This window comes from Bubalus kerabau, chromosome 4 (assembly GCF_029407905.1).
Source record: "Bubalus kerabau isolate K-KA32 ecotype Philippines breed swamp buffalo chromosome 4, PCC_UOA_SB_1v2, whole genome shotgun sequence".
NCBI lineage: Eukaryota > Metazoa > Chordata > Mammalia > Artiodactyla > Bovidae > Bubalus > Bubalus kerabau.
In genome coordinates this window covers 23,075,470-23,147,558 of record NC_073627.1, presented here as the reverse complement: position 1 = coordinate 23,147,558, position 72,089 = coordinate 23,075,470, and the positions used below count along the sequence as shown (strand labels likewise).

Here is a 72,089-nt window from a genome sequence, read left to right as displayed (position 1 = left end):
GGCTGGTCTCATGTTCTCATCCCAGGTATAGTTTATAACCAAATGCAGAGGATGGATAAGTGAAGTTCCAACTAAGCTCCCAGAATGATGCTGTCCAATAGTGAGCCACATAAGTCATTAAAAATTTTCTAGGAGTCACATTTAAAAATGTGAAAAAAGGTGACTTCACTGGCGGACTAGTGGCTGAGACTCCGTGCTCCTAATGCGGGGCATGTGAATTTGATTCCTGGTAACATGCCGCATGCAGCAACCAAAAAAAAAAAAAAAAAAAAAAAAAAAAGAGAGAGTTTAAAAAAAAACCAGGTGAAAGTCTTTTTATTATATATTATACTTAAGCCAATATATCTAAAACAGGCAATCAATATAAAAGTCTTAATGAGATATTTTACCTTTTTATTTTGTGGGGGCTGTCTTTAAAATGTGGTGCATACTTCACACAGCAGGTCTCTGTTTAGATGAGTCACAGGCCTGTGAGGTTAGTGGCTACCTTAGCGGATGGGACAATTCTAGAGCTCCCCTATTCAGAGTGTGGTCCTCAGTCTCATGCCATGGTGCCCCCTGGTCCCTTGAAGAAAAGTGAAAGTGTTAGTTGCTCAGTCATGCCTGACTCTTTGTGATCCCATGGAAACTGCCAGGCTCCTCTGTCCATGGGATTCTCCAGGCAAGAATACTGGAGTGGGTTGCCATTCCCTTCTCCAGCTGATCTTCCCGGCCCAGGGACTGAACCTGAGTCTCTCACACTGCAGGCGGATCCTTTATCGTCTGAGCCACCAGGGAAGCCTCTGGGTCCCCTAACCACCTCCTTAATTCAGGATCTGCATTTTAACAAGGTCTTTGTGAACCAATGAAATTTGAGATGTGCTGCTTGATGACTTGAAAAGTTTGTTACTGGAGATTACACATCTCCTCTAATTACATTTGTGCTGTACGTTCCCCTATCATAGATTAGGTAAATTAGCTTATCATAGTCAACCAAAGGTAGGGTTCAGTGTAACTCTGAATCAGTGCCATCCAGTTAGGGCTTGCCTGGTGGCTCCGATGGTAAAGAATTTGCCTGCAACGCGAGAGGCCCAGGTTCAATCCCTGGGTCGGGATGGTCCCCGGAGAAGGGAATGGCAACCCACTCCGGTATTCTTGCCTGGAGAATTCCACGGACAGAGGAGCTTGGCAGTTCCCACAGGGTCATAAAGAGTCAGACACCACTGAGCAACTTTCACTTGGTGATATTTCAGCAAAGATGGAAGGAAAGGGAGGCCAACGATAAGACAAGAATAATTTTTTATTCAGTGATATAACGAACGACAACACTGTTCTCAGCAAACCTCTTCTTTTCTGGTACTTTTTGAGAGGGGGAAAGAAGGGAGGAGAGTGAGGGAGTCTGGTTAGTTTCTCAGTTCAAGAGTTTTTCATTCAGTCAGAGTCTCTTCATAGACAGATGGCCTTAGAAGGGCCTGGTGCTTGTTTTAAAGCTCGGCTCTTCCAGTGTTGAAATTCTTAATAATTTTGAACAACCGCCCCACATTTTCATTTTGCGCTGAGCCCTGAAAATTATGTAGCATGCAATAATCTGCAGCAGTAAAAAGGGCAAGTGGATGAGGGAGGTTTTGGGAGGAGCTAATGTTCTCTTTCACTTTCCCATCACCCCAGTCTCTTTATAACCTCAGAAATAAAAAAGCGATATCCCAGGACTTAGGGGGATTTGGATTCAATAGTGCATTAGATAATGGTGTTCTAAAGTTGGATGTCAGTGAAGGACTAAATGCTGTAAACATGTAACAAGACACCATTCACCATGGAACAAAGAGTAAATTTCTGAATCAACATGTATAAGCAACCCCACCCTCCCAGCCATCGCCACCAGGGTTACTATCATCTACCCTGTTTGCACAGAGCTTGGGTACACCTGGGGAGCGCCAGTGAGTCAGCTGGGCCTATTCATATGGGAAGTTTTATATGGATGAGGGTTAAATGTTAACTTGCTTTGGTTTTGTCCAAAGTCTTAACAAAAGGCAAAAGTGTGTTAATAACTCTAGTGCTCAGACCCAAAATCAAATGCTCTGAACCAACTCAAAATTTTGGGATCTACGTTATTTAGTTTTATACTCTTCTACTTGGTACAGTTTGTGATGCCTTAACCTCAGTTTGCTTCCTGCTCTAACACACTGCTTTCTTCCTGGGCACTGGCTGGAAATGCAGATTTGGGGCTGTACCTCAGACCTATTGAATAATAACCTGCCTTTTCAAAAGATCCTTGGGTAATTTGTGTGCATATTAAAGTTTGAGAGGGGCTGCAGTCATGTACTCAAAGCTGGCTAGCTTGGTTGGGATTGGGGGCAGGATATCTAACCTTTCAGAGGTACGTGGACTCAGTGCCTGAGTCCTCTTGGAGGGTGATGGGGAAGCAGTGTTCTCAAAGTGTGGTCCCCAGATGGGCAGCATCAGCATCACCTGGGAACTTGTTACAAATAGAGATTCTCAGACCCTACCTGCTCCTCTGAGTTAGAGACCCTGGGGCCGGGGTCCTAATCCTCTAGGTGATTCTTTTAGGATGACTGCTAGAAAGTTACGGTAGTAGTGACATAGGAAGATGTTTCAGTTGGTTGTACATTTCAAATTTGAATGCTTTTATTTTGCTTGCTATTTTGCTAAGTCACTTCAGTCGTGTCCGACTCTGTGTGACCCCATAGACGGCAGCCCACCAGGCTCCCCCACCCCTGGGATTCTCCAGGCAAGAACACTGGAGTGGGTTCCCATTTCCTTCTCCAATGCATGAAAGTGAAAAGTGAAAGTGAAGTCGCTCAGTCGTGTCCGACCCTCAGCGACCCCATGGACTGCAGCCTTCCAGGCTCCTCCATCCATGGGATTTCCCAGGCAAGAGTATTGGAGTGGGGTGCCATTGCCTTCTAAGCAGAGCCTAATGTTGAATCAGACATTTCATAAAAGCAAAAATTTTAACTTCGAAAGAAGCTGTGATGCTTTAATTCTATTAGTTGAAATTTATTTTGTATTTTTGAGGGAGATTTGAACAAGATACAGAATAATGGTTGAAAAATAAATTGAAACAAATGACCTGGGATTAGTTAGCCCAGAGAAGTGAGTGGGTAGAGGAATAGCAGTTGTCCCCACTTTATTTCTGCAAATAGTGAGTGTCTTGTCCTAAGGGCTCCCCTGGAACAGGAAAAAGTCATTTCTCTCTTGCCTAAAAGCCACGAGCAGTTTGCGTGTCCTTCGTTCAGAATCCCTGGAGACTCTTTTACAATGGTAGGTCTGACGCTGTGATAGACAATGGGGCTCAGAGATGACCAAGACACTCCACGATGCCAAAGAGGCTGCAGACTAGTTGGAAAAGCTAATTAATAAGTCAGTAATTATAAATCAGTGTAAGTGTCAATGAAAAGTTTTGGGATATAGAAGAGAGATTCCCAAGAAAAACTGGCTGGAAAGGAATCACTGGATATTTCCTGGTGGTGGTCACATGCCAGTGCCGTGCCCAACCAGCCAGGAAACTGGAGAGGACATGGGGGAGGCCCAGTGCCTCCTGAAAATGCAGTAATGAATGACTCATGGGAAAGTCACACACTAGACATCTGAGAAATAATTCATTTATTCAGCAAGCAAAATAGACACAAATTTCTGTTTATGGAGCTTCTTTCTAGCTAGAATTGTATCTAGAGGGATTGTGTTGTAGCAATCAATTGTATTGATACATCCAATTATATCATTATATCTAGATAAGAACATAGAAATAAATTATAAGATAATGGTATATATTCTGCTAGGAAGGTAGAGAAGTGGGGACTGGGGGTGTCTGGTGATATAAGAACACAGTGTCATCTTCCACAATAGGAATTTGAGTCTTTAATGTCTTAAGTTGCATAATCAAGAAATAGCAGTATAAGCATATTCCTTAGAAATATGCAGGTTAATACCAGAAATGGTTAAGCAATTTTGGAGAGGAAGATTCAGGAGTAGGGAGACCAAGGACTGCTATTGTTTAGCATAAGCCTTGTAGAATATTTGATGTTCCATTCATTCATTCGTTCATTCACTTGTTCACAAAATTTATAAGTACTTTAAGTGTGTGTCAGACTGTATTATAGGTACTGATAATACAGTAGTGAAAAAAGATCAAAATTTCTGCTCTTATGGAATTTAAATTCAGAGGAGGGAGCCAGAGGTGAAGAGAGCATGTTAGAGGGTGATCCATGCTATGAAGACAAATGAAGGGGTCTGGCCTGGGGCTGTTGGGGGGGGGTGCACTTGTAAACAGAGCAGTTAAGACTGGTTTCACGGGGAGTGATATCTGAATGGGGTGAGGGACCTTCAGGTGCAAAGATCTGGAGGTGTGAGTGGGTGGGATAGTGGGTGGCCTGGCCCAGAGCTGGTGCTGAAGAATGGAAGGGAGGGTGGTAAGAAAGGAGGTCAGAAGTAAATGCTGATGTAGTGCAGATGACTCTGTCTTGCAAAGACTCTGGCTTTTACTCTGTGTAATATGGGAAGTCATTGAACTATGTAGAGTGATTCCCTGTAATGTTAAAAAGAGATTTATAGACCATACATTATAAATACTGATTTTTTAAGTTAACAGAATAGACAACATACCGCTTTTTCAAGTGTGTATATATATTTTTATAATCATTATTTGAGTGGGGAAAGTAGTATCAGTGATAACACACACACAGACACATGCAGTTTTGAATGTAAAAAACTTAAAAGCGAAAGAACAAGGTAATAATGATTCAGAGTGAGACCCCTAACATCTCCCAAATGGGATAAGAATCTTAGGACTCTGGAAACCCAGGCAGAGTCTAAGCAATGAGAGTTTCTTTTCATTCATCCATCCACCAGTCCATCCATCCTTCTATCTCCCCCTTTGATCACTAGAAATTGTGAAAGCTTAGTGTCATCCAGGTACAAATATGATTAAGCCTGTTCTCTCCTCGAGCATTCACCGTCCAGGCAGAGAGGCTGGCTTAGGGCTTGCAGGTGGATGTACCTGGAAGCACCTGGTGAAAGTGGAAAATAGGTGGGGACTGGAACAGACAACAGAATATTGCCCAACAGATGCCATCTGGCAGACAAGGTATTCTCATCACAGCAGAGTGTTACTTAGTACTGAAGCAGTTTTGACATTCCTTAAAAAAATGCCTTTCAAGCCTATTCATAGCCTTTGCTTTTATTCCATGATCACTAAACAGTTTTCTGATATCTAATTTAGTTGGCACATTCATCATAAGACAAAGCTGCAATGGATAATGGAAAAGCACCAATACCACTTCCATTGTAAGTGAATAGGAAACATTACTGAACCAAACTTGGATCCGTTTGCCCATAGGCAGTAAAGACAATCTATGGACAGTGGGTTGTGGTGAAGGAAAATGACCCTAATTCCCTGATGGCTTTCAGGAAAAGGTTTTTCAAAGACAGAGTGAGGGAGAGGGTTGTGGGGTACATGATCAACTTGTCATTTTTCTGACTGGTTGGTGGTGGTTTCTGACTGGGAATCAAAATTATCAGTCTTCTGGTTCCAACCTGTCTGGGGTCTATTGTTTGTGGTTAATATGCTGTTAATTTCTTCCACTCTGTGGGGGTTTCATATCCACAAAATAGCTTAAGTATATGGCTCAGAATATGGCTCTATATTGCTGCTGCTGCTGCTAAGTCGCTTCAGTCGTGTCTGACTCTGTGCGACCCCATGGACTGCAGCCTACCAGGCTTCTCCGTCCATGGGATTCTCCAGGCAAGAACATTGGAGTGGGGTGCCATTTCCTTCTCCAATGCATGAAAGTGGAAAGTGAAAGTGAAGTCTCTCAGTCATGTCCGACTCTTAGCGACCCCATGGACTGCAGCCTACCAGGCTCCTCCATCCATGGGATTTTCCGGGCAACAGTACTGGAGTGGGGTGCCATTGCCTTCTCCCGGCTCTATATTAGGAGGAACTAAAAGTCCTAGACTTTAGTGGTTAAAGTATTGTTTTGTCTCGCTTGATTGTTTTCCTTTGTTCCTGTGTTTTTTCAGTCTCTAACTCAGGAAAGGCTGAGGGGGCTAAAGTTTTTCTACAAACAAGAAACAGACAGACATAGGGGAGTCTGTCCCAGGTAGGCCCCATAGGGTCCTGTTGGGTCACAGGATCTCTTGGTAATGGGATTTATATGAGTTCATCCCCTTAACACCTATCAACCTTGAGCAAACTGATAGTCAAATATCTGAACCTTGAAGTCTGAGGACTGGACCTTTGCCTACAAATGTGTGTTGAATGAGTAAGCCTATAAAGTGCAATGACTTTGGAAAGCTCAGTCGGCAATATTCTGTCCTTATCTGCTGTAAATAATACCTACAGCCACAAGTGTGTAACACTGACAGCCACATAAGGAAACACAGCACAGTAATAGCCTGCATTGTGTCCCATGAAATATGCTATCTTAAGAAGGGGCTGCTGCTGCTGCTGCTAAGTCGCTTCAGTCGTGTCCGACTCTGTGCGACCCCATAGACGACAGCTCACCAGGCTCCTCCGACCCTGGGATTCTCCAGGCAAGAATGCTGGAGTGGGTTGCCATTTCCTTCTCCAATGCATGAAAGTGAAAAGTGAAAGCGAAGTCGTTCAGTCGTGTCCGACTCTAGCGACCCCATGGACTGCGGCCCACTAGGCTCCTCCGTCCATGGGATTTTCTAGGCAAAAGTACTGGACTAAAACATCCCAAACTTCAATATAGGGCTATGAAGGTGTATAGGGCTTAGGTGGTCTGGATACATTGTTAACATAGTAAGTATACAATTGATGGTTAATAAATGAATGAATGATTGAATGAGTATGAGGCAATCTAATTTATCTGTTTTAAAGAGGGAGAAGTTTCTGGCATTTTTCTTTTTTTTAAGTCTTGGGTGCACTGGGTCTTCCTTGAAGTGCTTGGGCTTCCCTTGTGGGCCAAGGCTTCTTGTATAGGATATTAGTTTCCTGATCACTGAACCTGCATCCCCTGTATTGGTGGGCGGGTTTTTAACCGCTGGACTACAAGGGAAGTCCCTCTTTGTAATTTTCTTAGAAATCCTTCCTGCTTTTATGGTGTCTGTGTGTGTGTGTTAGTCACTCAGTCATGTCCGACTCTTTGAGACCCCATGGACTGTAGTCCACCAGGCTTTTCTGTCCATGGGATTCTCCAGGCAAGAACACTGGAGTGGGTTGTAATTTCCTTCTCCAGGGGGGTCTTCCCAACCCAGGGATTGAACCAGCATCTCATGTCTCCTGCATTAGCAGTTCTTTACTGCTAGCGACACCTGGGAAGCCTGCTGCTGCTGCTGTTGCTGCTGCTGCTGCTGCTAAGTTGTTTCAGTCACGTCTGACTCTTAGCGACCCCATAGACGGCAGCCCACCAGGCTCCCCCGTCCCTGGGATTTTCCAGGCAAGAGTACTGGAGTGGGGTGCCATTGCCTTGTCCAATGCATGAAAGTGAAAAGTGAAAGTGAAGTCGCTTAGTCGTGTCTGACTCTTCATGACCCCATGGACTGCAGCCCACCAGGCTCCTCCGTCCATGGGATTTTCCAGGCAAGAGTACTGGAGTGGGGTGCCATCGCCTTCTCCAATCTGGGAAGCCTACTGAAAGGTTGTTGTTGACCCACGAAAAGACGCCGGGATTCTTGGCCTCCGGTGGAGAAGAATTCAATCCAGGGCCAAAGATGAGGCTTGATCGCTCAGAGCTTTTGTGTAATCAAGTTTTATTAAAGTATAAAGAAGATAGAGAAAGCTTCTGACATAGGCATCAGAAGGGGGCAGAAAGAGTACCCCCCTGCTAGTCTTCAGCTGGATGTTATATAGTCACTGCTGCTGCTGCTAAGTCGCTTCAGTCACGTCTGACTGTGCGACCCCATAGACGGCAGCCCACCAGGCTCCCCCGTCCCTGGGATTCTCCAGGCAAGAACACTGGAGTGGGTTGCCATTTCCTTCTCCGATGCAGGAAAGTGAAAAGTGAAAGTGAAGTCGCTCAGTCGTGTCCGACTCCTAGCGACACCATGGACTGCAGCCTACCAGGCTCCTCCATCCATGGGATTATAGTCACTAGGAGTCGGCTAATGAAGGAAAGGAATGTCTTAAAACTCAGAATGGCACCAGGCCCCTCATCCATAAGATGTGTTTTGGGATAATCTTGGCACCAGACGATTCATCCTGGGCCATAAAAGGATTGACTTGAGTCTTGTAGAAGGGCAGATTACCATACAAATAGTTTCGTTTACATAGATTAGGGGAACAATGTCTGAGTATAACATACTGGTTTGTCAAGTAGGTTCTGAGCCATTAGGCGGAACCGACTTGAAGACAGAGTTTGGGGTAAATGCATAGTACATTAACATAGCTTAGGACAAACATTTCCATAAGAAAAACGCATTGGTTAACTCGAGGTTTGAGAATAGTTAACTACAGGTGAGACCAGGTGTCATTATGGCAACACAGTATTTAAAGAGAAACCTTCTTTTAAATTTGTATAGAGAAGGGAAAAAATATCGATAGTTTGTTTCCTCCTGCCGCTTAAGAGAGATAAAAAGGTCTCACACTTGCAGCCTGTATTTCCTCTGTTTGGAGACCCCTGGGCTTCCTGCCTGTTACCCTCTCACTACTATCAATTAAAATGTATTTTGCTATGTTCTCTCTTCTACATAAAGAATTTGATTGCATGTTTCTGTAGGTAAATGAATATAGAAGAATCATTTCATGTCAACTTTGTCCTGGGAGAGAATACAAGACCTGGAGTCAAGAGATGGAAGGTCTTATTCTCTGTGTTACTGCGGCCAAGTTTCTTTACCTTTCAGGAAATAATATCACTGAAGAGAATATGAATCATCTGGACTCTAACGTCGTAAGATTCCATTTTATGACTTTGAAAGAAGTACTGAGTTTATTTACCTCTTGCTCCCTCTGCTGGATAATTGGCTTTCTGTTGTGTTCTTATAATGAACAGTGTAACTAACTGTAGGATTTTCTTTTCTCTTTTTGTACTTAGAAATCTCCAAGCTTATATTGAATTATACCTAGACTCAAGAGAAATCCTTCCACCCAGTGGTCCCCATCCTTAAGATGGACTTTGGAATCCCTTAGAGACTTGATGCTATAGGCCAAGGAAATCTTCAGGCTTTTACTGTATTCCGTATTGTGTCCTGGAGGCTGGCATTGGCCACAGTTTCTTCAAATCTAACAACTCCGGGGACTTCCCTGGGGGTCCAGTGGTTAGGGGAACTTCCCTGGTGACTCAGTGGTAAAGAATCCACCTGCAATGCAGGAGACACGGGTTCAATCCCTGGGTTGGGAAGATCCCCTGGAGAAGAAAATGGCAACCCACTCCAATATTCTTGCCTTGGAAATCCTATGGACAGAAGAACAGTCCATGGAGTCACAAAGAGTCGGACACAACTTAGCGACTAAACAACCATTGGTTAGGACTCCAAGTTTCCATTTCAGGAGCCCGGGTGTCCAGTCCTTGGCTGGGGAACTAAGATCCTGCAAACTGGGCAGCAAGGCCAACAAAACAAAACAAAACAAATCCAACAGCTCAGAGGCCGTGACTCTGTGTGTGTGTGTGTGTGTGTGTGTGTGTTTAACCTGGGGACCATTGCCCAGTGGACACTAAAGGAAGTATTGGATCAGCTCAGGATATGGGCACTCTACTTTCTCCAACTTGGTCCTTCAAATAAGTCTACTTGTATAACAGGGAAGGGTTAATTTTAAATTTACACTGGATCTGCTCCCATGACTTTAACCCTATTTTGTTATTATAAACATATATAACAGCCCGCCTCAGGGAGATAACCTGAGCCTCCCACCTGTGAAGGACTGTTACGGAAATAAAACTAGCATATTCCCCGGCCTGAGGCTTGCCATTCCAGGGGTTATTTGCAAAGACTGAACAGTCTTTTTACTCTGTTTACTCATCTTCCCCCAATCTCTGATCCATAAAAGAACCTGGCAACCAGGCCCTGACAAGATGGTTATTTTGAGGCACTAGCCTGTCATCTTCTCGGTCACCTGGCTCCTGAATAAAGTCTCTTCCTTGCCTCAACCCCTCACCTCTCAGATTTACAGGCCTGTCCTGTGGCAAGCATAGCGAGTTTGGATTTGGTAACACTTGGAATTTGCTTTTTAAGGTCCTGCCAAGTTCTAAGACTGCTGTCTGACAGAGAATCAGGCAATGTGAGAACATGATGTTAAAATCTCCTTTTCTCTGAAGCTCCTTTATTAGGATACTTGTGTTAAAAGGAAAAAAAAAAGCTAATTAAAAAAATGCTTATGTATCATGTGGAGCAGTTTTCTAAATTACCAAAAACACTTTAAAATTCTAGCCTCTACTTTTAATTGGTTAGAGGAATTCAGAGGATGCACTCGGGAAAACTGTGAGGCCAGTGGGTTTACATCCTGCACCCCCAGTCCCATCAAGAAGGGAAGCCTGCCCCCAACTCCACACCTTCAGGCTTTCCTGTGTGTCTTTGTCAGTGGTTGATGAGCTCATCATGTTCATGCTGTTTGTGGGTAAACACTGGAATACCTGCAATTTCATAGGGTTTGACCTATTTTGAACAAAACCCTTGGTCAATATTTTATCTCAAATAAGGAAATAAGTTCTTTTGCTCATTGTTAATGGAATTGGTGTTCGATGAGCTGTTGAAGAAGGCTGTAGTTTAGTTTTTATTTTTAGTGGGGAGACAGGCTTACAGGAACCTTAATTCCATTTTGGTAGTCGTCCTTTGCTACTGTGCCTGTCATACAAATTACTGAGATCTCAAGTTGCTAGGAGTACGTCAAGGCTGTATATTGTCACCCTGCTTATTTAACTTATATGCAGAATACGTGGTGAGAAACACTGGGCTGGAGGAAGCACAAGGTGGAATCAAGAATGCTGGGAGAAATATCAATAACCTCAGATATGCAGATGACACCACCCTTATGGCAGAAAGTGAAGAACTAAAAAGCCTCTTGATGAAATAGAAAGAGGAGAGTAAAAAAGTTGGCTTAAAGCTCAACATTCAGAAAACTAAGATCATGGCATCTGTTCCCATCACTTATGGCAAATAGATGGGGAAACAGTGGAAACAGTGGCTGACTTTATTTTTCTGGGTTCCAAAATCACTGCAGATGGGGATTGCAGTCATGAAATTAAAAGACGCTTACTCCTTGGAAGGAAAGTTATGACCAACCTAGACAGCATATTAAAAAGCAGAGACATTACTTTGCCAACAAAGATCTGTCTAGTCAAGGCTATGGTTTTTCCAGTAGTCATGTATGGATGTGAGAGTTGGACTATAAAGAAAGCCGAAGTGAAGTGAAGTGAAGTCGCTCAGTCGTGTCCGACTCTTTTCGACCCCATGGACTGTAGCCTACCACGCTCCTCTGTCCATGGGATTTTCCAGGCAAGAGTACTGGAGTGGGTTGCCATTTCCTTCTCCAGAGGATCTTCCCAACCTAGGGATTGAACCTGGGTCTCCTGCATTGTAGGCAGACACTTTACCATCTGAGCCACGCCGAAGAATTGATGCTTTTGAACTGTGGTGTTGGAGAAGACTCTTGAGAGTCCCTTGGACTGCAAGGACATCCAACCAGTCCATCCAAAAGGAGATCAGTCCTGGATGTTCATTGGAAGGACTGATGTTGAATCTGAAACTCCAATACTTTGGCCACCTGATGCGAAGAACTGACTCATTTAAAAAGACCTTGATGCTGGGAAAGATTGAGGGCAGGAGGAGAAGGGGAGGACAGAGGATAAGATGGTTGGATGGCATCACTGACTCAATGGACATGGGTTTGGGTGAACTCTGGGAGTTGGTGATGGACAGGAAGGCCTGGCGTGCTGCCGTTCATGGGGTCGCAAAGAGACGTACACGACTGAGGGACTGAACTGAACTGAACAAGTTTCTATCCGGCCTTGGGCATGAATTGAGAAGGAATTCATTTACCTCCTCAAGAAGTTGTATGGATACAGATTTCAGCTAAACCTGAGAGCCCTGATCACGTAAAAGAATACGGACTTCAGGCCTAAATTGCCTCTGTGGTCAGCAGGGGGCGCTCTTGCCCTTCATATCACATCACTGCTAAAGCAACTCGATTTCCAGTGCATCTAGGGAAACCTGTTTGTGAATCATCATTGCTGCTCTTCCTATTTGGTTCAAATCGGCATTTTGCAAAGAGCAGCATTACTTCTCGGTGGAGCAACAGTTGGTCAGTCATCTCGAAAAGCATTTGGCAAACGTGACAATTTTAAAAGCAAAAAGCAAACTATATCCTTTATCTTGTTTTTAATTTTTTTGCCACAAGCATGAAAGATCTACAGGAAAAGCAAATCCGTTTCCATGTTTTATTTTTTAATTATTTATTATTTTTGGTTTCCATGAGTCTTCGTTGCTGCGTGTGGGCTTTCTCTAGTTGCGGTGAGAAGGGTCTATCTTTTGTTGTGGTGTGTGGACTTGTCACTGGGGTGGCTTCTCTTGTTTCGGAGCACAGGCTCTAGGTGCACCGGCTTCAGTAGTCGCAGCATATAGGCTCAGTAGTTGTGGCCCGCGGGACTTGCTGCTCTACAGCAAGTGGAATCTTTCCAGACTAAGGATCTTGTCTCCTGCACTGGCAGGCGAGTTCTCATCCACTGTACCACCAGGGACGCCCCTGTTTCCATCTTTTAAATTATTACACTACACCAACTATCGGGTGTTCTTTAAATTGGCCGTGTTTGTGTGCAAAAGAGTCAAAGCCCCTCTCAGTTGTTTAATTGCTAAGTTGTGTCCAACTCTTTGCCACCCCATGGATTGTATAGCCTGCCAGGCTCTTCTTTCCATGGAATTTCCCAGGCAAGAATACTGGAGTGGGTTGCTATTTCCTTTTCCAGGGGATCTTCCCAACCCAGGGATTGAACCTGGGTCTCCTGCATTGCAGGCAGATTCTTTACCACTGAGTCATCAGGGAAGCCCCGTAGTTAACAAGAAAATAGTCAGATCAGAATATATATCTGGTTCCAGCCCTATTTGGAATTGAAATCTGGTTCCCCTTACAACATTCCTGCCAAACACAATTACTCTCTGCTTTGCTTTCCCTGTCTCAAAGCAGGGACCCCGAAAAGCAGAGAGGATGGTAAAAGTCCATGGAGCTTTTTAAGTAGATAGCACAGCAACTTAGAACCCAGTGCTGCTGGAATTGTGAACTTTTAATCTTTTCATTTATCATGTCATTTAATCCATATTTTAAAAGAAGCCACAGTATAAAATAACAGGCACTGACTGGCCTGAAATATCCCAGGAAAATCTGGTTTGAGATTTTTCTGGGAGTTGATCCAAAAACATTTTTCTTTCTGCCTTTTGATCTGTTCAAAGATACACAAGATACTTGGATGCCTTGAAGACATAGATGCCAGTATGGAAATAATCCCTGACAAGTTGTCTTGCAAAGGGATCCAGCACTTACAATAGGGGATAATTGTAAAGGCAGGAACTGGAAAAAAATATTTTTATGCTGCTTAACTTCAAACCCATTTTTGTACTTGTTTTGTAAATGGATTTTGTCTCCTACAAGCCTGAGGGGGTTTGAGGGGAAAAGAGGTACAACAGTTGCTGCCTGCTCTAATTCCTCTCCCCCTCCTCCTAACTCCCCACCCCCCCAACTCCACTTCTGCTAGCCGAAGGTTACTTTGCCCTGTCTATGCCCTCAAAGAAACATTTAGCTGAGCATGGGCGTGCGACCTAAGTCACCTCATTCGTGTTCGTCTCTTTTCGACCCTATGGACAGTAGCCCACCAGGCTCCGCTGTCCGTGGGATTCTCCAGGCAAGGATACTGGAGTGGGTTGCCATGCCCTCCTCCAGGGAATCTTCCCAACCCAGAGACCAAACCTGCGTCTCTTGTGGCTCCTGCATTGTAGGCAAATTCTTTGCCACTGAGCTGACTGCAGAGGAGCGGAAATGAGAAGAGACCAAGAGAAGGAGAACCTCTGCAGGTGCTTTTTATATTGAGATGATTTTACATAAGTATATAAATGTCAGAGGTTACTTGCAGGCACCGAAACAAAGCTTGGGTGGGGGCAGGCAGGATGCAGATATCTGTGGGCCTCAAGTCTCCCCTGCTCTGGGAACCAGACAAGCACAGCAGTGCCTTCCAGACGTCATTTGGATCCTTTAAGTGTTGCACAGACCACCTAGAAGGGGTGTTTCTAAAGGGGTATGGGAATAGGCCCTGAATTCTCCCCCGTACATGTTCCTGGTGGGGGAGGTGAGGCAGATGATTCCAAACACTACCAGGAAGATCCTGGAAGAGAGTATTTGTGCATCAAAGCCTTGAACTCCCAGCCCTGAACTCCACTGCTCCCCCACTTCTTGTGGTGTGTTTCCCTCTCACCCAGCCGTTGAGTGTCTCAATACCTAAAGTGTCACAAGCTGTGGTTTTTAACCCTATGCCTGCTGTAAAAATGACCCTGATGCTGGGGAAAATTGAAGGTAAAAGGAGAAGAGGGCGGCAGAGGATGAGATGGTCGGATAGCATCTCTGATTCAATAGCTATGAATGCAGGCAAACTCCAGGAGATGGTGAGGGACAGGGAGACATGGAGTGCAGCAGTCCATGGGGTCGCAGAGTGAGACACAACTCAGCAACTGAATAACAACAACAAATGCTGTAAAAGTAGTTAGCGGGCCTGTGCTTGTCCTTGGGGGGCTTATTTCTTCCTTCTGGTTCCTGTGATTGGGGGAGGGACATCTGCTATTAGAAGGTAGCCCCACTGTGGCCTCCCTCAGAACCTGATCCTGGTCACTCTACCCTCTGCTTGGCCCAGGGACAGTGTGGCTGGGGTGGACAGCAGACTTGAGTGCTGTCATCTCCTCCCTTGGGTCATATTGGCCTCAGGGGCATCTACATGAGAGGTGGGGGCAGAGGAGGAAGATAGATGATACCTTGTCTCCTGTAGAGAGGTCTCTTCTAGAACCTTCTAACCACCTAACATGGTAGAGGGAAGAAGAAAGGACACAGTGAGAAATGGAATCACCCACATCCCCACAATAAGGTCTCTTACCAGTGTTCCAGCCCTTTGTACACGCGGGAATGGTTAATGATGCTACCTCCTTCCCCAGAGCTGCTCATCCAACCCTTAGCTCTGTAGCAAATGAAGTTCATAAGCTTTTAGCTGACTATTGTCTTCGTGTGTATGTTAGATCTTTCTTTAGAGAACAAAAAGGTCAATAAATTTAGATTTTCCATGGCTTCCCCAAATGCTTGGGTTAATGTTTTCTTGGAATGCCCTTATTGGGTCTGTCAGTTGATTATTATTTTCGGAGGACATTAATGACAACTCGGGTGTGATGTCTACAAAGCCCCACATTAAGGCAGCTTGCATGGCAAACCTGCCATTCAGGTAATGACGGCTGCCCTCTGGAAAAACAGGCTGGGGCCTGGTGGGGGAAAGTCACATGGAAATGCCTGGATGCTTGGGAAGGGTGTGAGGTCAATTGTAGGACTTGACTTGGTGGAACTGGGCAGAAGGGTCAGGGATGGCTTTATGAAGTTTTTGTTGAGTGTGGGAGAAAATTCCAAGAGGGTGGAAAAAGCTTTACTGAAGAGACTTGCTTTCTTTTTTGTCTCTTAGCCCAAATCAATTTACTTATCATGAAACCAGCAAAGGTAGTAATTATAATGACTACCTACTATGATTATGGGTGCCAGGAATGGCAGTTGGGCAAAAGGACTGCTTTGTATATTTTAATTTCCTTCTCTGAAGTTCTGACTTTACTAACTTCCTTGTTTTGTCTTCCTAATAGTGACTGGCTCCATAGTAGTCACATGTTAGGAACGTTATAAATATTTCTTGATTGGTTCTTATTCCAATTCATGCGTGAGTTCTTGAAAACAGAGACAATAACATCAATAACAATGAAAGCAACCAATCCAAGCTGGGTTAGTTTAGTGTGGAACAGGACATCATTTCACAGAATTGTTGGTTTCCTTAAAACTTCAGACATCATTTAGTTCTCTGAATAAAAAAATGGTCCTTGAAGATTATTTAGGAAGAATTTTGTAAGCCGATATTCATATGTAAATAGTGGCATGCTTGTTATTGCCATGTTTGATAAAGCAATAGACAACGTTGACAAGGCATTTTGCATCCTCATCAATGACTCTGGATAGTGGTGAACCTTTCAGGTCTTGTGCTAATACATCGACGCCAGAAATAGTTTGGGACAAGGTGATGGATCTCCTTAAGTTTCCAGACTATTCTGTTTTCTACCCTTGACTAGAACCAAGAAACACCTTCTTTCAAGCCCTCACTTAGTGCTCCGATAAGCTTCACTCACTTTGAGAAAGACCGTGCTAATGGGATTCTAATGGTGCTACCTTTCCTGCCTGACATCTATTGAGACAGCTTAAAGATAAGACTTTCAGTCTAGGGGATAGACTGACATGGATTGAATGCATATCTATAATCTTATGCCTCCAGGTGCGGTTGATAAATCAGCAGCCTCAGCATCATCTGGGAGCTTGTAAAAATGCAGAATCTTAGGCCCCTAACCCAGATCTACTAGAAACCCAGATCTGCATTTGTAATGAGTCCCATGTTATAGGTATGAATATTAAGATTTAAGAGGCGCTGATATATATATAATATATCATTGTTATATATGTGTTATATATATATATATATATATATATATATATATAAACTTGGAATTAGATATTGACTCCCAAACTACTACTTCCTAGAGTGCTGGAAATCCTTAACAGCATATTTTTGTGATGGGACTCTGATTAAAATATTTCTAACAGATGACTCTTGAACATATTCTGACTATGGCCCAGCCATCATGACCATCTTCTCTTTATCCTTCTCTTTTTTTCTCATTCTCTGAAAATATGGGGAGAGATATTTTTGGTAGAAAGTAGGAGTGAGTATAAGGTCAGACTAAGGGGTGAGGTTCTCTGGTTTTGGAAGTTAGATAGCATATTCAAAATCAGAGACATTACTTTACCAACAAAGGTCCATCTAGTCAAGGCTATGGTTTTTCCAGTGGTCATGTATGGATGTGAGAGTTGGACTGTGAAGAAGGCTGAGCACTGAAGAATTGATGCGTTTGAACTGTGGTGTTGGAGAAGACTCTTGAGAGTCCCTTGGACTGCAAGGAGACCCAACCAGTCCATTCTAAAGGAGATTGGTCCTGGGTATTCTTTGGAAGGAATGATGCTGAAGCTGAAACTCCAGTACTTTGGCCACCTCATGCGAAGAGTTGACTCATTGGAAAAGACTCTGATGCTGGGAGGGATTGAGGGCAGGAGGAGAAGGGGACGCCAGAGGATGAGATGGCTGGATGGCATCACTGACTCGATGGACGTGAGTTTGAGTGAACTCCGGGAGTTGGTGATGGACAGGGAGGCCTAGCGTGCTGCAATTCATGGGGTCGCAAAGAGTCGGACACGACTGAGTGACTGAACTGAACTGAACTGAAGCTCCTCTCTGGTATTGACTAGTAGGGTTTTAGGTAAGTTAAGAGAATACCTCTAGAGCACAGAGGAGTGAATGCTTCAAAATTTGGGCAATAGGAAGGGAGCTCTCAGGTCAAAGACTCTGTTCCTGCCTAGTCCTGGGTATTTCTAACTCCTGTGTATTATTTTAGTACCATGCCCATTCGGATTTCTTATCCCTGGACCTTCACCTTAGATAAAAACCATTAGCAAGAGTTCATCAGAGCATGTTGCCTCTGTCTAGGTTTTACATAGCTCTTTAACAACAATTTTTGACTTTGTGCAACACAGTAGAAAGAATCTTGGGTACAAATGATGGTGTCATCATTTTTAGCTATGTGACCACAGGTCAATTAGTTCACTCCATTTGAGTCCCAGTTTCCTCAACTCTAAAATGAGGATAATAAAACCTTACAGGGTTGTGATAAGAGTTAAATGAGGCTATGGGTGCAAAACTCAGTCAAGAAGAGTTGTTACTGTTAAAAATTTTCAAAAATATATGTGTGTATGTATATCACATATATGAGTGTTGGGCATGCATACTTTAAAAATTAGCATAAAGTGACTTGTAGTTTTTAATCTTGGCGGCTCAGTGGTAAAGAATCTGCCTGCCAGTGCAGGAGTTCAATCCCTGGGTCAGAAAGATCCCCTGGAGGAGGAAATGACAACCCATTCCTGTATTTTTGCCTGGAAAATCCCATGGACAGAGGAACCTGGCAGGTACAGTCTATGGGGTCACAAAAGAGTTGGATACAACTTAGTGACTAAGTTTTTTAGATGGCTTCTAATTTAAATTTCAAAGAGACTTATGGTGAGCAGGATAGTCCATGTACTGGTGTGACTAACACATATGCACATACAAACTTCTTTAGTAAAAATTGTAAGTATGGTTAGGTCATCAGATTGTGAAGTATGTCAGAGACAGTCTTCTTTTCCTTTTTTGCATGACCTCACTGCAAATATATTTTAGAAACCCTTTAATCCTCTTCAGGAAGATGGTGACAAGTAGATGTTGTAATAGAATAAATGAGATGCAGAGTGAGTCACACACAGGAATGATCCCAGGCATCTAGGAAGTTGGAGAACCAATGTTGTTATGATACACAAATAACCAACAAAACACTTCAGGGTACCTATCTATCTATCCAAACATAAATCTTAAAAGTATTTATTGATTAAAGGCCATATACGAGTATAGTATTTAATTGTGAAAAAAACATGCCTAGAATGAATGGACAATATTCTAGGGTCTTAATGACTTAAAAACTTAAACATTATAACAACTTGATGATTGTGATCATCTTAATCTGTACAGGCCTTAATAGTTTCTTGGTGAAGGAGGACTTTGCTTACCTACACTGAAAACAGATCGCCTTTCAGTGAAACTCTTAATCTGTGTCATACTTACTGTAATCATAAGTATTTAGAGAGAAGTTGTTAATGTCCCCGGAATGAGGAACGTAAACACAGAGTTGAAAGGAACTGAAACTCAAAGATACGATGGAAAAGAATTTACTTGGGCATCCTGACATGCTCCTTTCTGGGTTGGACTTACACTGCTTGGTCCCCCACTTGTGAAGAGACACAGAGGGAAGCTGTGAAGATACTTGAGCATTGGCTTTACTCTGTCGCATCTTTGAAGAGTGAAGACTTTGGCTTTTTTGGAAAGCTCTGGTGCTTCACCTGTGGTTATTGGACCAGGACTTCTGTAGAGATCCATTTCAATGTTAAAATGATTAAAAAGCTTGGTAGAAAGTTGGATGGGATGCTAATAGACTAGTTTCACTTATTTATTTGTATTAAACTTTTTGTTGTGTATTGAATTTCAGGTAGACAGAACACGGACTCAGACATACATATGCATGTATCCATTCTTCCCCAAACTCCCCTTCCAGCCAGGCTGCCACATAATATTGTTAATGGACTAGCCTTAAGTCAGTTATTGTCACTGAGCAAATAATTGACTCTTCTATTTTAAAATACTTTGTTTTGTTTATCCACTGCTGCATGAAAAACTACCCCAACATATACTGGCTTTAAACAACAGCTGTTCTATCTTTTCATAGTTCTATGGGTCACAATTTCAGATTTAGCATACTAAAATGGCTTGTCTTTGCTGTATGGTATCTGGGACCTCAGCTGGGTTGGCGTGAATGGCTGAGAACTAGCTGGAATGGCTTGATCTGAGTTACAGGTCTGGAGCTTCAGTTATGGCTGTTGATTGGTTTCTTCAGTTTTCCTTCGTGTGGCCTTTCTAGGAGGCTAGCTTAGACTTATTCAGTGTGATAGTTTTAGGGTAAATGAGCTTCTTACATGGTAACTGGTTTCCTAGAAAGAGCAGTCCAAGGGGTAAGGCTGATGTGTAAGCATTCATCAAACCTCTGCTTCATCATGCTTGCTGATGTTCTGTTGGTGAAATGAAGTCATGGCCCAGGACAAAGTAAATATGGGAGAAATTACAGAAAGGCATGAGTCCCGGGGCAGGGGGTGTGTGGGGTAGGGTGATGGTGGTGGTCGTATGGATTCATTGGGGCCACCAATATCTACTGCATAATCAGAAAAAAATACCATTTAGTATCCATTTTCTAAAGTGAAAGGCTAGATAGGTGCATATGTAACCATAATACAATATTGCTTGATGTCCATAAAATGTAATTTTGGAATTATATTACTTTTCCCCCTGGAGAAATGGTATGGTATATCATCTGGCACAATATAAGCTTTAAAAAATGTCCATGCTACATATAGTCTATGTAAAATAATTTATTTAAGACCATATGTAGAGAAAATAAAAATACTCAACCTCTAGTACCTATCTTAGGCTTACTTTTTTCTTGCAATTACTGGCATTTTTGCAAATTGTTTCAACTTAAGAGTTAATGCCCTAATTATCTTGACTTTTCAATAGTTCATGTTTAGAATTGTTGTTTTTAATTTGCTATGAGTTTGGGGTCACAAAGAGTCAGACACGACTTAGCAACTGAACAACAACAATGAGTATTAAAAATTATGTGATGCTCTCTTCAGTTCTGATATTTCCATATGTCAGAGGTGCTATATGTAGGTAGGAATGAGATTTGAATCTCAGGAGGGCTTGGCTAACCTTTCTACACTTTACCTGTCTCATTTCTTAAACAAGTGGATTCAATTAGTTGATTGCTGTGTTTTCTTCTAAAGCTACTATTTTTTAATTTGAGCTTATGCATGATGTCTAATTAACTGTTAGAGAAATAAAAAATGTACCTGTGGGAAATACTAAAACAATCTGATATTTCTTTAAGGAAAAATTTACTTAGGTATTCCCAATACTAAATCTTTTAGTTGCTTGGCTTAGAGATATTTTGCCTAAGGAGCCTCTTATCTGCATATGTTAATATTTTACTTTGTTCTGACGAAAATCTAAGCGGTAAAAGAAATGAAGAGGCTAAAATAACATGACAAATTTTCATCATAGAATTCATTATAGGAGCTTTGGGAAAATATTTGATTAGGTACCTGGAAAGGAGAGATATATCCATCTGAATGCAGATTTCTGAAGAAGAGCAAGAAGAGATAAGAAAGCCTTCCTAAGTGATCAGTGCAAAGAAATACAGGAAAACAATAGAATGGGAGAGACTAGAGATCTCTTCCAGAAAATTAGAGATACCAAGGGAACATTTCATGCAAAGATGGGCACAATAAAGGACAGAAATGGTATGGACCTAACAGAAGCAGAAGATATTAAGAAGAGGTGGCAGGAATACACAGAAGAACTATACAAAAAAGATCTTAATGACCCAGATACACGATGGTGTGATCACTTACCTGGAGCCAGACATCCTGGAGTGTGAAGTCAAGTGGGCATCATTACAACAAAGCTAGTGGAGGTGATAGAATTTCAGCTGAGCTATTTCAAATCCTAAAAGATGATGCTGTGAAAGTGCTGCACTCAATATGCCAGCAAATTTGGAAAACTCAGCAGTGGCCACAGGACTGGAAAAGGTCAGTTTTCATTCAAATCCCAAAGAAAGGGCAGTGCCAAAGAATGTTCAAACTACCACACAATTGCATTCATCTCACATGCTAGCAAAATAATGCTCAAAATTCTCCAAGCTAGGCTTCAACAGTAGGTGATCTGAGAACTTCCAGATGTTCAAGCTGGGTTTAGAAAAGGTAGAGGAATCAGAGATCAAATTGTCAACATCCATTGGATCATAGAAAAAGCAAGAGAATTCCAGAAAAACATCTACTTCTGATTCATTGACTATGCTAAAGCCTTTGACTGTGTGGATCACAACAAAGTGTGGAAAATTCTTAAAGAGATGGGAATACCAGACCACCTTACCCACCTCCTGAGAAATCTGTATGCAGGTCCAGAAGCAAGAGTTAGGACTGGACATGGAACAATGGACTGGCTCCAAGTTGGTAAAAGAGTATGTCAAGGATGTATATTGTCACCCTGCTTATTTAACTTATATGCAGAGTACATCATGAGAAATGCCAGGCTGAATGAAGCACAAGCTGGAATCAAGATTGCTGGGAGAAATATTAATAACCTCAGATATGCATATTATACCACCCTATGGCAGAAAGCAAAGAGGAACTAAAGAGCCTCTTGATGAAAGTAAAGGAGGAGGTTGAAAAGCTGGCTTAAAACTCAGCATTTAAAAAATGAAGATCATGGTATCTGGTCCCATCACTTCATGGCAAATAGATGGGGAAACAATGGAAACAGCGAGAGATTTTATTTTCTTGGGCTCCAAAATCACTGCAGATGGTGACTGCAGTGATTAATGAAATTAAAAGATGCTTGCTTCTTGGAAGAAAATCTATGACCAACCTAGACAGCATATTAACAAGCAGAGATATTACTTTGCCAACAAAGGTCCATCTAGTCAGAGCTATGGTTTTTCCAGTAGTCATGTACGGATGTGAGAGTTGTGCCATAAAGAAAGCTGAGCGCCGAATTGATGCTTTTGAACTGTGGTGTTGGAAAAGACTCTTGAGAGTCCCTTGGACTGCAAGGAGATCCAACCAGTCCATCCTAAAGGAAATCAGTCCTGAATATTCATTGGAAGGACTGATGCTGAAGTTGAAACTCCAATACTTTGGCCACCTGATGCGAAGAACTGACTCATTGGAAAAGACCCTGATGCTGGGAAGGATTGAAGGCAGGAGGAAAAGGGGACAACAGAGGGTGAGATGGTTGGATGGCATCACCGACTCGATGGACATGAATTTGAGCAAGTTCTGGGAGTTGGTGATGGCCAGGGAAGCCTTGTGTGCTGCAGTCGATGGGGTTGACTGAGCGACTGAACTGAACTGAACAAGTAATTAATTCTCATGAGAGTATTAAACAATTAGAAATATGGGAAACATACAAACAAATACAAAAGCACTTGATGCTACTAAAGCAACAAGCTCTCAAACTTGGTTGTACATTGTAATTACCTGGGAATCTTTAAAATATATGGATGTCTATATTTTAACCTTCAAAAAACTTGATTGAACTATCAACAATCAATTGAACTGATTGATCTATAAGTTGTCTGGGCATTAGACTTTTTTAATCTCCACAGTTGATCCTAAGGTGCAGCCAAGTTTGAGAACCTCTGTGCTAAAGTAACTTTTTCAGGTCCCTTTCTCTTACCTACCTTTCCCCACCATAATTTGTGATTCATCTTCTTGCTCTTATTTCAGCTCTATGACATTTCTACCAACATAAAATTGCTACATTCCTTAATAATGAATTTTTATGAAGTTTAGTTTCCAATTCCACACATCATTAACAGGGTAGGTATATAAAAACATTAATGGAAAAATGAGCTTTTAGTCAAGGCATGCATTTGACTGGACTGAAAAATATTAAATGGATCTATCTACTCAATTATGTTATTATGGTACTACTGAAAAATATGTTGACATAAATATTCCAAAGTAATACTTGATACATCTTATACATCTCTGGATTAGCCAAATATTTCTTTAATTGGATTTTGGGTAATGGAATAGCTGCTATTTACTTGAAGTGTTCCTGTAATGGAAACAATAGAATTTGTTACCAACTCTTTTATGTGGATTGGGTGTGCGTGGGTCAAAACCAAATACAAATGAAACCTTCTCAGTTGGCAACTTGCCTGAACCTACAGGCACTAATCAGTTTGTAATGGATATTTTGAAATATTTTTGGACTTACTCAGATGTGTGAGAGACGTTATTCTATGCTGCCTAGAGTCTAAACTTGTGCAACTGTCTCTTTACTCAGGAAAATGGTTTAATTCCTCTCTACTTGTCCGAAAAATTTATATGTTGAAATCTTACCCCCCAAAGGTGATGGTTTTAGAAGGTGAGGTCTTTGGGAGGTATTTAGTTCATGAGGGTGGAGGCTCTGTGAATGGGATTAATGCTGTTAGAAAAGAGACTGCACAGAGTTCCCAAGCCCCTTCCATCATGGGATGGCACAGGCTATGAACCAGGAAGTGAACCTTCCCCAGAATGTAACCCTGCTGGTGCCTTGACCTTGGACATTCCAGCATCCAGAGCTGTGAGGAATAAATTTCTGTTGTTTTTATAAGCCACTCAATCTGTGGTATTCTGTTACAGCAGCCTGAATAGAGTAAGGCAAGAGCAATTCCTTATCAATAGACTGACCAAGAACTCCAGTTTGCTTGGGACTAAGGGGTTTCCTGAACAAACCAGGATGAGTTGGTTTACTTTAATTGGTACAGAGAAAATGAATACTTTGGGAGTATTTTAGCTGCTTGATTGAAATGATCCTTTTTTTAAAAATGAAAAAATATTCGTTTGGCTGAGTTGGATCTTAGTTGCAGCAGGTGGAATCTTTTTTGCATCATGTGTGATCTTTCACTGGGGTGTGTGGCCTCTAGTGGTGGCTTGCAGGGTCAGCAGTTGCAGAGCATGGCTCCAGAGCACGCGGGCTTTAGTAGCTGTGCCATGCGGGCTTAGTTGCTCAGCAGCACATGGGATCTTAGTTCTCTGACAGGGATCGAACCTATGTCTCCTGCCTTGCAAGGAAGATTCTTAACTACTGGACCACCAGAGAAGTCCTGAAAAATTATTCTTATGTTTTGATTTATGACTACCAAATCCTATGTAAGTGATAACAGTAAATGTAAGGTTAGTTGATTATTTTCTGGGGCTAGTATTAAAACTTTACCTTCAGCTTGTCATGTTGGTCTTAAAATATTTCTTCAAAAGATTTTGCTAGCATTGCTAAATTTCATCTTGAGAAAATAAGTATATTTTATGTCTAATATCTAGATTTAAAAAAGAGATAATGTCTAAAATAGCAGAGTGAATTGATGCTAAAGTAGAGAAAAAAAATCACTTTAAGATATGCCTTGAGACTATAGTACCTTATTAACATGAAGAAGTTCTAGTAGAATGAAATAGAAAAAGAGGACTAATATAGTCTAATATGGATCTTTTCTTGCACCCCCCAAATCATCAAAATTTGCACAGAGAGGTATTGCACAAAAATTCATTGAAGATATTATAAATTGGTTATTTTTGAAATTCTTGGAAGTAATCACACAGTAAAGATAAATTTATAGTTTTACCCCAGGGAATTAAGGTATTTCATTTAAACCAATGATACATTTTTGCAATCATGTGATTATCCTGGATTCCTTTTGCCTAATTTCAGATTGTTAAGGGTTGATTTTCTATTCTTTGGGTATTGAGAATCAGAAAATACCAATTATTTCCTTAAAGGGAAGACTAATCCAGTTTTAACACATCCCAGGTCAGAAAAAAATCAAAAGCAATCCTTTCCAAGGGAGTATGCAAACATAGAGACAAAAAGTATTCAGGGTATTGCCAATGTGTTAGATGAACATGGAACTAAATGTACTTTTAGGTTAACAACTGGACATGGAGTCTAGAGGCTCAGATCTAGATCCAACTGCAATAATCCAGTGAGTGTTTGGGTCCATGCCTTTATTGTCTGGGTCTCAGTTTATTTGTCTGTAAAGTGGGAGAGTTTGACTAGCCCATGCCTGTATAGTGCTGTGCTTAGTCAGTCACATCTGACTCTTTGTGACCCTATGGACTGTAGCCCATCAGGCTCTTCTGTCCATGGGGATTCTCCAGGCAAGAATACTAGAGTAGGTTGCCATGCCCTCCTCCAGGGGATCTTCCCAACCCAGGGATCGAAGCCAGGTCTCCTCCATTGCAGGCTGATTCTTTACCAGCCGAGTTTCTAGGGAAGGCTTCCCGGGTAGCTCAAATGGTAAAGCTCATGCCTATGGTCCAGAAAGTGAAGAGGAACTAAAAAGCCTCTTGATGAAAGTGAAAGTGGAGAGTGAAAAGGTTGGCTTAAAGCTCAACATTCAGAAAATGAAGATCATGGCATCTGGCCCCATCACTTCATGGGAAATAGATGGGGAAACAGTGGAAACAGTGTCAGACTTTATCTTTTGGGGCTCCAAAATCACTGTAGAAGGTGACTGCAGCCATGAAATTAAAAGACGCTTACTCCTTGGAAGGAAAGTTATGACCAACCTAGATAGCATATTGAAAAGCAGAGACATTACTTTGCCAACAAAGGTCCCTCTAGTCAAGGCTATGGTTTTTCCAGTGGTCATGTATGGATGTGAGAGTTGGACTGTGAAGAAAACTGAGTGCCAAAGAATTGATGCTTTTGAACTGTGGTGATGGAGAAGACTCTTGACAGTCCCTTGGACTTTAAGGAGGTCCAACCAGTCCATTCTAAAGGAAATCAGTCCTGGGTGTTCATTGGAAGGACTGATGCTGAAGCTGAAACTCCAACACTTTGGCCACCTCATGTGAAGAACTGACTCATTGGAAAAGACCCTGATGCTGGGAGGGATTGGGGGCAGGAGGAGAAGGGGATGACAGAGGATGAGATGGCTGGATGGCATCACTGACTCGATGGACATGAGTTTGGGTAAACTCCGGGAGTTGGTGATGGACAGGGAGGCCTGGCATGCTGGAATTCATGGGGTTGCAAAGAGTCGGACAGGACTGAGCGACTGAACTGATGGTCCATTGAATTGTTAATATCCTATTGTTTTCATGTATGGCCTTCTGATGATGTCTTAGTGAATATGTAGGTTTCTGTCTTCCTTTTCTCCAGTGTTGCTCCTCTGTACCAGCCTTGGACTAGCAGCTCACACAACTAAAATCTGAGAAAAAGACATCTTCTTCAGGGGCAGAGGTGCCTAGTCTGTCTTCTTTAGTCCTTACTACACCTCAACATAATATCCTGGATCCTAATGTTTGCAACTCAGATTTTGGATGAGTTGTTTCCCCTTTTAGGGTCTCAGTACCTATCTGTAATGAGGATTTTTCCCCCTGAATTTCCTTTTCTAGTTTTAACTCTCTTTTAGGCACTGAAGTTGTTCATTCATTCATGTGTGAGATAGAATAGTTTTTGGTCATCTCAGTGAGGCCTTTCTGGGCATTCCTTTCTCTATCCCTGCCCCACTCCCACTTTTCTGCTGGAAGAAGTCTAGAGATCTTGGAGAGCCTTGTGAACCGCATCTTGTCCCCAGTTGCATCGCTGCAGGTAATAATTCTGCCCAGTGTTTGCTGCAAACACCTTCAGAGCATTAAGGTCCCTGTCGCCCTTTCATGGACAATGCTCCGAGGATCCATTTTTAGGATAAAGAGGTCTTGTCAAGACAAGACTGACCTTATCTTGAGGTTTTGTCTTCCCTTATGATATTAAAAAAAAAAAAAAAAGAACACGATGCAGCTTGTGTGGAGTTTTATTGGCTATAAAACATGTACAATGGTGGGAATCGGACAACTGTGGTAGTAAAGTAGAGCTTTAAGCTCATGAACTCATACTTTAATTGAAAAAGTGCAGCAATATATGAAGATCATTATGGTGGGATTGTTACAGAGAAAAAATTTTCTGAGTTTGTTAACTCCAAGGAAACCTCTTAGAATTCACCTGGGCAAGGACTTTCCATTGAGGGGAAATAGTTTTTACAACAGGCAGAAATTTTTATTGGCCTCACTTGTACTTTCAGATCTCATTCACTTGAGAAAGAATTATTCTTCCATTGACGCTCTCCTGTGTGATGGCCTTGATCTTTGGAGCTGCAAATTAAAAAAAAAAAAAGCAACAAAGAGGTCACTGCCATGCTCTCCCCACCATCTGAACTGCACTCCTTTCCAGGCCCCTGTTCTCAGCACCCAAAGGCTCTCTAGAATGATCACTAAGCAATATGGTGGGCTCTGATGGAGTGAAAAAAGATCTTACCAAGGAAGATTTTCCTCCCACCTTCTAGGAAATGAGGGTATCTGAACAGTGTCACTTTCTAGAGGTCAAGACCTTCACCCCAAGTGTTCCTGATACAGAATCCAGTATTGGACCACAAGTGCTTGGAGGGGTCCTTTCTGCTTATATGGGCTTTTGAGCCCTTGCATCATAGATTCTATGAACGTACAGAGCCTTAAATGCCATTCTGGGGACCTCATTTTAAGATCTATAGAGTATGCCATATGAAAGATCCTGAGAAGCCAGGAATGTTTATCATGGTCACTGTTTTCAAAGATAAGATTTATTTGAATAAGTGCTTTGTTGATGCATCAATATACCAATTCTAGACCAGAGGGAAGAATTGAAACCAGTAATAGAGATCCAGGGAAAACTTTGTTAAAGTCAAGGTTCTCCAATAGTAGATTGTTCACCCTCTCCAGTAATGGGTTCCCCGACCCTGGACATGACCAAAGAGAGGCTGAAGAACCCTGTGTTGGGATCTTGCAGAGGAATGGCAATGAAGCCAGCTATTCTGTGATGGTTGCTTGGACTCTCAGTCCCTGAACCTTTAATGCCTTAGAACATTTTATCATAAACTAATCAGAAAGTGCCACCTGTCCCAGACTGTGACTTCTTAAACTTTTCTGTGAGATGTTAATTGTAATCTGAGAAAATAGGGTTCTCTAGTCAAAGGTATTTGGGAACACTGTGCTAAACAAAATAAATTTTGTTGTGGTTTCTTTCTCTTACTTTTTCTTCCTTGCAGCAGTATTTGTTCCATCTTCAATGCTGAAACATAGCCTGATTCTTCACCAAGAGGATAGTGGTACATAGTATTCCCAGCCATACCGGGCCACAGAACACATCTTTTATAATACACAGTTAAAATCTCATGGGATGCTAGTATTCAACAGAATGTAGTTTGGGAAATTATGGGACATAGTTTTTTCCTTAATTTCCTAGGAGTTTGGCCTGCAGACTCCATAACTTAATTGTTGTTCAGTCACTAAGTTGTGTCTGACTCTTTGCAATCCCATGGACTGCAGTGTGCCAGGCTCCCCTGTCCTTCATTATCTCCTAAAGTTTGTTCAGATTCATGTCCATTGAGCCCATAATTTAATAGAGATATAATAATATCACTGATTATTTTTATCTACTTTACTGCTGGCAAAGAGCTTATATATATATATATTGTTTAGGACAAAATTGAGAGCTCACTTGGTTCAGCCATATCTAATTTAAGTTGATTCAATATTCCTGGCCATTTGGCAATAAAATAAAAACTGAACAAAGAACATTCAGTAGTACACGAGAGAGTATGGTTATTGAAGGATGGATAAATGTGCTGATTCAATAAAAAAAAAGGTAGATTCAAACAATGAAAGAGTATTTTTTACCTTTGACGTTTGACTTAGATTCTTCCATTTTCCTATAAAAGTGATAAAGGCTCATTTTAGTATTAGCAACAACCATAAAAACGTCTCAAGATGAAATAACTTCCTTTGCCTGCTAGTACATTCATAGCTCTTTAATGAGGATAATTATTTGAGTTCTGTAGTTTCAAGGTCATGAGTTCATGGGAGAACCCTCCTGGACCAAAAGGCAGGGAGTACTACCTCCCACTAACCCTGGGGGCGGGAGAAATCTGCTGAGTCACCTCCATCCTTTCAGCCAGCTGCAGGCTTTGCCTCCCTGGGATCCTTTCCAGGGTCTGCCTCTGAAGTGTGAAACCCCTGGGCTTTTCAGACTGTTTTGAATTTGGTCCAATAACATTTTATTTATGTACTAAAAACATTCTAACCCTTTCTCTTGGGTCATAGAACATATGTGCCCTTTTGTGGACAGTTATACCAAAAGTAGTCAGAGATTCCAGATAAAATATCTGGACATCTCAATCTCTTATGAGTCTTTTCCTGCTGTTAGATTCCTCAATCTTTTTTTTCTTTTTTGAGCAAAAATTGGGTGCATTCCCACTGGGAAACACTGTAGCCAAACTTTCTTCATTGTTTGTTTCTAGAGATATAAAATATTAAGTGAAACTGTTGACTTCAAATCTTAGTGTCCTGGGAATAACAGTTGATGAATTCAAACTTCCTACTTAACGGAATACAACCTGATCTAAGCAGCTACAGAAGAAATTCAGCATAAGCCTTTCTTTCTCTACATGGATGATGGCCAACGGGACCATAGGGTACATGAATGCACACAAGGCTGGGTACACTTTTCATTGTCCTCCCCTGCCAGTCTTTGCCTTACCCTCCATTCTCTCCCTCCAAGAGCTGGCGGTAGGTGGCGATTTCCTTCTCTAGGTGGGTTTTGATGCCCAGGAGGACCTTGTATTCGTTGTTCTGACGCTCCAGGTCATGGCGTAGCTGCGTCAGTTCCTCCTCATAGTGGGAGATGATCTGTTGCATGTCCTGGAGCTGGCAGGAGTACCGAGACTGGGTCTCTGATAACATGTTTTCTAAAGCAGATTTCTGAAAGAAGAATGAAATTTCTTTCATCTACTGGCTGATGGCTTGGTTTAATAGCCTGCTGAGTTGGGCTTCCCTGGTGGCACAGTGGTAAAGAATCCACTTGCCAATGCAGGAGACTCAAAAGATGTGGGTTTGGTCTCTGGGTGGAGAAGATCCCCTGGAAGACGAAATGGCAACCCACTCCAGTATTCTTGCCTGAAAAATTCCACAGACAGAGGAGCCTGGTGGGCTACAGTCCATGGGCTCACAAAGAGCTGGATACAACTGAGCACGCATGCTTGCTGAGTAGTGAGAATATACCAACCACTCTGCTGGGTGTCTTGGTGGAGCTGGGGATGAGTGAGGAGGAGCTGACTTTTAGGTTTGGAGCCAGGCAACGAGGAGTCAGGACTTTCTGAATCTCATTTTTCTAGGCATAAAGCCTTTGTGTCAGGGAGTTCTGTGCAACTTAGCTGCATTCCTGTAGCATTTATTGTTGATGTAGCTTGTTTGGGAGTGAGTATACCCCACCTTGCCCTGATCTGTTCCTTACCTACTTCTGCTTATATTTTGTCTCTGGCCAGACTGAAAGGTCCTAGAAGGAAATAGTAGCTAGGACTGCTATCTTTTTGTATTTTCAGAGAAGGGTCTCAAGTAAGGGTGCCAGATAAAATAGAGGGCACCTGATTAAGTATGAATTTCAGATGAGCAATCGGTAATTTTTTTTTTAGTATAAATGTGTTCCAAATGTTCCCCCAATATTGCACAAGAACTTATACTAAAATAACACTTGTTCATCTGAATTCAAATCTCACTGCGTGTCTTCCATTTTAATTTGGTGACTCTCATAACAAACACATTGTCATTTTTGAGGAAATTCTGAAAGCTGCAAAATGAAGGAAGCAGAGAACCAAGTTCAAGTCCCTGTTCTGTTTGGATTTACCACCTACTTTTCTAGCGCACATAACTTTAATCTTAAAGAGACATTCATAGCTAATAAAGCGCCCTGCACTTCAGGGCTGCTAACGTCCAGGAGGCCCTTCATGCTGCCTGGCTATTACCCAACATGTCCCTGGTCTCGTCACTTTCTTGTTCTCCCAAAGGGATATTTTGTCCCTTCTTTTCTGTCTGCAAACCCCTCTTCTCCCTGTCCTTTCTCTTAGCCCATGACCTTGCTTCTTCTGTTGCCAAGGATATGAAAGCCCTCAGGGGAGGGCTCCCACCAGCTCCACCAGCTTCCGCCCACAGACATGAGTCTGTGTCGACACTCATTCCCCTCCTGTTATGAGGGGAATAACCGTCCCTGTCTGTGCCACGATTATTTCAGCAATTACCTACCGTCTTGCAACATGAATGCTTTCCTCTCTCCTAGATTATTCCCACCAGCTTTCACATAGAATCTCTTCCACCTTAAAATTTGTTCTCTCAAGCCCATAACTACCTTCAGCGATCAGCCAATTTCTTTGCTCACCTTTGCTTACTGCAGAGCTCCTCAAAGAGTTGTCTATACCCTCTGTTTCAAATTTCCCTTGACTTCCCTCTAAGGGTCAAGGGGAATAACCCTAGGGCCTCCTCTTCTCTCCTTTCTTCTTCCTTCTGTTGACTCACTGCATCCATGTTGGCTTCCTGGCTGTTCCTCCAACCTGTCTGACACACCCGTGCCTCATAGCTTGTGCATTTGCTATTCCCTCCACCTGGAACTCCCTCCCCATAGCCATGTAAAGCATCTTCGTATCACTTTGAGGGTTTTGCTCAACTCTTACCTTAACAGTAAAGCTTCTCCCAACTACCTGGTTTTAAAATGATAGCTCTTCTCCTGGCAAGCCTAACCTCTCCCTCATGTTTCATTTCTTTGCAGCATTTTCCTCCATCTGGCATATTATTTATTTTGATGATTTGTGCCTTTATTGTCTGTCGTCTACAGTAGTATACAAAGTCCCTTATTATCAAATCCTCAGTTACTTAGAATAGTGTCAGGTAGTAGAAAGCATGAAACTGGATGTAAATGTCAAGCTGACCTTGCAGGGTTGTTGTGAAATATCTAATGCTAAAATGTTCTGAAAGCTACAAAACTATTTAGATAATTTTAAAATATAGTAATTTATTTGTATTTAAATAATATAAAATACTGTAATTATTTCTGTGTTCATTATCATCACCTTGACAGTGTGCATTTTAAATGGCTGTCCATCGTCACTGATTCTTAAAATGTGACAGTAATTTACCAGGTGCAACAAAATGAACTAATTATTTCTCCTCAAGACTGAGAGCAGAGTAGCACTGGGGAATGGTATTGATGAATGATTAGAAGATTCTGATAGGCTAAGAAGGAAATTCAATGATAGATTTTATTTAATGAATTTTAAGTGCTTATAACACTCCTAGAAGCATTTTTACTGAAAACCATGAAGATCAAAGAAATGACTTAGACACATGAACTTACTGTTCCCTGGGTATAAGACTGTTCACTGTATAAGACACATACACAATAATAGAGCAGCACTTTGGAGTCAGCCAAGCCTGGATTTGCTACTTACTCATGTCAGCACCAGAATTTCTCTTTCTTGGAACTGGGATGGGGCAGCATGGTTGTAAGGGGGAGAGCACTGATAGGGGTTTTAAGAGTGTAGAACTGCCCACCCCACCCCCACCCCCACCCCACACCACCGTGTGGCTTCACCACTGGCCACTTATTAACTGTGTGACCCTGGTCAATTCACTTAACTGTTTGGGGCTTTGGTGCCCTTATCTCCAAAATGGGGACACCAGACCTATCTGGAAAGGTTAATGTGAGGATTGATGACATTGAATGCAATGAATGTGGCACAGCACGGACACCTCAATAAATGATAGCTCTTATCATCCTCATTGTGGACAATTTGGATGGAAAGTGGGAGTTTGGATGGAGAAGTGCCCCAAGGGAGTTGGAGAGACAGGCCCCGGAGAGAAGAAGGTTTTGTGGAGGAGGTGGTACCTGACCTAAGATGTTTCCAGCTCAAACTCACCTTGCTGCACTGTGCCTGCAGGTCAATCTCCAGGGCCTGGAAAGTGCGCTTCAGTTCGTGAAGGTCACTTTGGCTGCTCTGCACACCTGTTGGACTGGCCGCTTCCTGGGCCACGGCTGCTGACTGTGAGACCACGAAAAGAAGAGAGGCATTGGCATTGGGACCACTTGTAAGTGGAAACTTTGGGAAGTTTGGGCATCTTTCTTTTACCTGCTCTTTATACCAAGTGTCCAAGTCTTGATGCTTCTTTTTAATTATAAACTCATATTTCTGCCTCATATCCTCTAGGACCTTAATCAGATCTTCTCCCGGGGTTGTATCCACCTTCACGTTGACCTTGAAGTCATTTGGCACACGGTGTTCCTCCACTTCCTGTTTAACCACAGAGAGAAAAAATGAATCAGTTTTGACAATCAGAAGGCCAGAAGTATGTTGATGGGCAGCAGTACACAGATCTTTTAAAAATTCAGCTTATGTGTTTGCCACTCCTCCATCGGCTTGGTTTGGTTTCTCAGTTATTATTTGTTGATGACAAAACATATATATGGGGAAAAAAGCATATTTTTAGCCACACCACACTGCATGTTGGATCTTAATTCCCTGAACAGGGATTGAACCCAGGGCCCCTGCAGTGGAAGAAGTGAGGAGTCTTAGTCAACGGACTTGCAGGGAAGCCCCTCTCTTATAATTTTATGAAGTAAAAATAGCACTGGACAGGTAGTCAAATGGCCCCTGTGATTACTGACTTAATCCCTGGTTGAAAACATTTTACAAGGAATTTTGCTTACATAGAGTGTGAAGTACTCTTCAACAAGTGTTCATGAGTGAAATGATGACACAATGAAACACTTGAACATTTCAGGTTATAGGCCAAAGCTTTGGGGCAGCAGTTCAGTAACCCAAAGCCAAATGGTGTAGAGACTTTCCAAATCTTGTCAGTGTATTATGACTCTGTAGGGATGATGCCCATGAGGTATCATGAAACCAAGAAACTATAGGAAAGGTTTAATTTACAATCATGTCTAACCAGCTGTGCAGAAGGCAAGGTTCTTTGATAAGCAGTTTTGTTTGCCTAAAATGGGGATTTTTTTTTTTTCTATCTTTTCATCAGAGTCTTGGGGATTTTAGATGGATGCTAACTTTTAAAGTCAGTTAAATGCTTTTGGCAATTGAGACTCAATTTTTGCCAATAGTTATATCAAATATATAGTAACTGTAACTACGAGTTACTATAGAATATAACTATATTGAATATAATCTGGATCCGTGGAAGTCTATTCTGTTGTTCTCCAACTTGCTGCACATTGGGTTAATGAAAGAAGTTTGATCCTACACATTTCTTTTTCTCTCATCATATTAATAAACAGGTCTAGATAAATGCTGTATATTAACAAAATTGTTGACTGATGTCATAGTTAATTGGAATTGTGTTTTAGCTGTTGTATTTGACACCAGGGTAAATAACTGTGAACACAGAAAAATTAGATATGTATGTGGTTCCTTATGATTATTTAGGTTGAAGACCATAGAGCTGGCATCCAGGTGGTGGTTTCTTCTGGAGCAACTGAGTCCCCTGAAATGCGTAGACTAAGAGCTGTACTGGTACCTGGAGATCCTGGGAGTCCTACCTGCTCATGACGCTTCTTCATGAGGATGAGCTCTTTCCTCATCCCCTCAACCTCCTGTTCTAGGTCTGTGGTGACAATGGTCAGATCATCCAAGGTCTTTCGGAGACCTTCAACTTCAATTTCTAAGTCTTTCTTGAAGGAGTGTTCATTTTCATACCTTTGGTTAGAAGGAAGAGAACAGAACACTTGTTATTGGAAGGATTCACCTTAGTTTTAGGCTGAACTTCTTACTTTTTACATTTCATGCAGGTTTTTCTATGATGGTGATCCAATATTATTTTTTTCATTAGAGAGAATGGCATAATAAACAGCCATATGTCCATCACTTAGATTTAGCAGCTATTAACATTTTGCTATATTAATTTCATCTATATTCTATCTTGTATTTTAAAGTAAATTATAGACATTATGTCCTTTCAACCCCTAAATACTTCAGAATGTATCTTTTAAGAAAAGAGAGTTTTCTAAATAAGCATAGTAACATAAAAATCAATAGGTTTTTAATATCATCTAACAACAGACTGGTTCCAAATAGGAAAAGGAGCACGTCAAGGCTGTATATTGTTGCCCTCCTTATTTAACTTATATGCAGAGTACATCATGAGAAACACTGGGCTTGAAGAAGCACAAGCTGGAATGAAGATTGCCGGGAGAAATCTCAATAACCTCAGATATGCAGATGACACCACCCTTATGGCAGAAAGTGAAGAGGAACTAAAAAACGTCTTGATGAAGGTGAAGGAGGAGAGTGAAAAAGTTGGCTTAAAACTCAACATTCAGAAAATGAAGATCGTGGCATCTGGTCCCATCACTTCATGGGAAATAGATGGGGAAACAGTGGAAACAGTGTCAGACTTTATTTTTGGGGGCTCCAAAATCACTGCAGATGGTGACTGCAGCCATGAAATTAAAAGACGCTTACTCTTTGGAAGAAAAGTTATGACCAACCTAGATAGCATATTCAAAAGCAGAGACATTACTTTGCCAACAAAGGTCCATCTAGTCAAGCCTATGGTTTTTCCTGTGGTCATGTATGGATGTGAGAGTTGGACTGTGAAGAAAGCTGAGTGCCGAAGAATTGATGCTTTTGAACTGTGGTGTTGGAGAAGACTCTTGAGAGTCCCTTGGACTGCAAGGAGACCCATTCTGAAGGAGATCAGCCCTGGGATTTCTTTGGAAGGAATGATGCTAAAGCTGAAACTCCAGTACTTTGGCTGCCTCATGCGAAGAGTTGACTCATTGGAAAAGACTCTGATGCTGGGAGGGACTGGGGGCAAGAGGAGAAGGGGACGCCAGAGGATGAGATGGCTGGATGGCATCACCGACTCGATGGACGTCTGAGTGAACTCCGGGAGTTGGTGATGGACAGGGAGGCCTGGCGTGCTGCGATTCATGGGGTCGCAAAGAGTTGGACACGACTGAGCAACTGAACTGAACTGAACTGAAGGGTTTGTATTCAAATTTCCCCATACCAAAAAGTGTATTTTATATCTGATTTGTTTAAACTAGGGTCCAGACAGATCTGTCTGGACCCTAGTGACTGAAGCGACTTAGCAGCAGCAGCAGCTGCATGCCTTTTTATTATAGCTTAGTAAGATTTTACACATGGGTAATGGTGAGATACGTATTCTTTCTGCAAAACAGAAACAGGAGCAAGAACAATTCCCAAAACCAAACCAACCCTTGTCCCCTCCCCCCACCCACCACAACACTGTGAAAAAGGAACTTACTTAAGGCTGAAGTCATCCACTGCCATCCTGGCGTTGTCAATGAGAAGGATGATCTGAGCGTTGTTCACCTTGCCATCTGCTATCTGTAAAGCACACACCAAGAGTCACTTCAGTCACATGCAAATCCACAGGACAGCTGCATTTCTGCCCAGTTCCTGAGAATCTGACTTAACAGCAGATAAGGCTTTATTTTCTAGCAGTGGAATAATGAGCAGTCAAGTCAATTAATATTTATTGAGCACTTACTAAATGCAAAGCACAAGAGTGGTTTTGTAGTAAGGGTATGGTCTGCAGTCACTTTCACTGTCTTTTTTTATATTGGCTTTTGATAGGATTGATGCAACTGCTCAAAGAATGATATAGGCGGGGGAAGGAGAGTAATTGTGGAAAATGCCTTTTAACTATATAGTAAGAGCCACACAAAGTGAAAGTGAAAGTCGCTCAGTCGTGTCTGACTTGGTTTTTACGACTTGTTTTTGTTTTGTCCGACTTGTTTTTTGACAAGGCTATGGTTTTTCCAGTAGTCATATATGGATGTGAGAGATGGACTATAAAGAAAGCTGAGCACCAAAGAATTGATGCTTTTGAACTGTGGTGTTGGAGAAGACTCTTGAGAGTCCCTTGGACTGCAAGGAGATCCAACCAGTCAATCCTAAAGGAAATCAGTCCTGGATATTCATTGGAAGGGCTGATGTTGAAGCTGAAACTCCAATAATTTGGCCACCTGATGTGAAGAGGTGGCTCATTTGAAATAAGACCCTGATGCTGGGAAAGACTGAAGGCAGGAGGAGAAGGGGACAACAGAGGAAGAGATGGTTGGATGGCATCACTGACTCAATGGACATGAGTTTGAGCAAGCTCTGGGAGTTGGTGATGACCAGGGAAGCCTGGTGTGCTGCAGTTCAAGGGGTCACAAAGAGTCAGACACAACTAAGTGAATGAACTGAATTAACCATAATTATTTTTTGCCTTAAATGACCATAGGCATATGCATAACTTATAGGTATGTATATGTGTTTGTAAATTATTCAATGATGAGAATGCCCCAGTTGTAGCTATTAAAATATTAACTGAAAGGGGAGAAGGATGAGTTGGGAATTTGGGATTAACAGATACACACTGCTGCTGCTGCTGCTAAGTTGCTTCAGTCATGTCCGACTCTGTGCGACCCCATAGACGGCAGCCCACCAGGCTTCCCCGTCCCTGGGATTCTCCAGGCAAGAACACTGGAGTGGGTTGCCATTTCCTTCTCCAGTGCATGAAAGTGAAAAGTGAAAGTGAAGTTGCTCAGTCGTGCCTGACTCTAGCGACCCCATGGACTGCAGCCCACCAGGCTCCTCCGTCCATGGGACTTTCCAGGCAAAAGTACTGGAGTGGGGTGCCATTGCCTTCTCCAGAGATACACACTACTATATATTAAATAAATAACAAAGAGCAACTGTTTTGCATGGGCTTCCCTGGTGGGTCAGATGGTAAAGAATCTGCCTGCAATGCAGGAGACACAGGTTTGATTCTTGGGCCAGGAAGATCCTGTGGAGACAGGAGTGGCAACCCACTCCAATATTCTTGCCTAGAGAATTCTATGGACAGAGGAGTCTGGTGGGCTACAATCCATGGATCGCAAAGGTCAGACATGATTGAGCAACTATGTCACACACACCCACACACTGTATAGCATAGGGAACTATATTCAATTTCTTGTAATAACTTATAATGGAAAAGAATCTGAAAAAGGATATATATATATATATAAAACTGAATCATTGTGCTGTACACTTGAAACATTGTATATCAGCTGCTGCTGCTAAGTAGCTTCAGTCAAAAACAAAAAATTAAAAATATTAACTGAAATAATTCTCTACCATAAATTAAGTAGATTAATAAACTTCATGTTAAAACTTTAACTTTGTAACTGCCTCTAGTTAAAGACTTTCACTAGATGTGTATATATTTTTTATTTAAAAATAGAATTATTGTTGAAGTATCCACCTGAGAAATTGAGTATATAAATGTTTGATTTGTAAATACTTCTGCTGCTGCTAAGTCGCTTCAGTCATGTCCAACTCTGTGCGACCCCATAGACATAGACGGCAGCCCACCAGACTCCACTGTCCCTGGGATTCTCCAGGCAAGAACACTGGAGTGGGTTGCCATTTCCTTCTCCAATGCATGAAAGAGAAAAGTGAAAGGGAAGTCGCTCAGTAGTGTCCGACTCTTTGTGACCCCATGGACTGCAGCCCACCAGGCTCCTCTGTCCACGGGATTTGCCAGGCAAGAGTACTGGAGTGGGGTGCCATTGCCTAGGTAGTTGTAATCAGAGAAATACACATATCAGAGAAATAATATATGACACTCAATTTTAATGTATGTCATTGTCTTGGGGAAAATTGGATGGAAGATATCTCAATGTCAAAAGTATACTACTTTTGTACCAAGCATTGCGCTGAACTGGGAACCAGCAGATTTTCCTTTTATTTCCTGTTACTGACCATTGGTGTGAACTTGGGTCAGTTACCCAACTCTGTGGACTTCAGTTCCATCAACGCTGTTTACAAATAAGGAGCTTGTACTGAAAACAAGTGACCTTGGGGGTCCTAGCTCCAAACTTCTGTAACTTACTTGGAGCCAAAGAATCTGTGATATTCCCATCGTATTTATGCAGATAGTTGCTTTAATTAGAGAGGATTTTCTTAGGACAAACTTATGCTTTGACACAAAGACACCTTTCAAAAATCTGGCCCTGTTCAAAGTTCCACTGATTACTTGGAATTTTGTGTCATGAATACACAATAGCACGATTCAGAGGTGTTCAGAACACTGGGTCTGGAACTCCCAGAGCAGGGCCTGGGGTCCTGCTCCAGCACCTACCTTCTGAGTGAGCTCTGCCAAGTCTTGGCTTCTTCATCCATAAAATGGCAATAATAACAACCACAGAGTTATGAGAATTAGATTAGAAGAGATTAAATAAAATAATGTAAAATAGCATTTCTGGGCACAGTCTAGACACTCTGAAAACAATCAGTTGAAGCTAAATTAGTTCAGAAAAATGTAAAGAAAATTTAATTTTCTTTTAAAAAGGCTAGCACTTTTGTAATTAGAGCCAGTGTCTGCACTGGATAAATCCTAAGGTTTAAATGTTGAGATGCTGTTCATGATGGGAGATAACCAGACTGGCTGCCCATGCCCAACTTCTTAATTCCCTTAGTGGATTCCAAATGGTATCATGACAACTTCCATGGGTCTGAAAAGGGATTCTGTAGATATTTCCTTGTCTTTCCTCTACAGTGCTGCTTAGCGATTTTTTACCAATTTTTCCCCTCCATCTGTTTAGTCTTTGCATGATCTAAGCTCATGGGAGATGAAAAGTAACTCCATCCAAAATGGCCTGGGGATCCCTGCAGTTAGCCTCAGCTGTTCCCTGAGGTTTTGCTTGACATTCAGAGAATCCATGCCCTGTACACTCCATGAAATCAGAAAATAAAACATACCACCTGTGTTGGAAACACCACAGTTTTCCAATGAAGTACCTTATGTATAATATACTTTTAATTGGAAGACCATGGAGTAATCATTAAGAACATCACTTCCATATAGAATGGATAAACAATATTCTGTGTTATACAGAATGTATAGTGCATGGAACTATATCCAATATTATGTGATAAACCATAATGGAAAATAATATTAAAAAAAAAGAAGTTGCCTCAGTCATGTCCAACTCTTTGTGACCCCATGGACAGTAGCCCACCAGGCTTCTCTGTATATGGGATTCTCCAAGCAAGAACACTGGAGTGGGTTGCCATGCCCTCCTCCAGAGTATCTTCCCAACCCAGGGATCAAACCCACGTCTCTTATGTCTCCTGCATTGGCAGTCGGGTTCTTACCACTAGTACCACCTGGGATATCTATACATCTACATATAAATATATATAAAACTGATCTACTTTGTTGCACAGCAGAAATTAACACAACATTGTAAATCAACTCTATTTCAATTAAAAAATAATGCCACTTTCTCTATACTGATATAGATATTAAGTTTGAGACAAAGGTGAATTTATTTCACAGAAGTATACTGATGTTGCTTCGTTAGTTGTGACAAATGTGCCATGGTGATGGAAGATTTTAATGATGAGGGGAGCTGGGTGATTTATGGAAAGTTTCTGTACCATGTAAATCTAAAAATACTCCACATGAAAAGTTTATTTCAAATAATAAGAAGGATGCAAAGCAGTGTGTATAGTTAAAAAAATCATCTGTGAACTTATTTGGTTTTTCTGAATTAAATTATAATTTATCCATGCCAAAACCCACATCAAAAGTCTGATTTCCCCAGGTAGCATTCTTATAGTACATGAGTTGATATAGAAAAAATTTAAAAACCGAAACTATTTCTTCCTCATTGGGTTACCTGATACAATATTATGATACAACCACTATTTCTGAGCCATCCTTCACAGTAATGAATGAACAAGAATGGGTTGAGAAATAATATATGAGGCATAGGTATTGCATTGTGTTGTAATTAATCACCTGGATTCTCCCCAAGGACCTGAGTTCATTCTTTTAGAATTATCTAGTTTGTGTATTAGTGTAGCCTCATTGCTTCAGGGTGTGTAATCTACTAGGGAGAAGAGAACAGAACTTGTGACTGTAAACCAATGAGCCAAATATAGTACTATTGAGAGCCATTCTGCACCTTAGTATTTGTATGACGATGTCCAACTCTGTGTTTCAAAGGAATGGATTAATTTTTGAAATCATTTTCTTTTCTTTCTTTCTTTTTCTTTTTGGCCATTAGGTTTGTGAGATCTTAGTTTCCTGACCTGGGATTGAACCCAGGCCCACAGCAGTGAAAGCATCAAGTCCTAACCACTAGTACCAGGGAATTCCTGAAATGTTTTCTTACAGACTTTTGGAGGAACATTTAACATCCCTAAAGTGGGGGTGTTGTTCAATCACTAAGTCATACCTGACTCCTTGTGACCCCATGGACTGCAGCACGCCAGGCTCTCCTGTCCTTCACTATCTCCTGGAGTTTGCTCAGATTCGTGTCCATTGAGTTGGTGATTACAAAGTGGGGGTGGGAGAGAACTATATCTGCTCAGAACATTTCATGAGTCTTGAAAGGCCCAGGAAGGGGTAAGTCCTGGGCATGGTGGGACTTCTTTGGGCCTCTGTTTTGTCACCTATAAACAGGGGAGGTCTGATAGAGCATCTGAACTTCAAATAGCTGTTTTCTTCAAACACAGAGAAAAACAACTGAAGTAAGAAATCCAGAAATGAATATAATTTGAAGCTGAAGGAGCTTCCTATTTAGTGTCAGAACCAAGAACCTGGGGTTTCCTGGAGGGTGGGCCAGCCACCCACTCCTTGTAATTGTCCCCACTCACTTTTCTCAATTCTGTTCCAAAGAATTTAGGCACCCACTTGGCCTCAGTCTCCTCACCCATAGACTGGGGATAAAAACACCTGCTTCACAGAATGAGATAATGGGTATGAAATACGTGTTGTATGATTAAGAGTACAAATGGAATGCACTATCTTTATTAACAAATAGCATCATTTTTGATGAGGCAGACTGGCCAGCACCACACTATGTGGAAATGATGAGGCCATTAGAAACAGACCTAGGTTAGAATCCCAGCCCTAGCTCTTCCTGGTGGCTTTGGATGGCTGCTTCACTTCTCTGAGCTTCAATTTCTTTCCAGGGTTGTGGTGAGAAATAAATCAGATGATACAGAATATTTCCATCATTGCAGAAAGCTCTTGGACCATGCTGATGAGTGTATTCGGTACCTGACATGATGCCTGGCATATAATAATTGCTCAGTAAATTTTTCCATCCCCTTTCCTCCCTCTTTCTGCTGTCGGCTGATGCATTATTTGACCAGGTCTAACCTCACGTTTCTTTTGGGAGTTATGTTCTTAGCTCCCCATTTGAAAAAACTTTTGTCCTCTCCATTCTAAAACCAAAGCAACTTTATTAATAAAAACAGTATGGTAAGGTTTGTTGAGTCACCTTGTTTTTTTTGGTAAAGACAACCATGTACTATATAGTTAAGACAATTACACAGTCAGCTGTTAGGTTGATTATTCAATAATTAGGGTTCATTATAAGGACAGATTTCTATTATCTTGATTCAAGCAGGGACAACTGAATGTTGAGAAATAGTATCATAGAAATGTTGGAAACCCTTGATGCTCTTTCTAGGATAGGTTCAATCATGATCTTACAGGAAATTTTCTGGTATTGCTTTACTTAGGAGAATTTACATAGCTTTAAAACATAACATAGATGACTGGATTCCCTGTACTTCTAGCCAATGTTATGAAACATCCCATAAGGTATAATGGTGTAGGAAATGGAAGCCCACTCCTGTATTCTGGCCTGGAAAATCCCATGGGCAGAGGAGCCTGGTGGACTACAGTCATAGGGTCAAAAAGAGCTGGACACTACTGAGTGACTGAGCGGAAGGTATGTATAAAGTTAGGTTTTTAAATGTTTGGTTTAAAAGCTATTCATTTTTTGAAGAAGTCTCCATAATCCATCCTAACTCTAAAATTCTAAAAATCAGACCCATTTTTATTATTTTTTTCCCTAGCAAGATGCCATTTTTCAGAACTGTGAGTGGCTAGAATTCAGAACTTCTGGCAGTCCCCAGGAGGAAGCATCCAGGGAAATCACAAAGATGTATCTGCTAGTGGAGTGACAGCTTTTACGTGTGATCTCCAGAATAGTACAACTCAGCCTTTTTTTGAAGGGTAATCACACTGTTGTCAGGACTTTGAGGTGGAGCAGAACTGATGTAATGAGACGTAAATGCTCTCTTGTGCCTTGCGCACTGAGCGTGAGGAATGAAGACCAGCCCTGATCATTACAATTATGTTGTCAGATCGTAAGTGGTACCAGACAGCACCTGCTTTCCTTCCATTTTTTCTATATAATTCATGTACAGAAGATTAAATATACAAAACAGACTTTCTGACTCCATATTTAAGGTATGATAAGAAAACGTCCTTGGGCTTCCCAGGTGGCACTGGTGATAAAGAACCCGCCTGCCCATGCAAGAGACATAAGAGACAGGGATTTGATCCCTGGCTGGGAAGATGCCCTGGAGAAGGAAATGGCAAACCATTCCAGTACTTTTGCCTAGAGAATCTCAAGGACAGAGGAGTCCATTGGGCTACGGTCCACAGGGTTGCAATGAGTTGGACATGACTGAAGCAACTCAACATGCACAAGAAAATATCCTTGGGTTTCCCTGGTGGCTTAGTGATAAAGAATCTGCTTGCCAATGCAGGAGATGTGGGTTCGATCCCTGATCCAGGAAGATCCCACATGCCACCTAAGCCTGTCACAACTGTTGAGCCTGTGTTCTGGAGCCCGGGAGCTGCAATTACTGAAGCCTGCATGCCCTAGAGCTCATGCTCACCAACAAGAGAAGCCCCCGTACCACAGCTAGAGAGAAGCCCCCGCTCTCCACAACTAGAGAAAAGCTCAGGACTTCATCAACAAAGACCCAGCACAGCAATAAATAAGTAAAAGAAAAAACTCTTTACCATCTGAGCCACTAGGGAAAAGAAAGAAAATATCCTTGAATACTTTTGTTTGTGATTATTTTAAGCTCTTTTCATCATTTTCCAGGAAGTTATCTTTTCTACTGATTTCTCCTCTCATGGGTCTCCTGGAAATGCAGTCCCCTCTTGAGTTCCAGGGTTACCCAGGATCTTACCTGCTCCTGCAGGTGGCTGATGCTTTCCTCATATTGGGAGTAGTCTTGCTTATTGCCTGAATCTCTTTGCTGATGCCACTTTAGGATGCAGCTTTCTAGTTTCACGTTGGCCTCCTCCAGGGCACGCACCTTTTCCAGGTAGGTGGCCAGGCGGTCATTAAGGTTCTGCATCATCTCCTTCCCATTTCCGCCTAGGAGGGAGCTGCCTCTTCCAGACCTCCAAGACCCTTCAGGGAGTGGACAGCTCGGTGAGGAGAAGGAAAGCGAGATGCGAACACCCCCGGCACCACCATGGACACTGGGAGCCCGGGGGAAGCTCCCTGGCCGGCCCCAGCTGCCTCCTGTGGCATAGAGGGAACCTGAGCGCTTCTGGCTGAAGCTCTGGTTGGAATTCATGGTCCCATCTGTGTCTGGGGCAGGACTGGGCTCTGGTCCACTCCCTGGCACCACAAAACTGAGCCGCCCCAGACTGCCCCAGATGGCTTTATGCCCTTTGCTGTGGGAGTTCCCTCTTCTGACAGCTGTACCGACAAGATCCTATCATTGTGCAACACGTGTTTCCTCTTGGTCAATCCCGAAGTGCCCCCGGGCCTTCACACACGGGCTGTTGTTTAGAGTCGCATCGATATACCAGGTTGCTTCTCCCTTCCAGTGGTAACCTGGAGGTGTGGCCCATGGCCTTAGGTGGGTATTAGTCTCAGGTGTCTTTCCAGTCTGTCCGTGGGTTTTTTCCATTGTCCATTTATCTGGAAAAGCTCTGATTAAAGTCCACAGAAAGGTGATTTGGGGTGGCATAGATTTCCTTTGAAAAAGTAGACATTAAACACACAAACACACACCTGCCCCTACCCAACCTCCAAATAAACACACCCCAGCTCTAAAGCAAGGATCGGAGGGACTTGCGATGCAAGAGCCAGATTAGGACAGAATCTCAGGTCCTGGAATGAAAATACTTGTGCAGAGGAAAATGGAGACAGTTCTGAATATCTGATCCTCTGTCACAGCCGCTGTTGGATGGAAAGTAATTTCAAAGGAATCATTCTTAAGAACAAACCCACAATTATAATTAATGAATGAATGACCGAATTTTCCACTTCCAGGCTGCCTTTCATCCCAGCACACCTCAAAACCAAACAACCCCAGCCTGTGCCCAGGACTTTCCTTGGCCCTTGGGAGGCAGATAGCCTTTGTTAAATGGCCAGCAGCTCTGATCCCGCTGAGCCCTGGAAAGGCTCAGTGCTGTGCATCTATGGCCTGCGGAGGGAACAGAGGGAAACAGGAAATGTGCCATGGGTTGTCGAACACGCTTGATGAATCTTATGCTTTGGCTGCCAAGGTAAATGTTAGGAATGAATAAAGAAATAGTCTGGGGGCGAAGAGCCACGTGCTGCTTACTGGCAACTAGATTTAAAGGAGACTTTAGAATAAATGGCAGCATCTTGAAGTTCCTTAGTCCAAGCCACTGATTTTACAGATGAGGAAAACTGAGGCCCTTGGAGTGGGGTGGGCAGGATGGCAGAGGACAGATTGTGGGTTAGTGGCAAAGCCAGGGTGTGGCTCCTTCTGCCACATAGCATGGTTATCATTGAGTTGAATCTTGACGGAGCCCTGGATCACACTTCTCTTTCATAATGGTGATAATGGGACTTCCCAGTTTACATAGCCCTTTGATATTCTGTATTTAATCCACATAGCAACTCTTGATGTAGCCAGGGAAGAGTTATTGTTCCCGTTTTCCTCCTAGAGGTGAAAGATGGGGAGCTGATTTGCGTGTAATGTAAATCAACACGGGAATTTGCCGTTGTTTTGGCTGTGATCTGTGCTGTTTCCTCTGCCTGGAAAACCACAGCTTGTGCTGCCTAGGCCTGCTCTCCTGCCTTCCAGATATAGTTCGAGGCTTACTGCTTTCATTGCAATCGTTATCTGAATTTTCTTGCATGAGTTGGGTGCTCCTTCTTTGAGGAAAATGCCTTTTCTAGATCCCAAGATCTTCCAGAGGAGCAGACAGCGTGGTATCCCTACCCCAGAGCAGAAGGGTGGGAACTGGGAACCCCCCATCCTGAGCTGGGTCCAGCCTCCCTACCCCAGAGCAGAAGGGTGGGAACTGGGAACCCCCACCCTGAGCTGGGTCCAGCCACCACCCGGGGCTAAGTTCACCCCTAACCCTTCACTCACCACATTGTCTTGCATTTGTTACACTCCTTGGGGACTACAGGCTTCTTGAAAACAAGGATTATGTCTTTCATCTTTAAAGCATCAAAGTCTGGCTTCTTATAGGCGTTTCATAAACAGTGCGTGTGAACTCAATAGTGAAATTTTAGGAGTCAGGATTTTAACTCAGGTCCTCTGACACGGTCACCTCCTGCCTCTTTTAGGAGTGTGAGTTGTAAAATCAGAGAGTAAGAAAAAGCCTCTGCCAGCCGTCAATCAGCTAGCTACAAAAGCAAAATCATTCCTAATTAAAATAAAATCAACTAAAGCACACTGGCTCAGCTTGTCTGCCCTGGCAACAAAACCTTGCAAAAAGTGCTCTGGACTTTCCTCATCTCACTGTGTGCAAGATGGGAAAACTTTGTCAAGACTTACAGGGAGTGCCCTTTGCAGGAGTTCTACAGTCACTTACATCTCTAAACACGAGAGAAAGACAGAAGGGAGATGTGATGAACATAGAGCAAATGAGGGAAAAATAGACTTGTTCAGACATGTGGGGGCAAGCTGTGTTCTGACGGATGTGGATGGTTCTGGATCATTTGTTGGGCTCAGGTTTGTGTTCTCATGGGCCCAGCTTCACATCCAGCTGTAGGATGCGCTAGGGCCAGGCTGCGCTCTGTTTCCCTGAAGTCTGTCACAATCATCTACAGTGGAATTGATCGTTACCTGCTCATTTCAGGCGTGTATAACTGGCAATGACTTCTAAGCCCCGTGAATCTGGCACATTTTACAGCAGTATGTGGGGTTTGGATTTATAAGAGTTAACCTCGAGCAAAGTATTTCTGGCATTGGAGCAGGACCAGAGGAGGGAAAATCTGATGGTGAGATTTGAGAGGACTTGGTCGAAGTCATTTCTTCTAGGAGCATCATATGATGATTTTCCTTGTAACCCTCAATGCGTGGAGTTCCAGTGGATTTTAGAAACATTTCAGATCCTCTCCATCTGTGTATACCACTAAACATATGGACGGCTAGAATAATTTTAGAAAAATGACTTCATATGGTTTATTTTAATTTAGAAGAATTAGGTTAATTAAAAAAATAGCTGACAAGAAACTAAGGTGAATTCACTTTGGTTACAAGTTTTCTATAGGGTTTTAAAACTTCATACTATTCTTTTAATTGACAACCTTCAGGGAGAGTGAAATGGCCTGTAAGTGCCAATAAGCAGCAGCACAGAGCTAAAAAAGGGCCAACAAGTAGTCATTTGGTGCAGATCTTTGCTTTTAGTAGGTCGACCTCAAATTTCTGAGCTTATTTTTAAACTATTTTTTAAAGAACTCAAGGGATAAAAGGCTCAGTTGTGTTCTCAATACATGTCCTGCATTTACTCATCCTTTCCCTTGTGGCTCGGACGGTAAAGCATTTGCCTACAATGCTGGAGACCCGGGTTTGATCTCTGGGTCGGGAAGATCCTTGGAGAAGGAAATGGCAATCCACTCCAGTACTCTTGCCTGGAAAATCCCATGGATGGAGCGTGGTAGGCTACAGTCCATGGGGTTGCAAAGAGACTGAGCTACTTCACGACTTCACGTGATCACTAAGCCTTTCACCTGTAAAAGGGTTTCATGAATTTTTTGGGGGAGGGGTATTTCTATGGAGTTCAAGTTGTTTAACATCTAAATTATTCTTCTTTGTATGACCTCCCAGATAAAAGCCTTGTAATTTTCACATTAGGTTCATCTTTCTGATAACCTGAAATGTTGTCTTAAAAGGGAGTGGATGTTTTGCAGGACAGGTTGGTGGTGAGTGGATGAATGGGATTGCCGGGGGTGTATCAGGGATCAGAAGAGAGCCCTGTCAACAGTTCGTTGTCATTACCCGGGAGCAGTGTGTTCGTGCCTTTAAAAGATAGCCATTCATCACGGAAGCATTCCCTTGGCACCCTCTTCTTTATAGCAAAGAAGAATGGTCAAAACCATCCCCAAATAGATCTTTACTATGCATCACATTTCAGAACAGATGAGTAGTAGATCTTCAGGCAAAGTTGCTATGTCATTGTCCTATGATTTAGAGGGCTACATAAAAAAGATAAAACATTTATAGAAATAAAACATAGCTTCTACAGTATGCCAGAGCAGGGATTCTGTAAGTGCCTAAGTTTGTCAAACTGTGGCCAAAAAATAAAATTTTCTTGTATTTTGATTTTTCCTGGAACAGGGACTGACAGCTAGAAGGTTTAATTAAGAAGCATTCAATGTTGTTTTCAGACTAGGAGAGGAAATCAAACCAACTTAAAGTTGCTTCCAAATATACCTGTTTAGACTGACTGACAAACCAGGAAAAATAATAAACACACACAGGCAAAAAGAGTTTTAAGATCATAGAAGGAAATTTTCTCGAATGGAAGATAATGAGACAACTATGTTGGAAACCTTTCTTTCTAAAATTTTTATTTTCTATTGGAGTATAGTTGATTAACAATGTTGTGTTACTTTCAGGTGTATTGCAAAGTGATTTGGCTGTGCATATGTTTAATACATATACCTATTCTTTTTCATTCTTTTCCCATTTAGGTCATTACAGAGTATTGAATAGAGTTTCCTGTACTCTACAGTAGGCTCTTGTTGCTTATCTATTTTAAATATGCCCTTCTTAATTTGATTTTTCAAAGCAGGAGAGAATTAGATAACGATGCAGAGGTGGATAGAGCCTTGTAAGTGACTACAAATGAATAGCATCAGGGACCTTAAGAGAAGAGTTAGGGGGACTTCCCTGGTGCTCCAGTGGTTAAGAATCCATCTTCTAATGCAGGGGTTGTGGGTTCAACTCCTGGTTGGGGAGCTAAGATCCCACATGCCTTGGGGCAATTAAGCCTGAGTGCCCCAACGAAGACTCGACACAGACAAAAATAAATAAATAAATATTAGAAAAAAGAGAGAAGAGTTAAGAAAAAAAAGGGAAGAGTTAGGAAATTTGAAGTAGATAAGATATTAGACTACATAAATAGGAAGCAGATATTAATTCAATAAGATCTGTATTGACAGAAATCTAAGTAATTATTTATTTAAGTCCTAATCTGTATTAGCATATTTCTGAGCAATTGCAAACACATAAAAAGGTGAAAAACATGTTTACTGCGTGTACTCTATAGTAAAGAATCTGCCTTCAGTGCAGGAGACGTGGGTTTGATCCCTGGATTGGGAAGATTCCCTGGAGAAGGGAATGACTCCCCACTCCAGTGTTCTTGCCTGGAGAATTCCATGGACAGAGGAGCCTGGTGGGTTCCAGTTCATGGAGTTGCAAAGAACTGGACATGATTAAGTGACTAATACACATACACACACTGAATGTCAAGCAACTGTCTAGTTATCCCAGCTCTTAATTTCTTAATACTTCCAGTTTATAGAGGGCTGTGGCAGGCCCTCCATAAATGTTTCTCAACTTTGGTCTTGGGAAGAATAGAAAGCAATGGATTTTGTAGAATAGAGAGAGGGAGAAATGAGAGGAAAAGAAAAATGGCTGTGCAGGTGTAGTTAAAAAAATATAAGCTCTCCAACAGAATGAATACTTAAGGGACTCTCATGTTTGGAAAGGAGCAGAAGGTCCCAGGATATAGAGTCAGAACGATTGAATGGAAGGGAAGATGAATCCTGTAGAATTTCCCAAAGGCTGGATTTTGCTGATTGCATTCCTGTGGTTTTTTTTTTAGGTTACTCTGCCCCCTGTTTTTCTTGTTAGGTGGTGGTTAAATCTAATGACTTTGTTAGATTCAAGTTTGGCATTTTTGGCATGAATAATACTTGATAGGGAGCGTTGCATATTTCTATCACTCCTAACGAAATATCTTATAGTGACCTTACTTGACCTTGGATGTTTAAGCTCTTGAAGCTTCTGTATCCATGGGGAAGATTTCCCAACTGAAAAACAAGACAATGCTTCAATTTAAGCTGCGATTTTTAAATTCAGAATTCAGTGGGTAGACTTCAGGAAGTTAGTAAGATCTCTAAAGTGATATGCAAGATTTTTTCCACGTGTTCTAATGCTTACTTTTTTAAGGGGAGATTATAACTTCCATGAAGTTTTCCAAGGAGTATATAAATAGAAAAAGTTAGGATCCAATGATGTAAAACTTTAAAAGCTCCTTCTTTCTATTGGCCTCTAGTTACCAAAAAAATGTTTAGGATTTTCATGTTTTATAGGAACATACTATTAGACTTTGAAATGAGCCATGTTTATCATCTGCCTCATGCCCATTATTTTATAGACAGGAAACAAAAGAAGGGAAGTACCTCTGGCAAGAGCCCATGGCTAGTTAAAAGGAGCAAGGACTGGCAGCAGTATTCCATTATATTCTTTTAGAGTTCCTTATTTTTTATGGTTTATTATTTACAAGTGGCTAGCTATGTTTAAGTGTTACCATTCAGTTCAGTTCAGTCACTCTGCCATGTCAGACTGTTTGCAACCCCATGGACTGTAGCACGCCAGGCTTCTCTGTCCGTCACCAACTCCCGAAGCTTGTTCAAACTCATGTCCATCGAGGTGGTGATGCCATCCAACCATCTCATCTTCTGTCATCCCCTTCTCCTCCTGCCTTCAATGTTTCCCAGCATCAGGGTCTTTTCCAATGAGTCAGTTCTTTGCATCAGGTGGCCAAAGTATTGGAGTTTCAGCTTTAGCATCAGTTCTTCCAATGAATATTCAGGATTGATTTCTTTTAGGATTGACTGGTTTGATCTCCTTGCCATCCAAGGGACTCTCAAGAGTCTTCCTCAACACCACAGTTCAAAAGCATCAAGGGAGAGGGTGGGAAGATTTGGGAGAATGGCATTGAAACATGTAAAATATCATGTATGAAACGAGTTGCCAGTCCAGGTTCGATGCACGATACTGGATGCTTGGGGCTGGTGCACTGGGACGACCCAGAGGGATGGAATGGGGAGGGAGGAGGGAGGAGGGTTCAGGATGCGGAACACATGTATACCTGTGGCGGATTCATTTTGATATTTGGCAAAACTAATACAATTATGTAAAGTTTAAAAATAAAATTTAAAAAAAACCAAAAAAACAAAAGCATCAATTCTTTGGTGCTCAGCTTTCTTCACAGTCCAACTCTCACATCCATACATGACTACTGGAAAAACCATAGCCTTGACTAGACAGACTTTTGTTGGCAAGGTAATATCTCTGCCTTTTAATATACTGTCTATTACTAAGCCTTTTAATTTAATTCACTTATTTAAAATTTTTTAATTTATTTTTTTCATTGTAATTCTTTACAATGTTGTTTTGGTTTCTGTGGTATAGCAACATAAATCAGTCATAATTATATACATACCTCTTCCTCTTGAGCCTCCCACCTCCTACATCCCCTCCCTCTTGAGCCTCCCTCCCTCCTCCCATCCCATCCCATCCCTCTAGGGCCATCACAGAGTGCCAGGCTGGGCTCCCTGTAATTCACTTAATTATTTTATTGAAAATTTACTTTTAAACATTTATTTAAGCATTTTTTTATTATTTATTTGACTGTGTTGGGTCTTACTTGTAGCATGTGAGATGTTTCATTTATTCATTGCAGCACTCAGGCTCTCTAGTTGCAGTACTCGGGCTCAGTTGCCCCATGGTATTTGGGACATGGTCCCATCACTTCAGGACTTCCCTAGTGGCTCAGACGGTAAAGTGTCTGTCTACAATGAGGGAGATCCGGGTTCGATCCCTGGGTCGGGAAGATACCCTGGAGAAGGAAACGGCAACCCACTCCAGTACTATTGCCTGGAAAATCCCATGGATGGAGGAGCCTGATAGACTACACTGGGGTCGCAGAGTTGGACATGACTGAGCGACTTCACTTTCCTCCTTTCCTTTCCCATCACTTCATGGCAAATAGATGAGGAAAGAATGGAAACAATGGTAGATTTTATTTTCTTGGGCTCCAAAATCACTGTGGACAGTGACTGGAATCACAAAATTAAAAGACGCTTGCTCCTTGTAAGAAAAGCTACGACAAACCTAGAAAGCATACTAAAGTGCAGAGACATCACTTTGCCGACAAAAGTCTGTACAGTCAACGCTGATTTTTCCAGTAGTCATGTACGGATGTGAGAGTTGCACCATAAAGAAGGCTGAGAGCTGAAGAATTGAAGTTTTTGAACTGTGTTGCTGGAGAAGGAAGTCCAGAAAGCTGACTTTAGAACTTCTCTGATTCTTTTTTTGTTTGTTTTTGTTATTTAAATTTTATTTTATTTTTAAAATTTACAATATTGTATTGGTTTTGCCAAATATCGAAATGAATCCACCACAGGTATACATGTGTTCCCCATCCTGAACCCTCCTCCCTCCTCCCTCCCCATACCATCCCTCTGAGTCGTCCCAGTGCACCAGCCCCAAGCATCCAGTATCGTGCATCGAACCTGGACTGGTGACTCATTCCATATATGATATTATACATATTTCAATGCCATTCTCCCAAATCATCCCACCCTCTCCCTCTCCCACAGAGCCAAAAGACTGTTCTATACATCAGTGTCTCTTTTGCTGTCTCGTACACAGGGTTATTGTTACCATCTTTCTAAATTCCATATACATGCATTAGTATACTGTATTGGTGTTTTTCTTTCTGGCTTACTTCACTCTGTATGAGGTACCATCTCACGCCAGTCAGAATGGCTGCAATCCAAAAGTCTACAAGCAATAAATGCTGGAGAGGGTGTGGAGAAAAGGGAACCCTCTTACACTGTTGGTGGGAATGCAAACTAGTACAGCCACTATGGAGAACAGTGTGGAGATTCCTTAAAAAAACTGGAAATAGAACTGCCTTATGACCCAGCAATCCCACTGCTGGGTATACACACTGAGGAAACCAGAATGGAAAGAGACACATGTACCCCAATGTTCACCGCAGCACTGTTTATAATAGCCAGGACATGGAAGCAACCTAGATGTCCATCAGCAGATGAATGGATAAGCAAGCTGTGGTACATATACACAATGGAGTATTACTCAGCCATTAAAAAGAATACATTTGAATCAGTTCTAATGAGGTGGATGAAACTGCTCTGATTCTAAGGCACAGTCCCTGCCTTCAAGGATCCTTCAGCCTATGGATGTGGGGTTTGTTTTGTTTTTCACAAATTCAGTTCCTCTGCCAAATGACACAACCTGTTACATGAGGGTCTGTTCTGGGTGCTTAGGAGCAGCTAGTGATCTTTATCTATTTGTACCTTGGACTCAGAGTTTTAATTTTCAGGGAGAAAATTTAGCATTATCACCAACAGAGAAAATCTCATTTTCCTGTTTGTCAGGATCTTTCCCCCTTTTATCGATGAAGTCATAATCATTGGAGTGACATGCTTGTCGTTAAGTACCTTAGTGTGAAGGCTGGGAAGAACCAGTCAGCTTCTCCCACGATGCTGGGAGTTGAATCTCATTTTTCACCATCACCTTCAAAAAAGGAGGCCCATTTCTGCCCCTTTATTAGCTTCCTTTTCCAGTTGACATCAAACCTATCAGAGAAGGTAAATGATATGTCAGCCAGATAGCTTCTTTGAAGGGAGTGCTGGGACAATCTGGTTTAAACATGACCTTAGAAAGATCCTTCAGTCCTTTTGAAATCCCTTTGGCATGTCATCAGGCCTGTTGGGTGATTTTGTGCATTTAAGGCTACAGAAGAAAAACAGATCCTCAATGGTGGGTGGGGAGTGCTAGCACAAGACTACAATGGTTTCACTCTTCTTGTTTTCTCCTTATTATCACCTTAATTCAAAGAACATGATAGATAATCAAATAAATCCATTGTACAATGGCTGTTGTCACTGATAATCCTTGAATTAACCCACACATTAGCTTTGGTGCCATTAGGTGTGATTTTCTTTTGCCATTTAAGGAGGCATTTTGAGTAACTGTGGTGTTCGTTTGCTGAGACATCATCTCATGCAATTTGCTGAAATCTTTTTTTTTTTTTTAATTGAGGTGTAGCTGACTTATAATATGATACTAGTTTCAGGTGTACAACATAGTGATTTGATATTTTTATAGATTATGCACCACATGAAGTTATTACAGCATTGACTGTATTCCCTGTGATCTACATTACATCTCCATGACTTGTTTATGCCCGGTAGTTTGTGTCTCTTATTCCCCTTCAGATATTTTGCCCATTCTCTGATTCCCCACCCCTCTGGTAACCACCAGTTTGTTCTCTGTATCTATGAGTTTGTTTCTGTTTTGTTATGCTTGTTTTTTAAGATTCTACATAGAAGTGAAAATATAGAGCATTTATCTTTCTCTAACTTCTCTCACTTTGCATAATATTCTCTGGGTCCATCCATGCTGTGGATTTGTAAAATAGTAATGTTTCATTTTTTATGGATGAGTAATAAAAGGCAGAGAAACCAGAGACCAAATTGCCAATATCTGCTGGATCATCAAAAAAGCAAGAGTTCCAGAAAAACATCTATTTCTGCTTTACTGACTATGCCAAAGCCTTTGACTGTGTGGATCACAATAAACTGTGGAAAATTCTGAAAGAGATGGGAATACCAGACCACCTGACCTGCCTCTTGATAAATCTGTATGCAGGTCAGGAAGCAACAGTTAGAACTGGACATGGAACAACAGACTGGTTCCAAATAGGAAAAGGAGTACATCAAGGCTGTATATTGTCACCCTGCTTACTTAACTTCTATGCAGAGTACATCATGAGAAATGCTGGGCTGGAAGAAGCACAGCTGGAATCAAGATTGCTGGGAGAAATATCAATAACCTCAGATATGCAGATGAAACCACCCTTATGGCAGAAAGTGAAGAGGAACTAAAAAGCCTCTTGATGAAGGTGAAAGAGGAGAGTGAAAAAGTTGACTTAAAACTCAACATTCAGAAAACAAAGATCATGGCATCTGGTCCCATCACTTCATGGGAAATAGATGGGGAAACAGTGGAAACAGTGTCAGACTTTATTTTTGGGGGCTCCAAAATCACTGCAGATGGTGACTGCAGTCATGAAATTAAAAGATGCTTACTCCTTGGAAGAAAAGTTATGACCAACCTAGATAGCATATTCAAAAGCAGAGACATTACTTTGCCAACAAAGGTCCGTCTTAGTCAAGGCTATGGTTTTTCCAGTGGTCATGTATGGATGTGAGAGTTGGACTGTGAAGAAAGCTGAGCACCGAAGAATTGATGCTTTTGAACTGTGGTGTTGGAGAACACTCTTGAGAGTCCCTTGGACTGCAAGGAGACCCAACCAGTCCATTCTGAAGGAGATCAGCCCTGGGATTTCTTTGGAAGAAATGATGCTAAAGCTGAAACTCCAGTACTTTGTCCACCTCATGCGAAGAGTTGACTCATTGGAAAAGACTCTGATGCTGGGAGGGATTGGGGGCAGGAGGAGAAGGGGATGACAGAGGATGAGATGGCTGGATGGCATCACTGACTCGATTGACGTGAGTCTGAGTGAACTCAGGGAGTTGGTGAGGGACAGGGAGGCCTGGCATGCTGCAATTCATGGGAACGCAAAGAGTTGGACACGACTGAGCGACTGAACTGAACTGACCGAATATTCCATTGTATATTGGGTTGGCCAAAAAGTTTGTTTGAATTTTTCTGTACTATCTTTTGGAAAAACTGAAATGAACTTTTTGGCCAACCCAGTATATACTATATGGCACATCTTATCCACTCACCTGTGATGGGTACTTCAGTTTCTTCCATATCTTGGATATTATAAATAATTCTGCAATAAATATTGGGTTCATATATCTTTTCAAATTAGTGTTTTCATTTTCTTTGGATAAATACCCAGGAGAAGAATTTGTAGATCATATGGTGACTCAATATTTAACTTTTTTGGGAAACTCCATACTCTTTTCTAGTGGCTGAACCAATTCACATTCCCACAAACAGTGCATGAAGATGCCCTTTTCTCTACATCCTCTCCGACACTTGTTATTTCTTGTCTTTTTGATAATAGCCATCTGAAAGGTCTCAGGTGATATTTCATTGTGGTTTTGATTTGTATTTCGTTGATGATTAGTGATGTTGAACATCTTTTCGTGTATCTATTGGTCATCTGTATGTCTTCTTTGGAGAAATGTCTATTCAGGTCCTCTGCTCATTTAATTGGATTGTTTGTTTTCTGATGTTGGGTTGTATGAGCTCTTTATATATTTTGGATATTAACCTCTTATCAGACATATCATTTGCAAATATCTTCTCCCATTCAGTAAGTTGACTTTTTGTTTTGTTGATTGTTTCCTTCATTGTGCAAAAGCTTTTCAGTTTAATGTAGTCTCTTTCTACATTTCTGCTTTTGTTGCCTCTTACCCAAGGAGACAGATCCAAAAAAAATATTTCTTAGACCAATGTTAAAGTGAGTACTGCGTATGTTTCCTTCCAAGAGTTTTCAGGTCTTACATTTAAATCTGTAGTCCATTTTGAGTTTATTTTTTATGTGGTGTGAGAAAATGTTCTAGTTTCATTGTTCTACATGTAACTGTCCAGTTTTCCCAGTACCACTTATTGAAGAGATTTCCCCTCCCCCCATGGCATATTTTTGCCTCCTTTGTTGTAGAATAACTAATCAGAAGTGCATGGGTATATTTCTGGGCTCTCTATCCTGGATCTATGTGTCTGTTTTTGTGCTAGAACCATGCTGTTTCGATTATTGTAGTTTTGTAGTAATAGTTTGAAATCAAGGAGTGTGATACCTCCTGCTTTGTTCTTTCTCAAGATTACTTTGGCTGTTTGGGGTCTTTTGTGTTTCCATACAAATTTTGAGGTTATTTATTAGACTCTTGTTTGGATAGCTTTTACTTTTAGTTCAGTGTGGTTCATGTTGTAGCAGAACCAGTGTATAGAAGACTATGGGAAAGTCCTTACACACCAGGATTCTTCCCCATTTGGCAGTTGTCAGTGCCTGAAATTCAACCATTTATTGTGTTTGGTTCACCAAAATATTTTTTCTTATTAAAAAAAACTTAATGTATTGTTTGCTTTTTTATTCATTCATCTACTCATTGAACAAATATTTATTGAATCTAAATGACTGGAGCACAAAAAGCAAGGGAGAAAGTAGAATGAGATGAGCTGGCAGTACACACGGCTGCTGGGTTGTTCTGGGGTTTTTCAACTCTGCTAACTATTTTGATCTTCAGCATGAGAGTCGTGGAAAACCAGAGGCAAATTTTAATCAAGGGAGTGCCATGTAGTGGTCATATTTGTGTTTTAAAAAGATAACCCCTTCTTCCTTGTAGAGAATGAATGAGAAAAAAGAGTAAATTATGGGTATCAGCTGGTAGGCTATTACAATTGTGCAGAAGAGAGAAAATGGTAGGTTATTATTTATTTTTTGTGGAATAATTATTTAGAGCAGTAGCACAGCATTTATTAGTTTTCTACCCCGAAGAGCATATTGAATAAAATTCAGCTTATTACAGACTCTTATGGCATCTATTGTATGTGTAGGCTGCATTCATATATTCTATAGGATTATATAATAAGCAATGTTTATTGTGCTATCTTAAACTCTACATGCTTGATAATATTCTAATCAGTATTCTTTTAGATAGGAAGTAGTTATATATCCAAAGAGCTGACTCATTGGAAAAGACCCTGATGCTGGAAAAAATTGAAGGCAAAAGGAGAAGAGGGTGACAGAGGATGAGATGGCTAGGAAGAATCACTTACTCAGTGGACATGAACTTGAGTAAATTCTGGGCGATGGTGGAGGACAGGGAAGCTTGGCATGCTTCAGTCCATGGGGTTTCAAAGAGTTGGACATGATGTAGTGACGTAAGAGCAACAATCACCATCATATATTTCAGTGAAGTGTTTTTTATTCAAGGCTCTTGTTTCATTGCCAGATTACTATGATGGACTAAATGAAAGAATTAAAGCAGTGAAAGGAGAAAGACCTGCCTGAAGTTGTCCAGTGAGTTAGTGGCAGAGGCGCCATGGAGCCCAGCTCCCCACATAACCACTGGCTTCATATTTCAGCTGTGTTTACAGCCACTTCTTGTGTGTTTATAGTATCTTTGAAGATTTACTTCTAGGTAGCTCCTTGCTATCAGAGAAGGCAATGGCATCCCACTCCAGTACTCTTGCTTGGAAAATCCCATGGACGGAGGAGGCTGGTGGGCTGCCATCCATGGGGTCGCACAGAGTCGGACATGACTGAAGTGACTTAGCAGTAGCATCTCCTTTCTATGGCATCACCAACTCAATGGACATGGGTTTGGGTTGGACTCCGGGAGTTGGTGATGGACAGAGAGGCCTGGCGTGCTGTGGTTCATTGGGTCACAAAGAGTCGGACATGACTGTGCGACTGAACTGAACACAAGCTCCTTTCTACATTTGTGGATGATGTTCTCCTTATCTATTTTCCTGCCTATTAATATGCTCCATGATTTGACTTTTGACAAAATTAAACTTATTATTTCCTCTTTCTTTCCTTTTTTTGGGTACAGAAGATTGCTTTTTCTATGCTTCCAGTTTCAAAGATCTCTCCATAGCCTTTGAAAAGTCTTGATGATACTGTACCTTTTCTATATCTTTGTGTGGATTAGTGGAAAAGGCTTTGGGCTGGGGGTTAAGTCTCTGCTTACTATTAGGTTAAAAGCACTGGGTGATCTTAACTTCTCTACTCCCAGCTTTTTCTTATCATTAAAATGGGATTGATAATTTCCCTTGTTATTAATAGGGCTGATATAAACAGTGAATGTATATGAGGTCTGTGATGGATGTATATACATGAGCCTTGTAATCTGTAAAGTGCAGTATGCAGATGAGGGCAGAAGATGGTGATAATTGTAACCTTTTGTCTGGCTGCAGCCATGACCCCACAGGTTTAGGGAGAGGGGTCAATAAAGTTGTCAGGCAGTCACAAGAGCTAGATAAAAACTCCAATATAAAAGGCATGGCTAATTCACTTTGCTGTATAGCAGAAACTAACACAACATTGTAAAGCAACTATATTCCAATTTATAAAAGGCGTACTTCTGTCTCCAGGTGAATTAAAAATTAAACATTAGTTGCAAGAGTTTATATTTTATCAATAAAGTTCATGTAAAGGTCAGCCTAAGTTTATGCTGATGAATGTTCTGGTTACCAGCTTTAAGTTTAAACTCTGACTTTGCTATTTGCTACCCAACCCCTTCAGACCTCAATATCCACAAATGTGAACTTAGGTTAATACTCACCTCTGATTGATGAGGTTATTGTGTGAGTTAATTTAGATAATCCATTGCATATAAAAATGCCTAGTGGTCTTGTTTTGTTATATCTGTTCATTTGTTTTGTTTTTTAGATTCCACATATAAGTGTAAACACAGAGTACTTGTCCTTCTTTGACTTATCTCATTAAGTAGAATTCTATCCATGTTGTGGCAAATGGCAAGATTTCATTCTTTTTTTATGGCTAAGTAATATTCCATGACATACCACATCTTCTTTAGCCATTCATCAGTTGGTGGGCACTAAGAGATACAAATGGCTAGTTATAAAATGAATAAATTGCATGGATGTACAGCACAAAGAATATAATCAATAACTTCGTATAGAGTGTACTCTATAAAGTATTGAGTTACTATGTTGTACACCTGAAACTAATACAAGTCAACTATTCTTCAATTTAAAAAAAAGAAAAGAAAAATATGAACACAGAAAAAAAAGCTCAGTTGGTTCTATTATTAAAACACATGTGTAGTGCATGTGTGTGTGTAACAGCATACTCTATTTTGCACAACTCAACAGCATAAAAGCAAACAACCTGATTAAAAAGAAAACAGAGGAACTGAATTGAAAGTTTTCCAAAGAAGACATACAGATGGCCAACAAACCCATGAAAAGATGCTCAACTTTACTAATTACAGGGAAATGTAAATCAAAAACACAATGAGATTATCACCTCCCCTCTTTTAGAATGGCAATTATCAAAATGATAAGAAATAGCAAGTGTTGAAGAGTATGCGGAGAAAAGGGAACCCTCATACATTGTGGGTGGGGATGTAAATTGATGCAGTCACTATGGAAAATTGAATGGGGATTCCTAAAAAAGAATACAGCTGCCATGTGCTCAGTTGCTCAGCTGTGGCCAACTCTTTGCGACCCCATCGGTTGTAGTCCACCAGGCTCCTCCGTCGATTAAATTTTCCAGGCAAGAATACTGGAGTGGGTCACCATTTCCTTCTCCAGGGGACAGCTGCCATATGATCCAGCTATTCTACTTGTGGGTATTTCTCTGAAGAAAATGATAACGCTAACTTGAAAAAGATATATAAACCCCAATATTCATTCATTACAGTATTGTTTACAGTAGTCAAGATGTGGAGACAACTTGTGTCTATCAGTGGATGAATCAGTAAAGATGATGTGATACACACACACACACACACACAAAACAGTAGAATACTGCTCAGCTGCATAAAAAAATTCTTGATGCGTGTGACAACATGGATGGACCTTGAGGGTATTATGCTAATTGAAATAAGTCAGGTGGAGAAAGACAAATATTGTATGATTTCATTTATTTGTGAAATCTAAAAAACAAAACAAAAAACGAAATGGAAACAAACTCATAGAGATTAGATTCATGGTTACTGGGGGGAGGCAAGTTGCAGGGAGGATGAAATGGGCGAAGAGGACCAATTGCATGATGAATGGTAAATAGACTTGCGGTGCTAATCACTTTGTAGTATATGCAAATATCCAAATTAATTATGATGTTGTACCCATGAAATTTATATAATATTCTGTGTCAACTTTGCCTCCATAGAATATTAAACTACCAAGTGCCAATTTTATCCAAATTTTAGATACGGATTTGACAAACATGAATTTGAAGCATAAAAGTAATAATTTCACAATTTGAAGGCAATTGGGAGACTACTGCAGATATTGCTCACTATTTACCAAAATTCAATATTTATTCAGCCATAGAAATGGAATTTTGGCCAAGCACATGCCTGTCTAACTATACTAGTTTTCTTAGCTTTGTTTAAATTTAGTCATGGTGGTATATCTAAGTTCTTTCCAGTGAAGTACAGTCAGAAGGGTGGGTGCCAACTTACAGGCTGTGGCTTTGTTCCTGAGGGTGTGCCTCCTCCGTGTTCTCTTTCTTCTTCCCACCAGCTGAAATCCGAGAGAACATCTGTGATTTATGTGGACTACATCAATGCCTAGGGCTGGAGTTATGATATGGAGGGATAAACGTGGGTCCTTCAATCAACAATATAGAGCAGATGTGTCTGCCAACCTGGGATACTCACCTTGGACTATTAAAAAGGGAGCAATAAACTTCTGTGATTTTGTCTCTTAAAGAGAGAATACTCTGTTTTGGTCAGGTAAAATGAGCCTAAATCACACTATGTTCTGGCTTTGGATCCAGTTTGCTGGGAAGTTATATTTTTTTAAACAGATTGCTCTAAATTTATGGACTTTATTTCAATATCCTGGGTGCCTTTTTTTTTGGCTGCATCTTGCGCCATGCAGGATGTTAGTTCCCCAACCAGAGACCAAACCCATGCTTCCTGCAGTAGAAGCACAAAATCTTGACCACTGGGCCACCAGGGAAGTCCCAGCCTGAGTGCATTTTAAAGTCTCACTTTTTTTTACATAGATTATATCCTAAATTTAATTCCCAATTTCTTTATTTGGTATATTTTATTCTTATTCTTACTATGTTATCTGTTTAAAGTTATTTATACTTTAGGGTGGATGCTATGTCCATTCTCAGGTTTCCAGAACATTCCATATGTTACAATGTGTTATAATAACTGAGGTTTAAAAGGTAGGGTGGAGCAGTGTGCCAGTCTTTGCTAGGGAGGCTTTGCCTGTGTCCTATTTCTTTGGAGCAGGTGAAAGTCATTCCCAAATGTCTCTTGTTATATCTCACTCCCATTCTTTCCCTACCCTCTCTCTGTCTTCCTCATTTCTTGCACGAACTATGACTCCTTCCCTCCTGCTTTTTCTTTCATTTCTCTCCTAGAATTAGAGGAGACATCAGGGGAGAGTGGTCAAGTTGGTTGGAGGGACAGAATCATTCCAGCTAGTTGTCCTTTTTCTTTAATATTGAGATCATAACACGTCAGGCTTCCCTGGAAGCTCAGCTGGTAAACAATCTGCCTGCAATGCTGGAGACCCCAGTTTGATTCCTGGGTCAGGAAGATCCTCTGGAGAAGGGATAGGCTACCAACTCCAGTATTCTTGGGCTTCCCTGGTGGCTCAGCTGGTAAAGAATCGGCTTTCAACCTGGGAGACCTGGGTTTGATCCCCGAGTTGGGAAGATCCCCTGGAAAAGGGAAAGGCTACCCACTTCAGTACATGGGATCGCAAAGAGTCAGACATGACTGAGCGACTTTCACTTTCTTTTCACAAGTCGATTAGGGAATAAATTCTTGCCAAGTGTATATTGCTTTAGAAAGGAAGAGGTGGTTTTGCATGGTAGTTTAAAGTGCAGGATCTGGAATCATGCAGTCCTGGGTTTGAATCCCAGTTCTGATACTAGCTATGCTAAATTTTGAATGATTCATGCCCCAGGCTCCTCATTTGTAAAATGAGCAGTGTAGTAAAAGCACCAGGAGAACACTAAACACTTTGTCTCCAACATAGGAAGTACTCAGTAAATGTTACTTGTTATTATTGTTGCTATAAAAAGATGACCCATAGAAGGTTATGGAGCATGTTTACATCTTCAAATTATTAGTTAAGGTAGAAATCTAAATATATACTATCATTACATCAATTGTGTTCCCTGAGGCTCAAGTACAACAGGAAAACATGATTTCATGTTGAAATGATTTAAACACTCATGCCTTTATATGCACTAATCTCCTGTTTTGGCTTTTGGTATTCTATGGAGATAATACATGAGACTCCCCTCTCCAGGTTTACCTTTGATTCAATTGTTAGATAAGGGTGGCAGACAGTAATGCTCCTCTAAAGATGTCCATTAATACCTAGAAGCTGTGCACACGTATGCTACTTGGTAAAGTAGAATTGAGGATGCAGACGGAATTAAGGTTGCAAACAAGATGGTCTTAAAATAGGGAGGTTTTCTAGAATTATTCAGTTGGACTTGATGTAGCCTCATGTGTCTGTAAAAGTGGAAGAGGGAGGTAGAAGAGTGAGTCAGAGAAGGGTTCAGAGTGATGAGATAGCTGACTTTGAAGATGAAAGGGACACACAAGTCAAGGAATGTGGGAAACTGGAAAAGGCAAGGGAACAGATTCTCCTCTGGGACCTCCAGGAAGGAAAATGGTTCAGCCAACACCTTTTGTTTTAAGCCCAGTGAGATCCACGTCAGACATCAGACTTCTGAAATAGAGAACTGTGAGACAACAAGTGTATGTTGTTTTGAGCCATTAAGTTTGTGCTAATTTGTTACAGAGGCCATAGAAAGTTAATACAGCATGTATATATGTGTGTATAACATTGCAAATAGGAATTCTAGCAATTGATTTTGGCTGAAGATTAAATTAAGACCGATAGACTATTTTCCCATGTCACTTATAAAACATATATTTTCAATGCACATATATAATATGGAATTTTAAATTATTACCATGGCAGCAAAGACGATTGCAGTGACTACTTCATAAACTCTACATTATTCAAATTATAGGCAAATTTTTAAATTTACAAATTAATTTATGTATTATACCTCACAGAATTAGAATTTAAATCACGTTAACTTGAACATTTCACAAGTGAGTTTATTGAAAAGTGTAAAATTAATAAAAATCAAGGTTTTTCCTGAAGATGCAAGGTGCACATGGTTACCATGGTTAGGGTGGATGCAAATATTTTTTTCTTTACACCCAAGTCCATCTCCCACCTGATCTCATTCTCTGTCCACATGTTTTTAACTCCCCTGTGGACTTTGCTCTCAGACAAACCTGAACTGTGGGTTTCTCTGTCACTAATTACTGTTTACTGCATAAGCTTCATATCATTAGTATGAAGAGATGGTGCACCAGCTGAGACAGTGGACATAATACCTGCATTCTACTCCCATTGAATATTCAGTTCTATTTGGGTGAGCTCCAAATGATCTCTTGGATTATCTCACTCTGTGGCCACCAGACCATACATTTTTCTTCCTTATTTTTTTCTGTTTCTCCCAATTTCTCCCCTGAAGTCACAAACATACCATCTTCTACTTTTACTATCTAAACCTAATATTACACTTGATTTCTTTTCTGATAACTAATGCCCCCAAATTTGTAGCCTTCATTAAACATGGTTCTGGGGATGGATTTTCAATGTCCTATCCTATCCCCCCTTTCCCTGTTAATCTCAGGATGGATCAGAACCAGAAACCCCCTAGAGCTTTAGTGGCCCCTGAAGCTGATGAAGCCACAAGTCATCTGTTGGAAACATGAGTATCTTGTAGCCATTGTTTCAACGCTGTGTTTATCATGAATATGAAAAGGATTAGAATGAGATTTAGTTTTGATATGCACTTCTCTGATAATTAGTGATGTTGAGCATCTTTTCATGTGCCTCTTGGCCATCTGTTTGTCTGATTTGGAAAAATGTCTATTTAGATCTTTGGCTCATTTTTTGATTGAGTTGTTTGTTTGTTTGTTTTCATGATATTGGGTTGCGTGAGCTGTTTGTATGTTTTGAGATTAATCCCTCGTCCATTGCAAATATTTTTCTCACCCTGGGATTTCTTTGGAAGGAATGATGCTAAAGCTGAGACTTCAGTACTTTGGCCACCTCATGCAAAGAGTTGACTCATTGGAAAAGACTCTGATGCTGGGAGGGATTGGGGGCAGGAGGAGAAGGGGACGCCAGAGGATGAGATGGCTGGATGGCATCATTGACTCGATGGATGTGAGTCTGGGTGAGCTCTGGGAGCTGGTGGTGGACAGGGAGGCCTGGCGTGCTGCGATTCATGGGGTCGCAAAGAGTTGGACATGACTGAGCGACTGAACTGAACTGAAGGGTTGTCTTTTCATCTTGTTTATGGTTGTCTTTGCTGTGCAAAAGCTTTTAAGTTTAATTAGGTCCCATTTGTTTATTTCTGTTTTTATTTTCATTACTCTAGCAGGTGGGTCAAAAAAGATCTTGCAGCTTGGTGCTCTGTGGTGACCTAGATGGGTGGGATGGAGGAGGGTGGAGGGGGGTCCAAGAGGGAGGAGATATATGTATAATACAAATAGCTGATTCACTTTGTTGTACAGCTGAAACCAACACAACATTAAAGCAACTATACCCCAATTAAAAAGAAATGAGGTTTTCCTGATAGTTCTCCAATGAAGACCTCTTGATTTATGTCTGGTGGAGATGAACCACTGCATGCCAACCTTCAAACAATAAACTTTACATGAACCCAGCAAACATAACTGCTGTGGTTAGACTGAGATGAGGTGGAGATGCTCTTTAGAAAGGCTCTGTCTGATTACCAAGGCAAAGCATTTCCAGGGCGACACTCCTCTGAGCAGTCACAGTGGTCCATCTCTGTTCTCAAGCTGGTGGGTCCAGGAGCATCATTATTATTAGTGTACCAGAACCAGAGGAATGCTCAAGAGCTGATTCGTAGTAACCTAACTATTAAGTGACAGTTGAGTGAGCTAGAATGCAAATGTAATTAATTTAACATTGAGAGATGATCCATTCTGCAGCCAGAAAATTCCCGTCTACATCTTCTTTATTGTATCTGAGTACTGGAGAAACCAAATTGTGGTGTGGAGGTTGTTCAGCAAAATGGACCCAGATGAGAGATGTTGGGTTTTCATAATGAAGCCTCGGGAACCACCCGGACTCTCCACGTGCTGTGATTGTGTTCAGTGTTGGTCTTTCACGGATTGGGCTGGTTATGAACACCATTGATTTGTTTTTAGGGGTCCCCTTCTTCAGACCTCTATGACACACACGTTATTTCTTTAAACATTTATGCCTTGATTGGGCCACAGATACTGTATTGTCAAACTTGAGTGATTAAGCTCAGGTCTTTTGGCATATATTAATGGAAGACTTGAATTTATTCCAATTTTAACTTGAGTGATATATAACCGTATGACACTGAGCGAGTGGACTTCCGTAAGCCTTGGTTCCCTTATCAGTAAGGTGAGAATGATAATAATAATAGTAGTATTACCTGTTTGTTTTGAGATTGAGAGACAAAATTCATGTAAAGCTCTTAGCACAGTTATGCTAGGAGAATGGTCACCAGTCCTATCTGAACTGCTCTGTCATATCCATATTCCACAACAGTAATCCTATTTACAGGGCTGTCTTCAAACTATTTTCCATCCTCCTCCTGGGCCATCTTCTTCCTATTGATTGCCAAAGACTGTGAAGGTTGACATATTAAGAAGAGGTCATTTCCATCTGAGTTCCATAACATTCTGGAAAATAGAAGAGTTAGACCTATATGTGGCAATCATTCGCTATGTGTATGTAATACGTCAAAACGACTTGAATGTAGGTAATGTTTATTAAAAAATAACATAAAGATTTCATCTTAAATCTACAGCTATCATTAGTTATCAGGATGGCTTTCCATGTCTGTACCATTGCCAGATCAACGGAAATACTTCATTAGCTCAAATGTGGGTATTTTGTCCATTGAATGTACACTTCTCAAAGCAACACGGTGAAGTCATAGTCACAGTGTTGCCAGGTACTAGGCATGCTTTCAGAGCTTTGCTTGCATTAATTAGTTTCATCATCTCAACCCTATGACATCGAAGCTATTAATAGGCAGTGGAGATAGAGAAGTTAGGTAAGTTGCCCAAGATCTCATGGTAGGTGGCAGGGAAGGGCTGGGAATCAGACCTAGCTAGTCTAACTTCAAGTATTTGTTCTTAATCAGCATGTGACTCTGCTTCTTAGCTAGAGATGGCCAATGTTCTCTTCTGGCTTTTTCTGATGCTTTGGTAGGGGTCATGGGTTCTGAATTTTCATTCTAGTCTCTTTTTCTTGATCAAGTTACAGAGTCTTCCTGAATGCTGTAATTTTCATTTGCCTTCTACTGTGAGACTTTTATCTGCACCCACAAAGCTATGCTAAGGGATGGGGAGGGATGGTCTCTTGGACTGTGGTGGTTAAGGAGGAAGGCATAGTTAGTTTTTTCAGATGGGTCAGTAGAAAATGAGTTGACAAACACTTATTCTCCACTGAGATGCAGAGAGAAGACCTTTCTATTGTTACATACAAGTGAGAGATAGGCGGTTCTCTATAACCAAATACATGGCTTTGGAGAAATTCAGTCCCAAGTGGGTCTTCTGGGCCTGTAGAGTTAAGTTGCTTCTCCAAGGGCAACACGTGTCAAGTTAGTAGGTACAATCCTCACCAGTGTGACTCACAAGCACCTGCTAGGTACACTGGGCCACCACAAGGAGGTGTAATACCAGAGATCTTTGCCCCTGGCTTAGAATAAAGGCCTTCTTATTTTTTTCAGGGTACCAGTAGTGTGTCCAAGTTGATTGTTAGCATTGTTCTAGGCAGAGAGGGAAGAGAGAGAGAGAAAAAGAGAAAGAAGGGGAAAGGAGAGAAGGAGGAAAAGACAGATGGAGAGGAAGAGAAGGGGCAAGAGAAGAAGGAAGAGGAGGAGGAACAGGAGGAGGAGGAGAATATGAAGAGAACAGTGGGAGGACCAAGAAAACACATTCAGAAACTTGGCTATTGGTGACATCACCTTAATTAGAATATTTAGAAACATTGGCATATTAAGTATTTTCTTATGTGCATGTAAGTGGTGGTCTGCGTCTTAAATGTATCACCTAAGAAAGAACTGCATATATAATGTTCAACCCCAAATGATAATTCAATTAAATAAACCTTTTCAATGTTGCCAAATAAGGTTGTTCCCATTTGAACTGGGTGCGTGGGTTGTTCCCATGAAGCTTGTGAATCATGCATAAATACACAGGCCAGATATTTCTAGCCAGCCAAATAGCCAAAGGATTCATTTCCTATAAAGTCATTTGATCACAGTGTTGAAACAATGTATCCCAGACTTGCTTGACTGATACTAACCCATGGCACTGTCTCATGGACAGCTGGTTGCCTTGGCCTAGGAACTCTTCCTAGCATGGATGGCATACCTCCTTTCTCTTTGGGGACACTTACCTTTTCTCCTGAATTTTAATCTCTTTCTCCCTTCCTCTCATTTGGAAGGGGAATTTGCTTTTAAAATACCGTTTATTATCAAAACTTGAATTTAATTTTTTCTTTATTTTATTTTTGTTTTTTTAAGCTCTTTATTTTGTATTCAGTTATAGCCAATTAACAACATTGTGATAGTTTTACGGGACCAGCGAAAGGACTTGGCCGTACACATACATGTATCCATTCTCCCCCAAACTCCCCTTCCATGCAGGCTGCCACGTAACATTGAGCAGAGTTTCATGTGCCAACCAGTAGGCCTTGTGGATTGTCCATTTTAAATATAGCAGTGTGTACATGTCCATCCCAAATTCCCTAACTACTCCTTCCCCTTATTGCTCCCCTGGGCAACCATAAGTTTGTTCTTTGAAAACTTCAATTTTAAATCAAAACAGACAGAATTAGGATAAACCTACTCAAGCAATGAGTAAGATATTTTTCTCCATTGTTTGAGAGATGGAAATTAAGGGAATTAATAATAATAACAACATACAATTATTAGCTTATAAAGAACTTAAAGAGCTTATTGATGGCATCAAATTGCTTTTGAAAGAAATCAGAGAGAGGAGTTGGAGGATGTTTTGTCAAGTGTCATTTCCTGTGTACGTATGCAGAGGACTAGACACAATGAGTGACATCAGGAATTGTAAGGGGAACTAATGATGTTAGATCAAGAAGATTCTGGGTGAGGATTCAGAGCACAGGGAAGTCAAAGGATGCTCCTGACGATTAGACCTGAATGGCACTGTCTTGTGGCCCAGGGTGGTTTCCATCAGACCCAGTTTCACCCCAACTACTACCGATGTGACAAAGAAGCAGAAGAGAGAGTACTAGATTCTCTTACTGACTGCGTAGTGATGGGCCAGTCACCTTTCTCTCTGAGTTGCAGTTTCTCCATCTCTGATATGAAAAAAAAATATATATATTAGATGCCACAAAAATACTTTCCTAATTTTCAAAAAGACACAAGCACTTTCATGTTCGTTGTGGCACTATTCTCAATAGCCAAGAGAAAGAAACAACCATCTCTGTTCATGATGGATGAATTAAAAAAAAAAAAAATCACACACACACACACACACACACAGACACTCACACACTGAGCCTTAAAAAAGGAAATCCTTCAGTATGTGGCAACATGTCTGAACATTACACTAAATGAAATAAGCCAAGCACAGAAGGACTAAAAATGCATAATTCTATTTATATGAATGATTTTAAATAAAGTCATTGCAACAAAGGATAGAAGTTGCCAGGGGCTTGGATGAGGGGGAAGGGGGAAGTTACTAATCAACAAGTATAAAATTTCAGGGGGGAAGGAGCTAAGATGGCGGAGGAGTAGGACGGGGAGAACACTTTCTCCCCCACAAATTCATCAAAAGAACATTTAAACGCTGAGTAAATTCCACAGAACAACTTCTGAATGCCGGCAGAGGACATCAGGCACCCAGAAAAGCAACCCAAGTCTTCGAAAGGAGGTAGGAAAAAATATAAAAGACAAAAAAAGAGACAAAAGAGGGAGGGATGGAGTTCCGTCCCGGGAAGGGAGTCTTAAAAAGAGAGAAGTTTCCAAACACCAGGAAACCTTCTCACTGCCGAATCTGTGCCAAGCCTTGGAAGCACAGAGGGCAACATAACAGGGAGGAAAAATAAATAAACAATTAAAACCCGCACATTGCGAGCCCTAAGGTAACTCCCCCAGTGGAGAAACAGCGCAGACTCCTGCATCCGCCATTAGCAAGCAGGGGCTGGGCAGGGAGGCGTGGTGCAGGCTGCATCGCAAGGATCTGGCAGAATACCCTGAGCGCTATCTGAACGAAATAATTTGGGCTAGCAAACCAGACTGGGGGATATCTACCACGCGAAAAGCCAGCCCTAACCTAAGACACCGCCAGGCCCGCACACGGAACAAAGGACTGAACAGAGATAGCCGGTGGCAGACCATTCCCCCTCCGGTGATAGGCAGCCAGAGCCGGAAGGGGACAATCGCAGCCCCAGAGAGACACTATCTATAAAACTGTAAGCAGGCTTCTTTGCTAACTAAAACTACTTGGGGGTTTGGACGGTCAACATCTGCCTGAGAAGGTGCGCCGGTTGCACACCTAGAGAACCGAGCGGCGGGGAGGCGATAAGTCACAGCAATTGCGCGCGCCAAACACCTCATCACCTGAGCTGCTCGGATCTGGGAAGGGCACAAAATGCAGGCCCAACTGAGAGTCTGCGCCTCTGAGGACTACCCGAGTGCCTGAACCTGAGCGGCTTGGACCTGGAAGTGCAGGCAGCCCAGGGCCGGCCACGAATGGTTCCCAGCAGAGCAACCTAGAGCCTGAGCAGCGTGGGCAGGGAGGCTACACGCGCCATGAATGGGGGGCAGACCCAGTGTGGCTGAGGCACTGCGTGCACACGCCAGTGTTATTTGTTTGCAGCATCCCTCCCTACCTCCCCACAGCGCGACTGAACAAGTGAGCCTAAAAAAAAAAAAAAAAAGTGTCCTCCACCGTCCCCTTTGTGTCAGGGCGGAAACCAGACACTGAAGAGACCAGCAAACAGAAGAAGCTATAACAGAGGGAACCGCCTTGGAAGCTACAGGCAACAGATTAAAACCCTGTGGTTAGTACCAACTACATAGGAAGGGGCCTGTAGATCTTGAGAAATATAAGTCGGACCAAGGAACTAGCCAAAAATGAACTGAACCCACAATACTCACAACAAAACTGGAGAAAGTCCTAGATATATTTTTACTGTTTTTACGATCATTCTTTCTTTCTTTCTTTTTGTTATTTTTTTTAATTAAAAAATTTTTTTAAAGTCCTCTATTATTCCCTTAATTTTCACTTTTATAACCGATTACTTTGCAAAAAAAAAAAAAAAAGAAGACCCTATTTTTTTAAAGCAAACTTCATATATATATATTTTATAATTTTTTTGACCTTGTTTTTTTTTTTTTTTCTTCTTCTTTTCTTTAACATTGTATTTTTGAAATTCCAAACTCTACTCTAGATTTTAAATTTTAGCTTTTTGGTATTTGTTATCAATTTTGTACCTATGGTGTTTTTTTTTTTTTTTTTATAATTTCTGTGACCCTTTTTTATTTTTTCTTTTTCTTTTTCTCTGTTTCTTTCTCTTCTTCTTTTAAATAACATTGTATATCGGAAATTCCAAACTCTACTCTAGATTTTTAATTTATGCTTTTGGTATTTGTTATCAATTTTGTACCTGTATTTTCTTTATAATTTATGCAACTTTCTTTGTTCTTGTTTGTTTTTTTTTCTCTCTCTTTCTTTTTCTTCTTCTTTTTTTAACATTGTATTTTTGAAATTCCAAACTCTACTCTAGATTTTTAACTTTTGCTTTTTGGTATTAGTTATCAATTTTGTACCTATATTTTCCTTATAATTTTCGCGACCTTGTTTGTTTTTGTTTGTTCGTTTTTTCTCTCTTTCTTTTTCTTCTTCTTTTCTTTAACATCGTATTTTTGAAATTCCAAACTCTACTCTAGATTTTTAATTTTTGCTTTTATGTATTTGTTACCAATTTTGTACCATTAAGAACCCAATCTTCAGTACCCACTTTTCACTAGG

The 72,089-nt window shown here is 41.3% G+C and overlaps 1 protein-coding gene and 1 long non-coding RNA gene across 2 annotated transcripts; one reads left to right on the top strand and one right to left on the bottom strand.

Moving 5' to 3' along the window:
• Positions 1 to 13,665: 13,665 nt before the first annotated feature.
• On the top strand, positions 13,666 to 35,013 carry LOC129649011 (uncharacterized). The gene is made up of 4 exons (XR_008712936.1): positions 13,666 to 13,956; positions 33,175 to 33,322; positions 33,442 to 33,580; positions 34,669 to 35,013. It is a non-coding gene; the product is annotated as an uncharacterized LOC129649011 (long non-coding RNA).
• KRT23 (keratin 23) lies at positions 27,179 to 44,717 on the bottom strand. Its single transcript, XM_055575922.1, has 8 exons — positions 44,248 to 44,717; positions 36,512 to 36,594; positions 34,782 to 34,938; positions 33,364 to 33,525; positions 33,154 to 33,276; positions 29,949 to 30,169; positions 29,090 to 29,121; positions 27,179 to 27,529 (listed from the first exon to the last, which is right to left on the bottom strand). The coding sequence occupies exons 1-8, from the start codon at positions 44,641 to 44,643 to the stop codon at positions 27,456 to 27,458; spliced, it is 1,248 nt and encodes a 415-aa protein (XP_055431897.1). The 5' UTR covers positions 44,644 to 44,717; the 3' UTR covers positions 27,179 to 27,455.
• Between the last annotated feature and the right edge of the window lie 27,372 nt (positions 44,718 to 72,089).

Excerpts from the sequence above, each read along its gene's own strand:
- KRT23 (XM_055575922.1), bottom strand. The coding sequence starts at position 44,643 with ATGAATTCCAACCAGAGCTTCAGCCAGAAGCGCTCAGGTTCCCTCTAT. Across the intron at positions 33,526-34,781 it reads TGAAGAAGCGTCATGAGCAG|GAAGTGGAGGAACACCGTGT; the intron begins GTAGGACTCCCA and ends GTGGTTAAACAG. Across the intron at positions 27,530-29,089 it reads ATCTAAGTCAAACGTCAAAG|CTCCAAAGATCAAGGCCATC; the intron begins GTAAAAAATACT and ends TTTAATTTGCAG.